The sequence below is a fragment of the Amblyraja radiata genome, chromosome 25, assembly GCF_010909765.2.
Source record: "Amblyraja radiata isolate CabotCenter1 chromosome 25, sAmbRad1.1.pri, whole genome shotgun sequence".
NCBI lineage: Eukaryota > Metazoa > Chordata > Chondrichthyes > Rajiformes > Rajidae > Amblyraja > Amblyraja radiata.
In genome coordinates, this window is record NC_045980.1 from 2,331,265 (window position 1) to 2,403,353 (window position 72,089).

Consider the following 72,089-nt stretch of genomic DNA (forward strand, 5'->3'; position numbering starts at 1 on the left):
GACCCAAGGTTTCCATGAGGTCGCCGGAGGTTTTCGTCACTCTCCCTAATGGTCGAAAGTGGTTTCTACGTGGTCGAGGCTTCTTCTAGGTTGCTTCGATTGTTTCAACATAATCAAAACTGGCCTTGACTAAAAATAGGAGGCCATTTGGTCGAAGCCAGTGGAGTGGGGTCGCTATTTACTTACAGGCAGTCGAAGGCCATCTCCTTCGCTGACCGGCCATTTTGATTGGCGCATTGGAGTTGCATCTGATGAGGCTTTCCACTCTAACTCCTGCAGATTGTACTCTTTCTACAGTCAATGTGGTTTACTTCATCCTGGGTGGATGGAACCTAGGAACCCACATCTCCTCTGTGCCCTAAACTTCCACTCTCTCTTACCTTCCCCCCAAATGGAACAAGGATAGATTTCCCCTGGTCCTCACGTGTCTTGCTACCAGCCTCCCCATCCAACACATCATTCTCCGAGATTTCTGCCACCATCAGCGTGATTCCACCAGTCTCTTCTCCCCATTGCCACCCCTTTCCACCTTCCACAGAGACCACTCGCTCCACAAGTCATCCCTCTCCACCCACACTTCCCCATCCTCGGGGACTTTCCCCTGCAACCACAGGAGGTGACTGGTGTTTCAGTGGAAGAGCATTTTGGGGATAGTGATCAGAACTCCATAAGTTTCATAATCCACCAGCATTTTCGCCCCCTCCAATGGATCCCACCACGAGTCACATCTTGCCATCTCCACCCATTCCCACTTTCCACAGAGACCATTCCCTCCCTGGTTAACTTGTCCCTTCCCACCCAAACCACCACCTCCCCAGGTACTTTCCCCTACAACCGCAGGAGATGCAACACCTGTCCCTATACCTCCTCCCTCACAACCAACCAGGGCCCCTCTCTTCCAGGTGAGAGAGAGGTTCACATGCACCTCCTCTACTGTCAGCTACACCAGTCGGTGTTCCTGATATGCCTCCTTTACACTGGCAGAGCCAAATGTAAGCTTGTTTAGTCCCATACTGACCTTTCTGTCCTGAGCTTTCTCCATTGGCAGAGTTCAGGCCACATGTATACTGATGAAACAGCATCTCATATTGCGCTTGGGTAGCTTACAACCCAATGGTATCAACAATGAATACTCCAATTTTGCTCCAAACCCCCTCTCCCCCCACCCTGGTGTGCACCCATTGCTCCCACTATCCCGTCCCTTTCCCCCCTCCACCCCTATTCCATTGCATCTACGTCCGTCCCTCTGGCTTTATATTTCAATCCTCTTCCGTCCTCATCTGACCAATATTTTATCTCTTTTTCATCTCTAACATTTGTCACTTACTCCATTATATGTCATTCCAAATCCCCTTCTACTGTATCCACCTATCACTTGCAAACTTTGCTTTGTCCTACCCTAACCTCATTTCCAGCTTTCTCCCCCTTCTACGAACAATCTGAAGAAGGGTCCTGACCTAAAATGTTGTTTATCCATTTCCTCCACAGATGCTACCTGACCCGTTGAGTTACTCTGGCACTTTGTGCTTTACTGATGTGAGAGTTTGTAGGTTAATTGGCTTGGTATAAATGTAAATTGTACCCAGTGTGTGTAGGGTAGTGTTAATGTGCGGGGATCGCTGGTCGGTGTGGACTTGGTGAGCCAAAGGGCCTGTTTCCACACTGTATCTCTAAACTAAAATAAACAAAACTAAAAACTAATAAAAGCTTTCCATTGTACATCGGTACACGTGACAATAAACTAAACTAAACTAAAACTGACTGGCGATTGACTCCAAGTATTACTCTGGTCTGCCTTGTCTGAGGTCAGGTATCCTTGTTGAGGTACAGAACACAGAAATGAACTCAATACTGAGGATTGTATCATGAGATTTTAGCAACATAAGCATGATACAGCGCTCAGCTGGATTCACCAAAGAACCCAGCACTCTGGTATTATGACTGCACCATCAAAGTGATGCAGTTTCATCTTAGCCAACATTATATCCAGTTTGGAGTTGTAATTAACTCTTGTATTGTATAGTAATATGTACCTTGTAGTTGTGCTACTTACAACTTGTAGTTGTATAGTATCTCTTTCAAAGCAAATTAAAAGTAGTGGTTCTGACATCTTTTCCAACTTTCAAAGGCAACACATTAGCACTCTTTTGATAAATTGTTTCTTTAATTCATATTTTTTTCCAAAACTGTGCTAATATGTAATTGAGCTATTGAAATGATGTCAATGGGAAATTAATTTCCATAAAACCCACATTCAGAAGCGTAGACTGAAAAAAGCGGTATGAGCCGATTGTGTAATATTAAAGTTGTGTAAAAAAAACACAACCAGGGGTACAGGATCTGTGTGGAGGAACATGAAAACAATGATTCTGCTGACCTCAAATTCCAACCCTTTCCCTTACCACCCCTCCACTAATTGCCAGATTAGCAGTATACTACCACAAGATAACATGTGACAACACCAATGATTCGAAAAGCCCTGTCCCACGGTACAAGTTCATTCCAAGAGCTGTCCAGAGTTTAAAAAAAATCAAACTCGTGGTAAGCACGGAGAATGAACGTAGCGGGTACGTCAGAGCTCGGGGACATCTCTTAGCGCTAACGTCAGGTACTCGGGAAGACTCGCTAACGGCAGGTAAGCACGGGAAAATTTTTCAACATGATGAAAAATGTCCATGAGAGCCCCGAGTACCGACGAGTGGCCATTACCGTAAATCTCCGAGTTTGAATCAGGGCAAACTCGGAAGAACTCTTGGAATGAACTCGTTCCGTGGGACAGGGGTTTAACTCAGCAAGTCAGTCAGCATCTGTGGAGGGAATGGATAGGTGACATTTCCAGCATCTGTTGTTCCTTGTGTCTCCATTTTATAATGGAGATATTTAGGAAGCTTTCTGTTTTGTCAATTGAGCTGGCACAATCTTTGCTTGTTAATATTGCTTCATTTTCTGCATTAGTTGTGTCATTTTTACCAACATGTTAAGAGTTACCTGGAAAGTATCGATTTCAAAAGTGCTGCCTTTGGAAAATAATTCAATGTTGAGAAGACCTTGGGATGACAAATGGCCATTGGAATCGATGACCATTGGTCCTCTGAAAGCTGGTGTTACAAGTCTTTGGGACTAACATGGCGCTGCTTATTTAATGAGCATCTCCACAGCTCAGCCCCATAAAGATGTGAGATTCTGCTCACAGTCCAAATCTTATCTGTTAAAAGTGTCCTGAGATTTCAGTCTGGTGAAGCAGGCATTTTGGCACCAGGGGTTGGCATGTGTGTGTATGGAGGAACTGCAGATGCTGGTTTACACCGAAGATAGACACAAAATTCTGGAGCAATTCAGCAGGACAGGCAGCATCTCTGGAGCCAGGGAATAGGTGACACTTCAGGTTGAGAGTCTGGGGAGAGGGAGTCTTGAGATATGTGGAAGGGTAAGGTGTGAAAATGACAGATCAAAGCAGATGATGATCAAGGAAATGTAGAATGGTTCATTGTTGGCTGAGGGGAAGGTGATAACGAGGTATACAACCAGTAAAATTAATCAGGAGGACAGTGAAACTAGTCAGAGAACTAGGGAAGGAGGAGGGGATAGAGAGGGAGGGAAAGCAAGGGTTACTTGAAGTTAGAGAATGTTCATACCGCTGGGGTGTAAGCTACCCAATCGAAATATGAGATGCTGTTCCTCCAATTAGCGCTGGGCCTCACTCTGGCAATGGAGGAGGCCCAGGACAGAAAGGTCAGTGTGGGAATGGGAGGGGGCGTTAAAGTGTTTCGCAACCAGGAGATCGGGTAGGCCTTGTCGGACTGAGCGGACGTGTTCAGCAAAACGATCGCTGATCCTATTTTTGGTCTCGCCCGATATATAAGAATCCACACCTGTATGTGAATGTGTAATTCCATTCAAACTGTTTTCCTACCTTAACCTTTTGAAGTGAAGTAATCTTGTGTAACTATTGACATTGTGTTTTATCACCTGATATGCAATTCAGGACTGTAACATGGTAGCACTTTCAATATTGCATCAAGCAGCAGACACATGCTGGAGAGGAATGAGGGAAGGGAGCTGGAGCCTGATTGCTGTGGCCAAGGGGATATGCAAGTGTGAAACTTCATGTGGGATCACACCAAAAGCTGCATGAACAGTTGTGCGTGGCAAGTGGGATTTTACCATGAAAGTAAGAATTCGTGGCTAATACGATATTTTTTAATTGAAGGGTGGTTTGTGCTGTCGCTAGGAATCAGGGCTCATCAGATTGTAATATAGCATTCTAATGCTACATTAAGGGGACTAATTTATCCGTCACAAGTGTAGATCCTGAGTCAGGGTCTCTGCATTGCCAGCAGTAATTCAATCCATGACCTGTGGTAAACTTCATGACGGTGGAAGACACTAGAGGTCTCTGAAGGACTGGAGAGTAGGTCATGTTTTTCCTTTATTTAAGAAGGGAAGTAGAGAGAATTATATAGATGTGAGCCTCACATACATGGCAGGGAAACTATTGGCGAGGATTCTTCAGGATAGGATCTACACCCATTTTGAAGGAAATGTATTAATTAGCGACAGTCAGCATGGCTTTGTACACGGCTTACGAACCTGGTTGGGTTTCTTGAGGAGGTGACGAAGGTGATTGATGAGGGTGGGGCAGTGGATGTTGTCTACATTGATAAAGTTCTCCATGGTAGGCTGATCCAGAAATTAAGATGCACGGGATTAAAAAACTGTTGATTATATTCAGAATTCAGAACTGGCTTTAATGGTAGAAGACAGAGGTTTGTGGCGGAAGAGTGGGCAATACTCAGGATGGAGGTCTGTGACCAGTGGAGTTCCGCAGGGATTTATGCTGGGACCGATGCTGTTTGTGATATATATATATATAAATGACTTGGACGTAAATGTAGACAGTTGATTAGTAAGTTTGCAGATGGCACCAAGATTGCTGGGGACATAGACTATGAGGAAGATGTCAGAGCATACAGCAGGATAGCGATCAGCCACAGAAATGGGTGGAGAAATGGCAGATGGAGTTTAATCCGAGCAAGTGTGTGAGGTGTTGTTCTTTGGGTGGTCAAATGTATGGGGAAAATGTACAATTAATGGCATGAAGCTCAACAGCTTTGATGTATAGAGGGATCATGGGGTCCGTCCATAACTCCCTGAAAGTGGCAACACAAGCAGATTGAGTGGTAAATAAGATATATGGTATGTCTACGAAGAAGGGTCTCGATCCGAAACGTTACCTATTCCTTTTCTTCAAAGATGCTGTCTGACCCATTGAGTTACTCCAGCTTTTTATGTCTATCTTCGGTTTAAACCAACATCTGCAGTTCCTTCCTACACATTGGTCCTTGGGTTTATGGAATATTATGCTACACATACAGAAGACATACATATATACATATACACATATACACCCACACACACACATATATATATACATATATACACACATATGCATATACACACATACATATACACACATACATATACACACATACATATACACACATACATATACACACATACATATACACACATACATATACACACACATACATATACATATACCCATACATATACACACATATACACATACACACACATATATATACATATTTACATACATACATCCATACATCCACATATACATACACATATACATATATGTGTGTGTACAGTATATATAGTGCAGAAACCATTGTTTACACCAATGACTATTGTAGAGGAAGGCCCAGTTAAGGCCTTCTTGCTCAGTACTAACTTTGCCTGAAGTGTCACACAATGTCATACATCAAAAAATGTTAGATCTGTAGAATCATTGTACTTTGATTCCAAAAATAAAATGCAGACAAGTTATGATTGATTCTAAAATCGACAAAACTGGGGGGAAAATAAGTGGACGCGAATATAGTGTATGCTCGGAGCATGATTGGAGGGAGGCAACTGGGATCTGTTTATTTTAACTGAGTGAATCCTGACTTAAAATAGCACTCAAGAGAATGTGTTGTGAGGATGATAGATTTTTAAATCCTACAACATATTCATAACATCCATGGAGTTTAGAATTTTGAAAAAATGAAACAACATGAAATGAACTAGGAATAATCCGGAAATAAATGCCCATTTTTTGAAACATTGTCATTCCATACCCACCACCTGAATACAGTACTACACAAACACAGAATCTGTTGCATCTGTCAATATACGTAATCCACCAGGGTGGATTAACGGGTGGCATGGTGGCACAGCGGTAGAGTTGCTGCCTTTCAGCGCTTGCAGCACTGGAGACCTGGTTCAATTCCGACTATGGGTGCAGTCTGAACGGCGTTTTCACATCATCCCCGTGACTTCCTTGGTTTGTCTCTGAGATCTTGGCTTTCCTCCTACACTCCAAAGAGGTACAGGTTTGTAGGTTAATTGGCTTGGTATAATTGTAAATTGTTCCTAGTGTGTGCAATAAATTGTTAATGTGCAGGGGTCGTTGGTAGGGGTGGACTCGGTGGGCCGAAGGGCCTGTTTCTGTGCTGTATCTCTAAACTAAACTAAACTGGTTTGACAGCACTGGGCCTCTACTCACTGGAGTTTGGAAGGTTGAGGGGGTCCTCATTGACATTTACAGAATAATGAAAGGCATAGATAGAGGGGATGTGGAAAGGATGTTTCCACAGGTGGGAGAGTCTAGGACCACAGCCTCAGAATTAAAGGCGCTCTTTTAGAAAGGACGTGAGAGGAATTTCTTAAATCAGAGGGTAGTTAATCTGTGGAACTCATTGCCACAGAGGCAGGGCCGGATTTACCTATAAGCTAGACAAGCTTAAGTTTAGGGCCTCGAGGTCTAGGGGGGCCTCCAGCCAAGGCAGGACACCTACCATTCAACTTTGGGCGAGCCCCCCCTCTATCTCTCTCTCTCCATCTCCCCCCGCTCTCCGTGTTCGGGCCGCCGGGCTCCGCTCGCTCCTCATCCGCCGGCACGGCAGGCCGCCTTGCACATGCGCACTGCAGCGGCCTACACGTCCTCCCCCCTGCACATGCGCACAGCCACGGCCAGCACATCATCGGCCGCCCTGCGCATGCGCACTGCAACGGCAACTGGGCAGCGCTGGGCACTTTCTACCTCGCTTTGAATTGTGGGAGATTTGGCCGCCATGGCTGTGCTAAAAACCAATGCGGAGGGGGCCTCACAAGTGGAACAGCGTAGGGCCTCTCTTCATCTAAATCCGGCCCTGCAGAGGGCCGTGGAGGTGTCAAAGTATGTGGGGAGAAGGCAGGAAAATGGGATTAGGAGGCAGAGATCAGCCATGATTGAATGGCGGAGTAGACTCGATGGGCCGAATGGCCTAATTCTACTCGTATAATCTGTGAATTTGTGAACTTGTAAACTAAACCACCACTCTCTGCTTCCCAGTATTTGCCACAGATGTTGAAACCAGGCTGTGTGATAGTTCACTATTTAGGGAAACTATGCTCCCCTATAGCTCACAGCTGTCAAGTCAGCTGAAGAAGTTTGCAGAATGATTCAGTGAGTTGAAATAACAAGATGTGCCCTGAACAGACAACAATCAGTTCCAGGCTGTGCATTCACAGCAGAAAACAGTTTCGAAGAGGCAGCTTTATAATTAGAAACCAGAGACATGTTGATAAAATCTAGTAAATGACTATTGTGTTACACTGAAAGCTTTGCACAGACATTATCACATGCCAGTTAATGTTGATGCAAGCTGTTTTATGAATGCTACATTTTTGAAAGATAAAAGCTTTTACTGGGAGACCCTGTATTCCAGGAACATTAGAACCATTTGTTCAAATGCAAGAAAAATATGCTCAGTTTTCTTGGTTTATTATGCAAAGTTTTAGGTGCTCAGCAATGTATATTTATTAACCACATAATATTATAATATTCTTGTTCATAAGTGATAAGAGCAGAATTAGGCCATTCGGCCCATCAAGTCTACTCTGCCATTCAATCATGGCTGATCTATCTCTCCCTCCTAACCCCATTCTCCTTCCTTCTCCCCTTAACACCCATACTAATCAAGAATCTATCTATCTCTACCGTAAATATATCCATTGACAGCCTCCGCAGCCTTCTATGGCAATGAATTCCACAGATTCACCACCCTCTGACTAAAGAAATTCCTCCTCATCTCCTTCCTAAAGGAATGTCCTTTAAATTTTGAGGCTATGACCTCTGGTCCTAGACTCTCCCACGAGTGGAATCATCCTCTCCACATCTGGCTCCCTTTAAATGAACGTGATTGCGTACCTGCCTTGAGGAATCACTAGTACAGCTCTAGCAATAAACAGCATTGGTCAGTAGCTGAAAGAGCACTGATGGGCATTGTGTTGTCCACTGATGAACGAGCAACTTTATCTCCAGGTGCCAGCAGCTGCGGGAAATTCAGTAAGACAGCAAGACAGTGTGTGACGGAGCACTGGAACATTGCCTGTTCAATAGCAATGTTCCTGATTAGTTTAATTGACTTTAGAGATACAGCGCGGAAACAGGCCCTTCGGCCCACCGAGTCTGCAATCACCGACCATCGATCCCCGCACACTAACACTCTCCTGCACACACTAGGGACAACTTTACACTTAAACCAACCCAATTAACCTGCAAACCTGCACGTCTTTGGAGTGTGGGACGAAACTGAAGATCTCGGAGAACACCCACTCAGGTCACAGTACAGAATGTACAGACTCTATACAGACAGCAACCGTAGTCAGGATCTAACCTGGGTCGCTGGTGCTGTAAGGCAGCAACTCTACTGCTGCACCACCCGTAGAACTTTTGAAAACAGCAGTAAGGAGATGTGCGACTGCGATTTAATGCCAAAAGGCAATATTTTCCAAATTCTTCTGGAAACCAAAAAAATAAATCAACAACGAGCATTCATCCTGATAAAATATCCCACGGCACTTGGTAGAAGCCTTATCAAAAAGTCACGTAGAATTAAGAATTTCCCCTCAACTGCTCTTCAAATACTTTTTTTACTCGCGGGCATTTTTCAGCATGCCAAAATAACCGCCTCAACCTAACTGAGGCCTCGAGTACGTGGGGACTACTCTCGAGCATGAGGAAGAGTTACAAAGACCTCCTAGGACCTCGTGTCTACATGCTACGTGTGAGTCGAGGGCAAACTCTTCTAAACTCGCAGTGGGACAGCTCCTTAAAGGGTTAATATCAAGACTTGTGTGATTTATCTGTGGTTTCCACACTGTCAAGGAAGGAGAGTGCCTTGGATGGTACTAGTGTTTGGCAACAATTCCTTCACCTTCTCTAAACTATTTAATGAAGATCTGTTTAACCAAAGCAGATTGCTTCCATGTGGGACCATGTTTACCAGCTATCTGTATCCACAGGCACTTGGAGTCTCTTTAGGTATGTGAGATAACACTGCCATGAGATGCTATTGCGTGTTATGTTAATTGAAATGCTGATCATCTGCTGCCCTATTACCATGTATGCTCCATTCACAACAAGATGTATGATGATTTTGACTAGTAAGATGTGCTTAATATTCCATTCCTACCAGTTAAATGCCATTGAAAGGTTGTGCGTTTGTACTACATTTACTTCCCTCTTGAAAATGATCCAAGGTTTCTTGGAGTCAAAATGATTCAAGACACCAATGGAAGTCATTTAGACCAGTGACTATGTGCCAGTTGAAAAGCAGTACCTACCCTAATCCTTGATCAACAGGCCGTTTCCAGATGATGAAGGGTGACCTAAGGCTCACACGTTCTTGCTAGGACTCTCACATTTCCATCATCTCTACTATACCTCTATTCTGGCACTGCCTCCAGAAATTCTCTGTCTTAATTATTTATTATTATGCTCTGTTTAAGCATAATTGACAAGTGCCTCATTATTGGAACCAGAGTGGTAGGTCAGAAATTGAAAGGAGTGATGAGAAGGTGGACATCAGGACCAGTAAGTCTTAAAGGAAGGACACAAAAAGCTGGAGTAACTCAGCGGGTCAGACAGCTTCTCTGGAGAGAAGGAATAGGTGAGGTTTCGGATCGAGAACCTTCTGTAGACCTCAGACAGGCAGGGAGAAGTGAGGAAATATGCTGAAACTGATGGGCTATCTCTTTCAATGCAAGGAGTATTGTGGAGATAACTGATCAACGCAGAGCTTCGATCAGTGCTTGGGACTAAGGTGATGTGGTTATTGCAGAAACGTGGCTGCAAGAGGGACAAGAGCATCTCAATGTACTGTTTTGATGTTTCAGACGTGATAGAAAGGGAGGGGAAAGAAGTGGGGGACTTGCTCGACTAATCAGAACGTCTTTGAAATGTACAGAATAGTGAAAGGCTTGGATAGAGTGGATGTGGAGAGGAGATATCCACTAGTGGGAGAGTCTAGGACTTGAGGCCATAGCCTCAGAATTGAAAGACGTTCTTTTAGGAAGGAGATGAGGAGAAATGTCTCTAGTCAGAGGGTGGTGAATCTGTGGAATTCTTTGCCACAGAAGGCTGTGGAGGCAAAGTCAGTGGATATATTTAAGGCAGAAATAGATAGATTCGTGATAAGTACAGGTGTCAGAGGTTATGGGGAGAAGGCAGGAGAATGGTGTTAGGAGGGAGAGACAGATCAGCCTTGATTGAATGACGGAGTGAGCTTTATGGGCCAAATGGCCTAATTCTACTCCTATCACTTTATGAATCAGGGAGAATGTCAGGGCATCACTCAAAGAGGACACACTGCAGGGTTAGTTCACTGAGGCAATACAATTAGAGTTTAAAATGAAGAAAGGTGCAAGCCAGCGGGAAGAAGAGGAACAGATATGTTGACAGATTATCGAAAGTCGCCAAAGCATGAGGGTAGTCTTAAGGGCCTGTCCCACTTGCTGATTTTTTTCGGCGACTGCCGGCATCATATCAGTGTCGCCAAAAGATTTTGAACATTTCAAAATCTAGCGGCGACAAAAATATGTTGTGACACTTGAAAAAACACCGCTCGTAAATACGTCATCACGCCGTGTCACTCCGCAAAATTTTCAGTGACCTGGTACGTCAGTCAATGGTGCCGGCAGTCGCCAAAAAAATCGCCAAGTGGGACAGGCCCTTTAGTGCATAACTTTAACTTCCCCAACATTGACTGGGAATTGCTCAGCGCTACAAGCTTAGATGGGGCAGAATTTGTTTGGTGTCTCCAAGAAGGTTTTCTTAAAAGGTAAGTGGAAAGTTCAACTGTGGAGGAAACATACTGCACCTTGTGTTGGGATACGAGCCTGGGAAGGTGGCTGGTGTTTCAGTGCAAGTGAATTTTGGGGACAGTGATCAGAAATCCATTAGTTTCATAATCCTCCAACATTTTTGCCACCTCCCAGGGGCGGAAAACCTGGCTGGCTCGAAGCAGTGCTGGCTCGAAGAGTCGAATGGCCTCCCCCTGCACCTATTTGCTATGTTTCTTATATATCTGCGAGACCAAGCGCAGACTGGGTGATCTTTTCGCTGAAACCCTTGGCTCAGTCTTCCTTGACCTACACAATCTCACAGTTGCCAAACACTTCAACTCCGATGGTAGACAAAAGTGCTGGAGAAACTCAGCGGGTGCAGCAGCATCTATGGAGCGAAGGAAATAGGCAACGTTTCGGGCCGAAACCCATCTTCATACTCATTCCCATTCAGGAATTCAGACTCATTCCCATTCAGACTCTTCAGACATCAACTCCCATTCCCATTCCCATTCCCATACTGCCCTATCTGTCCTTGGCCTCCACCACTGTCAGAGTGAGGATCAGCGCAAATTGGAGGAACAGCAACTCATATTTAACTTGGGCAGCTTACAAGTAAGTGGATAATATGCCATTGCAGTAATGTCTTGTGGGTGCTAGAAGATGGAATGCATTGTTACAGCCGAAAGTGTGTCACATGTTATAGAATATGCACCATCTGACCAGGCTCTTGTATCCATGATATTTGTGTGACATCATCTGGTCCCCAGGGTGCTAATGGTGTAGGCTTTGACAATAAGTGCCAATCACTCTTTTTTGGAAATGGTAATTTTCTAGTATTTTTAAGGCAAAACTATTTATTGACTACAGCCTGCCTTGTGGCCAAATGTTATGAAGATGTAACTTAGAGAGGCAAGAAAATGTTTGACCAAAGAGCAAAAAACATAATGCATTCTCACATGAATATATTTGCAACGATAAAGCTTTATTCTTGGTTTTCTTGCCCCTTCTAAATACGCAGCCCTGAAGACTTCAGTGAGTTGACATGACAAATAGTTTTTAGCTCTATCTTTAAAATGTGTGCTTTTTGAATTGCTGATAATCAACCTGGCAGTGATTAAGGGATTTACTCGTGGTTGAGTCAAATCTGATGCAGAATCCAAAAAGACAAACAATTAAATGAAATGTTAGCTCCAAATAGTTTCTCAAGTACAAGAATAGGTGTTTGCTGGACCTCAGAAGGTGCACAGAGTCCCAGGATTCAAGCTTGGACGGACTATTAAGGTGAATGCGTGCCACATGATTCTTCTCCTTCAACTTAGTCAACAATGGAGTATTTTGGATTATACTAATTGCCAATAGTCTGTTGGGACAAATGGAAATGTGGATGATGCAATCTTTTCAGAATATATATGCATTCTAGATTTAACCTGTACATATACCACCTGTAAATCCCATAAGATCTGCGATTTAAAGGCGTTTTTGTAATACAATGGTCATTATGTAGAAGCTTTTATTGAACTACATATTAATACACAAATTGACATAACCTTCCACCACTGTTTCAATAATCTCTTCTATCCTCGTAAATTCAGTTGGTGTACAACATTAGTGTATGAAAATATTTTCTAAAAGGGAGGCTGTACCAGGTTTAAGAAGGTTACTTTTGTTCCAAGGTTATACTTCAATTATAAATTTGCAACTATCTAAAAGAGTACACAAATATATTTCTATTCATAGTACTGTACAATATTTAGATTTATCAGCAGATTCAGGTTAGTTTATTGCGATGTGGGGGAGGGGGGGGGGTGGGGGGGAGTGGGGTTGTGGGGGAGTGGGGTTGTGGGGGTAGGAGAGAGCGGTATGTGGGAGGGTGGTGTGTGGGGGAGGGGTGTGTGTGGGGGAGGGGGTGTGGGGGGAGGGGATTCTCAAAATCCTCGCTCGCCATCTGCGTGACGCGCAAATGACGCCCAAGTGGGACAGCCCCTTAATTGTTTACATGTACTGGCACTCCCTATGTTAGGAAAGACCCGCCAAAGAAATATGTCTAACGCATTCTTCCATCCATTTTAAAGTATTTTTGAAGCTAATAATAATAATAACAATAATAATAATAACAACTTTTCATGGTATTCAGTAATGACAGATGCAGTACATTGGTTTAACTATGGGTAGCTATAAAAAATAGATATGTGTAGGAAGGAACTGCAGACGTTGGGGGGATAGACACTGAAGATAGACACAAAATCTCAGGATAAAAGGAATGGATGATGTTTTGGGTCGAGACCCTTCTTCAGATTGAGAGTCAGGGGAGAGGGAGAAAGATATGGAAGGGTAAGGTGTGAAAAAAATAGATGTTTGTGATTCATGGAAGTCAGCTTATGGACAGAATGAAACCATTAAAAAACCCCAGGGGCTGTCTACACTGGATCTAGTATAGCTTACTACGTACAATCACAAAGGTAGTCATCAATATCACGGTCATATTTGGTACTTTTTTCCTGTTAACTGTGTTTTTTTTAACAAACATTATCTGCTGCACTAGTACTGTCTAAAATCTGCAGCATTATTTTCCACAACAAGGCTCAGTTAGATAGCAGGTACACAAAAATGCAGGAGAAACTCAGCGGGTGCAGCCGCATCTATGGAGCGAAGGAAATAGGCAACATTTCGGGCCAAAACGTCTGAAGAAGGGTTTTGGCCCGAAATGTTGCCTATTTCCTTCGCTCCATAGATGCTGCTGCACCCGCTGAGTTTCTCCTGCATTTTTGTCTACCTTCGATTTTCCAGCATCTGCAGTTCCTTCTTAAACAGTTAGATAGCAGTTGAACAATTGTGCTGGAACATTGGGGAATGATTTATTGCCATAAAGGGTTTTTTTGAGCATCACATTTTCTTTTTAAACACTCCCATCTAATAAGGGAAATTTCTTCATTCAAACCGGTGGCAGAGGTTATGGGGTGAAGGCAGGCGAATGGGTTAGAAGGGAAAGATAGATCAGCTATGATTGAATAGCAAACTTGATGGGCCGACGGGCCTAATTTTACTTCGGAGTCACGTGAGTGACTACGTGAAGAACCCCACCAGGACGCATGCGTGTCATAGCGCTACACGCATTGCAACAAGTCACAGCGGGGGGAACGACGTTCCCCTAGCGGCAAAATTTGAAAGCCGGGAACAGCAGGGAAGGAGACTCTGCGTTCCTTCCACTTACCTTTTAGGTGGAGACGTGGACCGGATCCACGAAGGCTGCGGGAAAGCTGGCGGGGGGAGAACCGCGGAGTTGCGGGCAGCCGGCAGCAGCAGCCAAAGGCACGCAATCTCCCGTAATGGGAACAGCTGTGCCCGACTTTCGCTCCCGACTTCGCTCCCGCGCCGGCCCCGGCCGGTCGGGAGAGGTAAGCAACTAACAGAGTCGTTGACTCCGAGGAGTCCGACTCTGAATAGCCGCGAGCGGCCAGTGCCCGTGCGCACGGGAGCCGGTTTGAGCGGCTGGGAGCGGGGAACTATGCAGCCGCGAGCGACCAGTGCCCGTGTGCATGGGGGTCGGTTTGAGCGGCTGCAGGAGAACTTAAGCAGCCGCGAGCGACCAGTGCCCGTGAGCACCGGGGTCGGTTGTAGCGGCTGCAGCATGCAGGATAACGAGCAGCCGGGAGCGGCCAGTGCCCGAGAGCATTGGAGCCGGTTGGACCGGCTGCAGGAGCAGTACCCCTTGTGGGGCTGCAGAGTGAAAATACTCCAAAGTGGCAAAGCCACAGTGGGCAACTAATAAGCCCCACAGCAGTACCCCTTGTGGGGCTGCACAGTGTTTCTCTCTCATCAGAGGAGAGCACGGAGGATCCACCCTGGTCTGACCCTGAAGGAGGCAAGGATCAACATACCCCCAGTATGCCTGGGGTGAAAGAAAACATGCTGGACATGGTGTCCCAGTTTATCCAATCAGGCTAAACTGGCCAAGACCTGGAGCCGAAAATCGGGGTAAGCATTGACTATATGTCATTTAACCAACTGCAGGCACTGGCACTATCAGACACCATGGCACGACATTTACCTCCAGGGAACTGCAAGTAGCTAAATGTTCCCAGAGTAAACCAGTGCATCTGGAAACATGTAGGGGCATCTATTAGAACCAGGGACTTAACAAATCAGAAAGTCCTACAAGTCCTAATGGCAGCGATTACAGCTTTTGCCCGCACATTAAGGAGCAAAACATGACCCTAGACCACCTAGATGCACTGGCTTTACTCTGCTAATCACAATATGAGTCGAACATCAGGGGAAGTACTATCCAACCAGCTTTAGACCCCAAATTCCCGGCCTCTGTAAACCTGGAACCTCCAAACCATATTGGAGGGGACTTACCAAAACGAGTCAAAGAACTTGATGAAGAGGCGAAATCACTGGGGCTCATAAAAGCAGAACCCCTACGGACCCCAGCCGGGCAACGCAACCGGAGCAAGTGCTAAACCAGGAACACCCAACATCGGTATTTTAGGCCATAGCCCAGACCGACCGTCCTGGAAAATGCGCAAGCCTTTCAACACAAACCCAACAACAGTGGTGATAGGTGCGTCTGGTTCCTTTAGAATTAAGGAAGCACGAAAGTTGGGGGAGAAACGATATTATTTGGATGCAGGGACCAGGGTTATATCATAGAATATACAAAAACATAACCTCCAGTACAGCATGTACCGAACCGAATGTTCATGCTCACAAGCATAGGGAAATCCTAAGCACATGCTGAACTACAGCGGCTATATAAAAAGGAGTAATTGAACAAACCCAACACGAATCACAGGAATTCGTGTCCAATATCTTATAAAATCAAAGAATATGGTGGTGGCCGCATCATCATCGATTGACTACTTTAAATACCTTTGTACAATATATTCATTCAAGATGGGAACCTTTGTCACTGCAAAGCAATTGATTTCCAAAGACTACTACATGGCGAGCATCAATGTTAAAAGATGCTTACAATACAGTACCCATAAGAGTTGACCACAGATGTTATTTAAAATTTAACTGGATGGGTCAGCTCTGGGTAGACAGGGCACTACCTTATGGACTTACAGCAGCCCAGATTATTCACAAAAAATTTGAAATCAGTCCTAGCATTACTGCAAAAACTAAAACTCATGGTAATGGCATATCTAGATGACATATTTATTGTTGGCAAAACAGCCACAAAACAATTGTTTGAAGAACTGGGATTTATCATCCATCCAGTTAAGTCTAATTAACACCTTCAACAAAAAATGGATTATCTGGGGTTCACCATTAATTCAGTTCTCATGTCAAGGGACTTTGCCGAAAGAAAAGGTTGCAGCCTTTATGGAGGCTTGCAGGAAACTAAACTATCCATCAGACTGGTAGTAGGATTGGCATTAGTGGCTGTGTTCCAGCCATATAAATCGGACCATTACATAATCAAGTTACTGAGCGCAATCATGCGTCACTCTAAATTTATGGGGGGTTCATTCTGACAGACCTATGAAGCTACCAACAGAGGCCACTATGGTACAAAAATGGTGGAGACATAACATAAGGCATTGTTCCAATCCAAACATTAACAGTTACCCGTCTCATGGGCCTTGGATTGGGATGCTACTAAATCCATCTCCAGCTGTGGGGAGGGAGATGGAATGTACAGGAGCATCATTACTAACGCTGGGCATATATACCTGGGGGGGTAGTGCATGCCTTGGCTTTAAGTCATATTGTTCTGGGTTATATCACCAGTATGTTAGACTACATATTGACTACACCACCGTGGTAGCATATGTCAACCATATGGGTAGGAACGTATCGACCTCATATGACTATCTGGCCAACACTATTTGGCAATAGTGTATCCAGATAGAATTTGGATATCAGCTACCAACTTACCAGGGAACTGCATTTAGTGGCAGACAACAGGTCACGCTAAGACTAGAAACACTGTATGGATGTTGGATAAAATATGTATTGCTGGAACAGCACGGTATGGAACACCAGATGACGACCTATTCACATCCATACTCTTACCAGTTATCAAATTATGTCTTGGGAACCAGAACCTGGGGCAGTGGTTCAGATGCATCTTGGCTGCTTGGGGGATCATTTATGCATCCCTCCGCCTCATCAGTCGGGTATTTAGGAAGAAACTATAGACTCCGCGTCTCGTATTTTGATAATACCTGATTGGCCTACTCAACCATGGGTCCTGGTGACATCAACATGGTTTTAGAACCATACATCACCATCCATCATAGACCTAACTTACTGGTTCTTCCCGCAACAAGGGGAGTTACCCATGTCACAATTATATATAAACCTATTAATTTAGAGTGGAAAGCACCTCTTCTACACCTGGGACTGACGAACCGAATGCGGCATTATTTCAGCGGGCCACAGACAGCCCACCTAAATCAGTACTTGGTGTCATCAAGAATGGGAGTACTGTCACAAACTATAATCATCACCCACAGATCTATGAACATCCCGTCTGTTCTGGAATTCCTGGCAAGCCTCCATTACGATGAGAGGCTCAGTCATAGTACCATCAACTGCGCCAGAAGTGCTCTGTCAACATACCTGTCGCAAGGAACAGAGCGGCATTCTGTTGGGACACACCCTGGCAACCTAACTCATGAGGGGCAGTTTAATATTAATCCCCAAGAACCAGGTACTCCCAAATATGGGATGGGAGCATTGTACTGACCATGTTAACAAACTGGTCTTCAGCTCTGTCCCTACAGAAACTGACTATGAAAACAGTCATGCTGATGGCCTTGGTCACGGTACAAAGGGTCCAGTCACTACAGAAAATAAGGTTGGACAACATGATTATTTCATCTGGAAATTTTACTTTTCACATCAATGTGATAGTCATACAGAACAGACAGGGGTCAGCAGGCGTAAAAAAAAAAAAAAAAAACAGAATTCAGGGCCTACCCTACAGATGGTCGTCTCTGTATTGTAACACACATACTATCATATATGAAGAATGCTAAGATCATCAGAGGGAAAAAATGTCACTTTAATCAGCTACTAACAGCCACTCTAAACAGTGACAGACCAGACCATCACTAGATGGCTAAAACAGGTCCTAACTAAGGCTGGAGTGCTCACTAGCATTTTAAATCACACTCCACCAGGGCTGCAGCTACATCGGCAGCTATGAAGTTGGACGTACCTATGGACCAAATCCTCAAGACAGCAGGATGGTCAACGGAGGAAACTTTCCAACGACTTTATAACAAACCAGTCATTGAACCTGGAACATTTGCAGAAACAACTTAAGTTCTGTAATATAATTTACCCCATAAATAGGGGCAATAATTGGTGTTAATATTTTTACCATTGGGTTTCAATATTATATTGATGTCTAATGATGTTAACTCTATTCTCCCCATAATCAAGGCAGATGTGATGCATGGACTCGTTCCACGGCATGAAATCACAGAGCTTTAAAATCTTCACGTAGTCACTCACGTGACTCCGAAGTAAAATAGTAAGTTTAAACGAGAACTTACCAGTTTGAAGTTTGATCTTTATTTTATGAGGAGGAACGTTGAGGGAATACGTGCCCTCTGCTCCCACCCTTGATCATATCCTGAACTGGTATCTCTTCTCTAATCTTACTATGTTTAGTCATTACAGTTATCTGTGATTTCACACCGCTGCTTTGAAGAATGACACGCATGCGTCCTGGCGGGGTTCTTCACGTATTCCCTCAACGTTCCTCCTCATAAAATAAAGATCAAACTTCAAACTGGTAAGTTCTCGTTTAATCTTACTAATCTACTCCTATCCCTTATGACCTTATGACATAAATTCTCATTTGATAACCTGTTTGTTATTGGAAGTAGTTTTGTCAATGTAGCTAATGGCTCCAATGAGATAGGGTTTCCCAGGATGACACGCAAGGGAAATACTGGGGTGAATGTAAGTCTTTGCTGGCACCCCTTAAGACCAATGATCATATAGAGTTGTTTACAAACTAAACTTTGTGCTAACAATGGAGCTTTCTTTCTGTAGGACTGCATGGAACTTCTCCTGTGGTTAGAGAAGATCTCCATCACATTGCAGCAGCATGGTGGTGCAGCAGTAGAGCTGCAACAACCTGGTTCAGGAATAGCTACATCCCCACAGCCATCAGGCTTTTAAACCTGGCTCGGACAAAACTCTGATTATTAATTGTGTTTAAGAAGGAACTGCAGATGCTGGAAAATCGAAGGTAGACAAAAAAGCTGGAGAAACTCAGCGGGTGCAGCAGCATCTATGGAGCGAAGGAAAAAGGCAACGTTTCGAGCCGAAACCCTTCTTCAGACTGATCGGGGGTGGGGGGGCGGGGAGAAGAAAGGAAAAAGGAGGAGCCCGAAGGCTGGGGGATGGGAGGAGACAGCAGGAGGTCTGAGGAAGGGGACTAGGCAGCAAGGACTAACAAAATTGGGAGAATTCAATGTTCATGCCTCCAGGATGCAGACTCCCCAAGTGGAATATGAGGTGCTGTTCCTCCAATTTCCGGTGTTGCTCACTCTGGCCATGGAGGAGACCCAGGACAGAGCCGTCGGATACGGAGTGGGAGGGGGAGTTGAAGTGCTGAGCCACCGGGAGGACAGGATGGTTATTGCGGACAAGTGTTGCATTTCTTGCGGTTGTAAGGGAAAGTGCCCGGGGAAGGGGTGGAGCGGGAGGGAAGGGAAGAATTGACAAGGGAGTTATGGAGGGAGCGGTCTTTGCGGAAGGCAGATATGGGGGGAGATGGTAAGGTGTGGCGAGTGGTGGGGTCACGTTGGAGGTGGCGGAAATTGACGGTGGATTACTTGATGTATGTGACGGCTGGTGGGGTGAAAGGTGAGGACTAGGGGGACTCTGCCCTTGTTGCGAGTGGGGGGATGGGGAGAGAGAGCAGTGTTGCGGGGTATGGAAGAGAGGGCCTAGAGAATGGAATGCGCGGAGAATGCGTGGAATCCGGGCATTCCATTCTCTAGGCCCTCACCTCCTCATCTTCACCATGGACGTCACTCTACACCTCCATCCCCCACCAGGATGGTCTCAAAGCCCTCCGGTTCTTCCTCGACCAGAGAAGCAACCTATACCCAGCCACTGACACTCTCCTCCGCATAGCGGAGCTGGTCCTTACCCTCAATAACTTCACGTTTGACTCCTCCCATTTCCTTCAAACACAAGGCGTAGCTATGGGCACACGCATGGGCCCCAGCTACGCCTGCCTCTTTGTCGGTTACGTCGAGCAATCCTTGTTCAATACGTACCAAGGCCCCATCCCCGGTCTCTACCTCCGTTACATCGACGACTGCTTTGGTGCAACCTCCTGCACCCACACACAACTGACTGACTTCATCCACTTCACTACTAACTTCCATCCGGCACTCAAATACACCTGGACCATTTCCGACACTTCCCTACCATTCCTTGACCTCACTATCTCCATTGCAGGTGATAGACTTCTGACCGACATCCACTATAAATCTACTGATTCCTATGGCTATCTGGACTACACTTCTTCCCACCCTGCTTCCTGTAAGGACTCCATCCCCTACTCCCAATTCCTCAGTCTACGCCGCATCTGCTCCCAGGATGAGGTGTTCCACGCCAGGGCATCTGAAATGTCTTCATTCTTCAGGGAACGGGGGTTCCCCTCCTCCACCATAGATGAGGCTCGCACTAGGGTCTCTTCCATACCCCGCAACACTGCTCTCTCTCCCCATCCCACCACGCGCAACAAGGGCAGAGTCCCCCTAGTCCTCACCTTTCACCCACCAGCCGTCACATACAACAAGTAATCCTCCGTCAGTTTCGCCACCTCAAACGTGACCCCACCACTCGCCACATCTTCCCATCTCCCCCCATATCTGCCTTCCACAAAGACCGCTCCCTCCGCAACTGTCTTGTCAATTCTTCCCTTCCCTCCCGCACCACCCCCTCCCCGGGCACTTTCCTTTGCAACACTTGTCCCTTTACTTCCCCCCTCGACTCCATTCAAGGACCCAAGCAGTTGTTCCAGGTGCGACAGAGGTTTACCTGCATCTCCTCCAACCTCATCTATTGTATCCGCTGCTCTAGATGTCAGCAGATCTATATTGGTGAGACCAAGCGGAGGTTGGGCGATCGTTTCGCCGAACACCTCCGCTCGGTCCGCAATAACCATCCTGACCTCCCGGTGGCTCAGCACTTCAACTCCCCCTCCCACTCCGTATCCGACCTCTCTGTCCTGGGTCTCAACCATGGCCAGAGGGAGCAACACCGGAAATTGGAGGAACAGCACCTCATATTCCGCTTGGGGAGTCTGCATCCTGGGGGCATGAACATTGAATTCTCCCAATTTTGTTAGTCCTTGCTGCCTCCTCCCCTTCCTCAGCCCTCCTGCTGTCTCCTCCCATCCCCCAGCCTTCGGGCTCCTCCTCCTTTTTCCTTTCTTCTCCCCGCCCCCCCACCTCCGATCAGTCTGAAGAAGGGTTTCGGCCCGAAACGTTGCCTTTTTCCTTCGCTCCATAGATGCTGCTGCACCCAGTTTCTCCAGCTTTTTTGTGTACCTCTGATTATTAATAACCCATTATCTGTTATTTGCACTTTATCAGTTTATTTATTCATGTGTGTATATATTTATATTATGGTATATGGACACACTGATCCGTTTTGTGGTAAATGCCTACTATATTCTGTGTTCTGAAGCAAAGCAAGAATTTCATTGTCCTATCAGGGACACATGACAATAAACTCACTTGAACTTGAACTTGCTGCCTTACAGCACCAGAGACCCATGTTCGATCCTGACCATGGGTGCTGTCTGCACGGAGTTTGTACGTTCTTTCCGTGACCTGCGTGGGTTTTCTCCAGGTGCACTGGTTTCCTCACACACTCCGAGGATGTACAAATTTGTAGGTTATTTGGCTTCGGTAAAATTGTAGATTGTCCCCAGTGTGTGTAGGATAGTGTTAATTATGCAGGGATCACTGGTCGGCACGGACGGTTGACCGAAGTGCCTGTTTTCAATCTGTATCTCTAAACTAAACTAATCAACCAATTTATATCTTGTGCCATGTGTGATCTTCAAATGCATGGTTGATCTGAAGTCACATTTGGAGCAACAATGCGCATATGCATTTACATGCATATTTATCCATTGTTGTTACATTTATCTCACAGCATGAATAATCAAGATTCAGGTGAATGCATTGTCATATTATGCTGCTGATGAAAGAGTTGGAGTAGGATATGAGTTGGATATTATAAGTGGTTGGACATGACAAGAGAAACAACTTATTTTCCTTAACCGAGAAAGAATTGAAAATGAATGAATGAATGAATGAATGAATAAGTTTATTGACCAAGTATTCTTATACAAGGAATTTGCCTTGTTGCTCCACCCACAAGTGACAACATGACATACAGTGACAGTTAGGAATGACACATAAAACATTAAACATTGATAATAAAACATTGTTGATTAAACATGTGAATTAAATTAAATACCAGAGCAAAAGGAGGTTACAGATTTTTGGTTATTGATGGAAAAAAGTTATTTTTATGTCTGGCTGTGGCAGCTTTTATGTGTGGTCAGGGTGAGAGGGGTCAGAGATGATCTTACCTGCTCACATCCTGGCCCTTGCAGTGCACAGTCCGTCAATGGAGGGAAGGTTGCAGCCAATAACCTTCTCAGCTGATCGGACGATTCATTGCAGCCTCCGGATATCCTGCTTGGTGGCTGAGCCAAACCAGACCATGATGGACCAGGCCAAACCAGACCATGATGGACCAGACCAAACCAGACCATGATGGACCAGACCATGATGGACCAGGCCAAAATGTAACTGAGGTTAATTCAGAAGTTATGGTAAAAAATGTTATTTCTCCGGGAGTGATAAGGTCTGAAACACAGTGCCTAAAATAGTGGTGGAGATGAAGCCCTCACAATATCTAAGAACAAGCATTTTAAGAATCATTGCTTGCAGGGCTAGTGACCAAAGGTATTTGCTTAAAACCTGACATGGACATGATGGGCCAAATGGCCTCCTCCTTTACTGCAGTTTGCAATGAATCAATAATATTGACAATGGAAAATCCAAAGTAAAAGAAGTCAAAGGAAAGTTATCCTGTAATATCGTTATCAAAGCAATGTGAGGTGACCACTTAGCTTGCCATGTTGGTGCCAACCTCTCTGTTCAACACAGGAGATGACCACAGCTTGCCATGTTGGTGCCAACCTCCCCACAACCACACCTATTTTCTTGTTATGCTCCTTCACAGTTTGTGTTCAAACTTCCAATGCATAAATCCACCAGCTGGAACTGCACTTTATCCAGAGCTTTGCATTCAATGGGTTTTACATGTAACATGTAACCTCTAAGTTGGAGGTGGTAGACACAAAATGCTGGAGTAACTCAGCGGGGCAGGCAGCATCCTTCGATGGAAGGAATGGGTGACGTTTTGGGTCGAGACCCTTCTTCAGACTGAGAGTCAGGGGAGAGGGAGACACAGAGATAAGGAAGGGCAAGGTGCGAAAATGAGACATCAAACGAGATACAGATCACGGAAAATGTGGGATAGATCATTGTGTTCAAGAAGGAACTGCAGATGCTGGAAGATCGAAGGTACACAAAATTGCTGGAGAAACTCAGCGGGTGCAGCAGCATCTATGGAGCGAAGGAAATAGGCGACGTTTCGGGCCGAAACCCTTCTTCATTGTTAGCTTGGAGAAGGTGACAACAAAGCAAACAGATAAAATGTAATCGGGGACAGTCAGACTGATCGGATAACTGACAAGGGGGAGGGATGGACAGAGAGGGAAAGCAAGGGCTGCTTGAAGTTAGAAAAGTCAATGTTCATACCGCTGGGGTGTACGCTGCCCAAGCAAAATATGAGGTGCTGTTCCTCCAATTTGTGCTGGGCCTCACCCTGACACTGGAGGTGGTGTGACTTGTTACATGACAGACATTCTGTGAGCAGCACAGTTGCAGCGCTTGTCTCAAAGATGTTTCTTTGCAGTGGTTCAGCAAGAGTTAATATCCCACTGTCAGAAGCAAATCCAAAGCTCTGAGCAATAAGTGAGTCAGAGATAGCATTTGAATCCTCCCAGACCTCAGGGAGGCTGCAGAGAACTGTTGCAATCTGTCCACAACAGCTGCGTCATACCTCATCAGTGAACGTTCCCACCGTTCACAGCAAGCAGCTAAACGCAGGGGATTAGCAAACTCTGGAGGCACGGATCCTGCCCAGGGGAATGGGACAATTACATGTAAGGGAAGAATAAAATTACATCTTTTTAATGGTCAGTGATGTGATCAATGAATCAACTGAATAAAATGTACAATAACTTACAGAAAACCAGTAATAATGTTGAATTTAAACAGTTATGTCAAAGCGCGGTGACTTTTTGCACGCTGTTCCCAGAAGGGGATCTATTGTCATCTAAAACAGTTGCCCTACCCTTTCCGAATCACTTTTCTACCTGTAAATCTATACCCATTCTACTTGAGTGAAGACACAAAAAGCTGGACTAACTCAGCGGTTAAAGCAGCATCTCTGGAGAAGAGGAATAGGTGACGTTTCGTGGTCGAGACCCTTCTACAGAACCGAAACATCACACGTTCCTTTTCTCCAGAGGTACTGTCTGATCCAAAGACCGCTATAGGATCTTTGGTCTGATCTACTGAGTTACTCCAGCTTTTTGTGTCTATGTTCGGTGTAAACCAGCATCTGCAGTTCCTTCCAACAACTATTGTACTTGAGTTTTCTTGATGGTATTTTCTGATTTGACAGGATAGCATGCAAAACACAGCTTTTCACTGTACCTCAATACACATAACAGTAATAACCCTAAACCTATATCCCCTTATTTCATCACACAAGTCCCCATTGTTATTCCCAGAGTTCCTGCTGCTCCACAGATGCCTCAGCTCTTTAAAGCCTTAAAGTGGAAAAATAAAGGATGCATTCGGGTGTCGGGGGTTTTGGGGAGAAGGCAGGAGAATGGGGTTAGGAGGGAGAGATAGATCAGCCATGATTGAATGGCGGAGTAGACTTGATGGGCTGAATGGCCTAATTCTGCTCCTATCACATGAATTTATGAACTTATGAATTCTTGAAAGATTAGGTGACCTTTGAACTGGTGTCAAAGTAGACATTGTAGCCCCCCCCCCAAAACTGCAAGGCACCATTCAAAGATCAAATACTGTAACTAACCACTCAGTTATGCTTGCAAACTTCTCTCAACAACAGAAAGTCTATCAAGTGCCTGAACAAATCTGATGCATTAACATTGTTTACTGAAGACCTCAGGTGTTGCAAATTGGCGCCAAGGGAACATTTTCTGGCCCAAGTGAAGTTTCTTTGGGTTTGTGTCAGGAGATAAACAGAGTTTTTAAATTGGTTCTTTGTGACTTCTGATCTCTGAAGAAGAGCTCATCTTTTATTTCACAAGCAAAATCTCCGACATTTTGTTTATCAGCATCTCTTGTCTTTCCCGATTCAGATTTGAGGCTACATCACTCACCCCATCAGAAAGTTCACTGATCATAAACCATTATAACACTCCTGATCATTCAGCCCTGTGCTTGTGATCAAAGAGCAAATTAAGTATGTACCTATAACCATCCCATACTGAGACAAACGTCAACGGCTGCTGGAGTGCTAACACGGTGAATGACACACTTTGATATTCAAGGAACATGTTGGTCTTCCAATGTTAGGACTTGTACACAAGCAAATGCTGCCGACTGGCACATTTCCAAAGTGTGGAAAGGGCAGCACGGTGGCGCAGTGGTAGAGTTGCTGCCTTACAGCCTCCGGTTTCCTCCCACACTCCAAAGACGTACAGGTTTGTAGGTTAATTAGTTTGGCATCAGTGTAAATTGTCCCCGTTGTGTGTTGGATAGTGTTAATGTGCGGGGATTGCTGGTCTGCATAGACTTGGTGGGCCGAAGGGCCTGTTTACGAGCGGTAGCTCTAAACTAAGCTAAACTAAACTAAACTAAACTACATGGGGAGGGATGCATTGAAGCTCAGTGCAACCATCACAAAGGCTTTGTTGTGAAGGACTGCAGCCTAAGATGCTGTCGTGTTGGACACTGGGCCTGTGTAACAGCCTCTCAAACACTTTGCATTGTTGAAGGAGGACATATTTGTAAGCGAATGTACGCAATGATTGTAAAATGAATGTAGGGAAAGGCGTGACCCAATTGTATTTATTGTATATATTATGAATAATGTATATTTTTGACATTTAAAAAATGAGCTGAAGCCAGGCTCCCATAACATTGGTCTCAACATCATCTACCCATCATTTGTATGATCAGCCCATGGGACAAAGGTAGACAAAAGTGCTATAGGAACTCAGCGGGTGAGGCAGCATCTATGGACAGGGGACAAATTCACTTTGCTCATGGCAGATTACGCCTTCGCTCCATAGATGCTGCCGCACCCGCTGAGTTTCTCCAGCACCTTTGTCTACCTTCATTCAAGGCAATGGAGGTTTCTAAATAATGATGGGAAGATGGCGGCGCCCTGGTTGGCTGCGGCTGCTTTGACTCTCGTTAGGGATAGCGGTAAGTTTTCTAAGGTTCGGCTTCATAACTTGCAGCGGGCAGGCTGCAAGTTAATGTACGATCATGGGGCATTACTGAGATTATATATATTTATTTTACAGAACCATGCACATGAGGCATTTTTATGGACGCACCTAGCACTTTTACCTTTACTATTTACCTGATTGGAGAGTCAAATGCAACAAAATTTCGTTCAAGGTGCACTGTGTCTAGGTGTATATCTGAATGACAATAAAGTTTTCATTCATTCATTCATTCATTCATTCATTCATTCATTCATTCATTCATATCACAAATTATTGGTGTTTTTACTGCACTGATTTTACTGGCTCTTCATTTCTGCTTCTTTTCTCTCTGATGCACTAAGACAGCCTGGTTCAATTGGTAACAATCTTATCTCTGAATTATGATAGAGAAATAAAGAGCAACGGATAGAGTGAAGGGGAGAGGGGGTTAGAAATGAAAGACGTGCATTTAACGAACTCAGTGTGGCACAAACTACTTTCATCTAAACGACCATGTTTTGCAACATTCCACAAATTGCGACGAGATTGTGATAATTTGATCGTGTTATTAATGTTGTTTGACGTTCATCTATTTGGCAGAACACCAGAGAGAGCTACTCCATTCTTTGCATAATGCCATTGGATCTTTTACATGCAGCTGAGGAGACACCAAAGACGTGTGTGCAGTGCATGTAAATTGTGGTTTCACCGTAGTACAGTGGCCCAAGATGGTGTTATCAAAAGAATGTTGTCACTGAAGAGATATTAATTCATTTCAAAGAGGTGGAGTTGAATGAGTTTCTTGAAGGAGAGAGTTGCAAAGGTGAAAGGGGTTAGAGTGGGTTTCTCAGAAGCTAAGACAAAGGCAGCTTTCGGTTGCAGAGCAATGGGACTCAGGAATATATATGAGGGCAGAGAGGCTGAGCACAAAGTTGTGGATTGACAAGTCCCATTTACAGATATGCCAATTTACATACTGGCCATGCTACAAAATATTTGGTTAAAACCCTGTCAAGCAAGCTTGACAATGACATTGAATGAAACTGGTTTTAGGCATATAATCAATACATAACTATCCTCCATTCACTGTAATTTTCTGGGAAGTTATTGCGTCATTATTAGATAAGTTCCTGAGGCTACTTTCCTCTGTTTTTAAATAAGTGGTGCTTTCTGAGTAAATTGACTTTGTTTGGCATAGAACAGGTTGTTTATCAAACCATTAATCCAATAGTTTTTAATAAGGAACTGCAGATGCTGGAAAATCGAAGATAGACAAAATTGCTGGAGAAACTCAGAGGGTGCAGCAGCATCTATGGAGCGAAGGAAATAGGCAACATTTCGGGCCGAAACCCAATAGTTGTTGCAGAGTTAGCAGTAAATACTCAGTTTCATATCTGTCAGGAATCCAATATAGATGGACACAAAATGCTGGAGTAACTTGGCGGGACAGGCAGCATCTCTGGAGAGAAGTAATGGGTGATGTTTTGGGTTGAGAACCTTCTTCAGACTGGTTAGGGATAAGGGAAACGAGAGATATAGGTGATGATGTGGAGAGATAAAGAACAATGAATTAAAGATATGCAAAAAAGTAACGATGATAAGGCAACAGGCCATTGTTGGCTGTTTGTTGGGTGAAAATGAGAAGCTGCTGCGACTTGGGTGGGGGAGGGATAGAGTGAGAGGGAATGCCAGGGCAACCTGAAGTGAGAGAAATCAATGCCGGTGCAGTCGTTCCAGGTGCGACAAAGGTTCACCTGTATCTCCTCCAACCTCATCTACTGCATCCGCTGCTCTAGATGTCAGCTGATTTACATCGGGGAGACCAAGCGTAGGTTGGGCGATCGTTTCGCCGAACACCTCCGCTCAGTCCGCAATAACCTACCTGAACTCCCGGTGGCTCAGCACTTCAACTCCCCCTCCCATTCCCAATCCGACCTCTCTGTCCTGGGTCTCCTCCATTGCCAGTGAGCAACAGCGGAAATTGGAGGAACAGCACTTCATATTCCGTCTGGGGACCTTGCGTCCGTATGGCATTAACATTGAATTCTCCCAATTTTGCTAGCCCTTGCTGTCTCCTCCCCTTCCTTAACCCTCTAGCTGTCTCCTCCCACCCTCCCATCCGCCCGCCCTCGGGCTCCTCCTCCTCCTCCCCTTTTCCTTCTTTCTCCCCGCCCCCCACCCCCCATCAGTCTGAAGAAGGGTTTCGGCCCGAAACGTCGCCTATTTCCTTCGCTCCATAGATGCTGCTGCACCCGCTGAGTTTCCCCAGCAATTTTGTGTACCTTCTGAGAGAAATCAATATTCATACCACTGGGTTGTAAGCTGCCAAGTGAAATATGAGATGCTGTTCCTCCAATTTGCATTTAGCCTCACTCTGACAATGGAGGAGACCTAGGACAGAAAGGTCTGTGTGGGAATGGGAAGGAGAATTAAAGTGTTTAACAACCGGGAGATCAGGTAGGTTCAGGTGGACTGAGCGAAGGTGTTTCGCGAAACGATCGCCCAGTCTGCGTTTGGTGTCGCCGATGTATCATGAACATCATGAACAAAGGATACGGTAGATGAGGTTGGAGGAGGTGCAAGTGAACCTCTGCCTAACCTGAAAGGACTGTCGGGGTCCGTGGACAGAGTCGAGGGGGGAGGTATAGGGACAGGTGTTGCATCTCCTGCGGTTGCAGGGGAAGGTACCTGGGGAAGGGGTGGTAAGGGTGGGAAGGGATGAGTTAACCAGGGAGTTGCAGAGGGAACGGTCTCTGAAGAAGGCAGAAAAGGGTGGAGATGGGAAAATGGGAATAGTGGTTGGATCCCGTTGGAGGTGGTGGAAATTTCGAAAGATTATGTATGTGACAGCTGATGGGGTGCAAGATAAGGATTAGGTGGACTGTCTCTGTTGCAACTAGGGAGAGGGGGAGCAAGGACGGAGCTGCAGGGTACTAAGGAGACACGAGTGAGGGCCTCATCTATGATGGAAGAGGGGAACACGCGTTCCCTAAAGAATGAGGACATCTCGGATACCCTGGTATGGAACACCTCAACTTGGGCGCAGATGCGGTGTAGACAGAGGAATTGGGAGTAGGGGATAGAGTCTTTGCAGGAAGCAGGGTGGGAAGAAGTTTAGTCGAGATAGCTGTGGGAGTCAGTGGGTTTGTAGTAGATGTCAGTTGATAGTATCTCCTGTAATGGAGACTGAGATCAAGAAAGGGGAGGGAAGTGTCTGAGATCGTCCATGTAAAGTGCAGGTTGAAAATTGGTGGTGAAGTTGATGAAGTCCATGTAGCAGAGATAGAGTTTGGGGATAGGGCCAGTGTACGTCTGGAACAGGGGTTGGTCAACGTATCCCATAAAGAGGCAGGCATAGCTGGGGCCCATGTGGGTGCCAATGGCTACGTTTTGGACTGGGAAGATTACATTCAAATGTAATCAATTGGTTACAAGGAGTTGGTATAGACGTGGTGATATTGGGTGGGACTTGCAGGGGAAGGGTGGAGTTGTACTGAGTAATTGATAATGAAATAAGTAAACTCAGGCTCCCTTTTATATTCTCCTTCCTTTCCCTGTTCTTTCCAGAATGGATTAATTAAATGATTAACAACATTCAGGCACAATTATCTCTAAACGGAGAACATGTTTGTAAGATGGTGAAATGGTGTAATTGCTCAGAACAGAGACTACAGTGTAGGAAGGAACTGCAGGTGCTGGTTTACACTGAAGATAGACACAAAATGCTGGAGTAACTCAGCGGGACAGGCAGCATCTCTGGAGAGAAGGAATGGGTGACGTTTCGGGTCGAGACCATTGTTCAGACTGATTGTAGTAGGGAGAATGGGGAAAAAAAACTGGAAGCGAAAAGAGACGACGAATCAGACTGAAGAAGGGTCTCGACCCGAAACATCACCCATTCCTTCTATCCAGATATAGAAACATAGAAACATAGAAACATAGAAATTAGGTGCAGGAGTAGGCCATTCGGCCCTTCGAGCCTGCACCGCCATTCAATATGATCATGGCTGATCATCCAACTCAGTATCCCGTACCTGCCTTCTCTCCATACCCTCTGATCCCCTTAGCCACAAGAGCCACATCTAACTCCCTCTTAAATATAGCCAATGAACTGGCCTCGACTACCCTCTGTGGCAGAGAGTTCCAGAGATTCACCACTCTCTGTGTGAAAAAAGTTCTTCTCATCTCGGTTTTAAAGGATTTCCCCCTTATCCTTAAGCTGTGACCCCTTGTCCTGGAATTCCCCAACATCGGGAGCAATCTTCCTGCATCTAGCCTGTCCAACCCCTTTTGCTATGAAAGCTAACATACCATTCGCTTTCTTCACTGCCTGCTGCACCTGCATGCCTACTTTCAATGACTTTCAATGACTGGTGTACCATGACACCCAGGTCTCGCTGCATCTCCCCTTTTCCTAGTCGGCCACCATATGCTGCCTGTCCCGCTGAGTTACTCCTGCATTTTGTGTCTATTTTCAGAGACTACAGGTATACTTTGTGGAGGTGCTTGCAAATGGCTTCGTAGGCCTCATATCATCACCATTGCTGTAATGAAATGGAACTGCAGATGCTGGTTTATACCTAAGATAGACACAAAATAATTGAATAACTCAGCAGGCCAGGCAGCATCTCTGGTGAAAATAGATACGTGATGTTTCGGGTTGCGACCCTTCTTCAGACTGATTTTAGCGAGGAGAAAAACTGGAAAACGAAAAGAGGCAGGACAAATCAGGGCTGGCAACAGGCATCTGAAGAAGGGTCTCGACCCAAAACGTATCCCAGTCCTTCTCTCCAGAGATGCTGCCTGTCCTGCTGAGTTACTATAGCATTTTGTGTTTACCTCCGATTTAAACCAGCATCTGCAGTTCTCTCCTACTCATATATTCAGGCATGTTTGTGAATCTGCTAGGGGCGGAACTGGAGGAGTGACAACAATAAGAGCAGCAGTGCTGACACTGATATAGTGCTGTGGAAGAGAACTTCTTTGTGTTATTCTCAGTACATGTTTATGACCAGGGTTGGACATATTCCACATGGGTGGCTTACAACCCAATGGTACGAACATTGAATTCTCCAATTTTAGGTAACCACATAACCCACCCTCATATAACACCCTGCCCCTTCCCCCTGTGCCCCACCTGGATTCACACCAATTTCACCCCTCTCCCTCCCCTACAGTCATAAGTTTATAGGTGTTAGGAGCAGAATTAGGCCATTCGGCACATCACGTCTACTTTACCATTCAATCATGGCTGATCTATATCTCCCTTCTAACCCCATTCTCCTGCCTTCCCCCCATTCTCCTGCCTGCCCCCCTGTTTTTAGTGCTTTTAATGTCTTTTAATTTTTAGTGTGTTTTTTATAGTCCTTCGTTTTACGGTTTTTAATGGTTTTTAATTGTTTGTAATAGCTTTTTGTTCATGATTTCTCATGTACAGCACTTTGTGGCAACTGTAGTTGTTTAAAGTGCTTTATAAATAAAGTTATTATTATTATTATTATTATTATTATTATTATTATAACCCCTGACACCCGTACGAATCAATACATTCCTTCCTCCAGCTTCACAATTTGCAACTATTCAATCCATTTCTCTCACACCCTCTGTCTTTCCATCTCTGGCCTTTATCCAACCATCTGCTCCTCACCTGTGTTAGCCTATCACCTGCCCGGCTTTGTCCTGCTCCTCCACTCCTCCAGCTTTCTGCCTATCCTCCCCCCCCCCCCCCCCCCCCCCCCACCCGTATAATCTGAAGAAGGTCCCAACCCAAAACATCTCCTATCCATATTCCCCTAAGATTGAACTAATGGTTTACTTCAATCTTCTTTTATTTCCCCGTTTCCATAAGCCATGGAAGGGTGCCATTTTGGTTTATTTCAGCTCACAGCATAATCCCATTTTCCATTCATTTTCCCTCTCGCCTATTCTCCCCAGATTCATTTCAACTTCCCTCAGATTTCAACATTCATCTGTACACCAAGGGCAATTCACAGTGGCCAAATAATCCAGCAACACGCATCTCTTTGAAATATGAGAAGAAACTGGAGACCCAGAGGGTGATTCAGAGATAGAGGGAAAATATACCTCCACAGAGGCCTCAGCTGATGTCAGGACCCGCGAACTGTCAGGCAGCAGACCGACTAGCTGTTTCCCTGTGCCACGCAGTTCCAGAAGTGTATGATTTTGCTATCAACTAACAAAGTCTTATTAAATGGCTCTATTTTCCTCAAACTGATTCCATGCAGCTACTGAAACGAGGAGCACAGCAGGGTGAGGTGTGCGTTAACCTGCGCCAGGATTGTGTGAAGCAATTAAGATGGAGTGGATATGAACAACCTGGCAATATTTCACCCTCTCCTGATGGGAAACAGGTCGGCTCAGTCCACTGCCCACCGAAATGGGTTTCCAACTCTGCAATAAGAAACCATTGAAGCATGGTTGCATAGAATCAGCAAAAGTGATGGTTTCAGCTGTTCCGTGAGCTCTCTAACCTGCTGATTAAGGATGGAATCATTAAAGCTGTACTCCTGGCAACTGGATAACTAATTGGTGGGTGTATAAACCCCAGGATTTGCCAGCACTTTAAGGGCCTGTCCCACTTATGTGATTTTTTCAGCGGTTTGCCGGCACCCGTCATAGTCGCAGCAGGTTGCCGAAAATGTTCAAAATGTTCAAAATCCAGCGGTGACCAGAAAAAGGTACGGCTCTTTCGGCGACCACTCATGACCATGTCGCGGGGTGATGCTACATATTATCCCTCCTTTGGGTTACATATTACCTTCTCTAATGAAAGATTTATTTAATTATGTTCTAAGCCAGAAGGTTGTAGTTCCTAGCCTTACTCCAAAGACATAGATCCCAATCGGGTCTGTTTTTTTTGGTGCATAATCAGCAGAAATCTGCACTGCCAGAGATGTTGTCCTTTATTTGAGATTATATCTCTTAGCGCATAAAAGGGGGGCCAATTGGCCCACCAAGTCTGTGCTGGTATTTGGAGGGGCACAGTGACACAGCAGTAGAGTTACTACCTTACAGCGCCGGAGCCTCGGGTTCGATCCCAACTACGAATGCTGTCTGTTCATTTGTGGAATTCCCTGCCACAGAGGGCAGTGGAGGCCAAATCACTGGATGGAGTTAGATCGAGCTCTAGGGGCTAGTGGAATCACGGGATATGGGGAGAAGGTAGGCACGGGTTATTGATTGGGGACGATCAGCCATTATCACAATGAATGGCAGTGCTGGCTCGAAGGGCCGAATGGCCTCCTCCAGCACCTATTTTCTATGTTTCTACGTACGGAGTTTGTACGTAATTCCAGTGACTGTGTGAGTTTTCTCCAAAGACGTACAGGTTTGTAGGTTAATTGGCTTGGTATAATTGTAAATTGTTCCCAGTGTGTGTAGGATGGTGTTAATGTGCGGGGATCGGGGGGGACTCGGTGGGCTCAAGGGCCTGTTTCTTCACTGCATCTCTAATCTAAACTAAATTCAATTCAATTCAATTCAACTTTATTGTCATTGCACAGATACAAGTATGGGTACAACGAAATGCAGTTTAGCGTCTGTCCGTAGTAATAGTGCAATATAGAAATAAAAATACAGAATAAGCAAACAATGTGGACGGAGAGACTGGAGAAATCTATCGGCGGGACTCCGAGTTCAGCAATGTGATAGTGTTGTTGTAGAAGCTGTTCCTCATCCTACTTGTATGAGACCTGAGGCTTCTGTACCGCCTCCCTGATGGGAGGAGGGCAAACAGTCCATGGTTAGGGTGGGAGGGGTCTTTGATGATCTTCCCGGCCCGTCTCAGACACCGTTTTCGGTGGAGGGCATCCATGGCAGGGAGCGGGGCACCGATGAGCGGTTTTCACCACCCATTGTAGTGCCTTCCTGTCAGCTACGGTGCAGCTGCTGTACCATACCGTGAAGCAGGTGGTCAGGATGCTTTCGATGGTACAGTGGTAAAAGTTGGTCAGGATCTGGGGGGACAAACTAACCTGGTTTACAGAGCAATCCCATTACACTACTAACTTCCCATGAATTCTAATCTCATCAGCTCGCTCTGATTCAACCATTGACTATCAGACCAGGAGCAAATTGCAATGCCCAATGACCCTACCCCATGTCTTTGATATATGTGATGTACCTGGAGCTCCTGGGGGAAACTTACATGGTCATGGAGAGAATGTGCAAACTGAACACAGACTGAATTGGACAAAAATGCTGGAGAAACTCAGCGGGTGAGGCAGCATCTATGGAGTGAAGGCCAAAGTGTTGCCTATTTCTTTCGCTCCATAGATGCTGCCCCACGTACTGAGTTTCTCCAGCATTTTTGTCTATCTTCGATTTTCCAGCATCTGCAGTTCCTTCTTAAATAGACTGAATTGGAGCCCAGGTTGGAGCCAGGTCATGAGTGTTATAAGGCAGCAACCGCTCTGATTGTGCTTCAGTACCATCCAGTGTTAAACACTGCCTTGTACCTTCACTAATTAAATAGTCATTAGAGATGCCATGTTATTTTTCAATATTATTCTCCTGATTGACATTTATCACTCGGCCGTAAATTTTTAAATAATTGTTCTATTTCCGAAACATTGTTAAGCTTTGACAATTGTATTTCTCCACAAAGCTATGGTGATCACACTTTAAAATATTTAATTCAATACAGATCGCTTTAGGAAATCCTGATGAGCTAGGAGCTTGATAAAAACAAATTCTATAAATAGACATCTCTGATTCCAAACTCACAGAATTGCCTCAAAAGAACCTGTGCATTTAACTCCGTGCCTCTTTCAATTGGGCTGTTGAAAGTTTAGTTTTGTTTGGAGATACAGTGGAAACAGGTCCGTTAACCCACCAAGTCTGTGCCGACCAGCGAGCCCCGTAAGCTAGCACTACCCTACACACACTAGAGACAATTTACTATTTTACCAAAGCCAATTAACCTACAGAAATGTACATCTTTGGAGTGTGGGAGGAAACCGGGGCACTCAGAGAAAACTCACGCAGGTTACGGGGGAGAACGTACAAACTCCGTACAGACAGCACCGGTGGTCAGGATCGAACCCGGGTCTCTGGTCTGTAAGGCAGCAAATCTACCACTGAACCAACGTGATACACTTTGTTAAAATTGCAAAATACAACCTCCACCTGGGGCTCACAGGATACGGTAACAATAAACACAGAAAGATATATGAGGTTCTTGTGTTTAGCAGTAACTCTGTTTAAAATGAATCTTATTGGTAACAATATTGTGGGAGATTTGAAGAACCATAATAAATCCCCTTTTCTTCTAGTGAAAAGTCATATAAATTATTGGTACAATTATGGGCCATCTATACATTGGCTGGTCAGATAAGTTAAATCAAATGTGGTCTGGGGAAGGAGGATATTTCATATCCCTTCTCACATTGAAGGCTAATCAATCAGCCTGTTGAGTCTATGCCAGGTGACAGAGCAATCCCATCAATTTGATTCCCTCATCAATCTCCCTGTAACTTGTTCTCTGCATATTCCCATCAATTCTACCACCCAATTAGACTTGAGACAATTTACAGTGCCCAATTAAACCCACGAACCTGCATGTCTCTGGGATGTGGAGGCAACAGCAATGCTAAAATAGCATTCTTTAATCCAATGCTAATGCTTACAGAGAGTGGTGAGTGTGTAATTCTCTGCCTCAGAGGGCGGTGGAGGCCGGTTCTCTGGATGCTTTCAAGACAGGGCTAGATAGGGCTCTTAAAAATATCGGAGTCAGGGGATATGGGGAGAAGGCAGGAACGGGGTACTGACTGGGGATGATCAGCCATGATCACATTGAATGGCGGTGCTGGCTCGAAGGGCCGAATGGCCTACTCCTGCACCTATTGTCTATTGTCTATTGAAACCCACGCTGTCACAGGGAGAAGGTGCAACTGCACACAGACAGCAGCAGAGATTCAGAATGAAACTGGGTCACTGGGACGATGGGGGCTGCATTCTTCCACCTGTACAACATGGTTGTCCTCATTTAAGTAATTGGATCCCAAATCAGCTCAGTATCAGGAAGCAAAGTTTGACAGGTTTATTGTGACTGGCTGACAGTTACCAAGCAGTAAAACATATATATAAATGATTCAGTTCTAAAAATATCGGGACTAATAAAGGGGTCTGAAGAAGGGTCTCGGCCCGAAACATAGCCTATTTCCTTCGCTCCATAGATGCTGCCTCACCCGCTGAGTTTCTCCAGCATTTTTGTCTACCTTTGGGCCTAATAAAGAAGTCTGCAGATGATATATTACATATCTGTGTTGTTGACAGTGACGAGGAAAGGTTTATAATGCATGGACGATGAATCAGTTGGGCAGGAAAATAGCAAGTGAAATGTAATCCGGGGAAGTGTGCAATAATGCAATGGGGTGGGTGGCACTGGTTGCAAGAAGGAGAGGAATATGTAATGAGTACAGAGATATTGATAGGTATGGAGGAACAGACTGACTTTGAAATGATCATCCAAAGACCCTTAGCGATAGCAGTGCAGGACAAATAGTTGTCTCAGGAGGCATATAGGATCTGAAGAAGGGTCTCGACCCAAAATGTTGCCCGTTCCTTTTCTCCAGAGATGCTGCCTGTTCCCCTGAGTTACTCCAGCTTTTTGGATCTATCTTCAGGATAATATTAGCTCATTTGAGGCATAATATAAAACAGGGAAGTAATGCTAATACTGTGTGTTTTAAACTGTTATTTATCTGGTGTTTAAGAGTAGCACAGCGGTGCAGCGGTAGAGCTGCTACCTTACAGCGCCAGAGACCCGAGTTTGATCCTGACTATGGGTGCTGTCTGTACGGAGTTTGTATGTTCTGTCAGTGACCTACGTGGGCTTTCTCTGAGTACTTTGGTTTCCTTCCATACTTAAAAGACGTACAGGTTTGTAAGTTAATTGGCTTGGCATAAATGTAAATTTTCCCTAGTGTGTGCAGCATAGTGTTAGTGTGCGGGGATCGCTGATCAGTGTGGACTCGGTGGGCCAAAGTGCCTGTGTCTGCGCTGCATCTTTAAACTAGAATTATGCATCTGGAGTTTGCTCATGCAACAGGCAGAATTTTCTCAGGATTCTTTGCAATTTCATACAATTTTTATAAAATGTAAGTTTGAATTTGATTTCAAGTTTTATCAAAATCAACATGAATATAAATGTTTCAGTTTGTCTATTTGTATCCATAGGGGGAGTGCAGTTATAGGCTGATAAGGATCCACTTTGAAAGAGGGTTTGATTGGATTTATTACATTAAAACTGTTTATTCTTAAACTGTAGATTTATAGTGTAAAATATGATTATTTAAAAGAGTATGTAAATGGCATACACTTTAGGAATTTACTCAGCGTGTGTAGTGCAGAGTAATATATTTCTTGAGCAATTCTCTACAACTGGCATTGGTTTAGTTTAGTTTGGAGTTACAGCGCTGCTGAGTCTACACTGACCAACGATCACCCGCCATCATCATCATCGGTGGTCACTCGAAACGAGTATGACTGTCCTCTCCTCTCCATAGGGTCGTCTATTTGTGAGTCTGCAGATGTCTGTAGAGGCTGATCCATGATCCACACACCTTGGTGCAACGTGGGCGGTGATGACTGGCGGTGGTTGGTAGTCGTCGAGCCCCCTTCTCTCTCTCCTTACAGTGCTGTCGCTTTGTCTCTGCGACACGGCGTAGTTCCATTCCGTGACATCCAGCTCCTTCCTGCACGGATTTCCTCCAGGAGCGCCTGTCCAGTGCAGTGTGCTCCCAGTTGCTCGATGTGATGTGGAATATCTTCAGACTGGTTTTGATGTTGTCCTTGGCCCGCCGGGGGCTCGCCGTCATTCCTTCAATTGAGAGTACAGGATCTGTTTAGGGAGACGTGTGTTGGACGTGTGCATGACATGGCCAGTCCATCGAAGTTGCTGCTGCATTATTGTGGTGGTGATGCTGATCATGTTGGCTTTCTCCAAAAGGCTGATGTTGGTGCATTTGTCCTCCCAGCTGCTCCTCAGAATATTTCGTAAGGATCTTTGATGGTATTGTTCCTGGGCTCTCAGGTGCCTGCTGTAGGTGGTCTATGACTCGGCTCCATACAACAGGGTGGGGAGGACAATGGTTCTGTAGACCAGCAGTTTTGTTTGAGCCTTTAGGTCTCGCTCTTCAAAGACTCTTTTCCTGAGTCTGGTGTAGGCTCCGCTGGTACAACTCAGGCGATGGTTGGCCTCCGAGTCGATGTCAGCTTTTGAGGAAAGAATGCTGCCAAGGTAGGGGAAGTGGTCAACGTTTTTAAGAGTGGTGTCGTCCACTTTTATAGTGGGCTGGGTAGACGGCTGGTTGGGTGGAGGTTGATGTAGGACCTGGGTCTTCTTGATGTTTAAGGCTAGGCCCATGGCTCTGTATGCCTTGGCAAAGGCATTCAGGATGCCCTGGAGGTCTTCTACAGAGTGTGTTGCAATGGAACCAGTCGTCCGCGTACCGCAGCTCCATGATGGCGGTGTTACTGACTTTGTTCTTGGCCTTCAACCTATTAAGGTTGTGGAGCCCACCGTCAGTTCTGTAGAGGATTGGGATCCCCTTGTGGCAACTCTTCACCAATGCGGTGATGTTTGGCAGCAATGAAGATGATAAACAGGGTGGGTGCGATGATGCATCCCTGTTTGACCCCCGTTTCCACAGTGAAGGGCTCAGACTCAGAGCCACAGTTGCAGGAGGAACAGCACCTTATTTTTCACTTGGGCAACTTACAACCCAGTGGTATGAATATTGATTTCTCTAACTTCAAATGACCCTTGCTTTCCCTCTCTCTCCGCCCCTCCAACATCCTCGTTCTTCGACTAGTTTCACTATCCTCCTGATTAAACTTTACTGATTGTAAATTTTACTGATTGTATGCTTCATTGTCACTTTCCCCAGCTGAAAATGACTCATTCTACATTTCCTTATCATCGTCTGCTTTGATCTGTTGTTTTCACACCTTATCCTTCCATACCTAAATGGCACACTCTCCACGGTTGTCCATGGTGCAGCATTATGCCTGGGTGACCCCAGTTGCAGAGTGACTGACTATTGCTGGGCGACTGGAGAGACTAGGTCTGTTTTCCTTGCAGTCAAAGTGGTCAAGAGGGGTCATGATTGAGATGTTTTATATCATGGGGGATATAGAAAGGATATACCCAATACCAGAGGCAGTTAGTAGATTTAATGAAGCTCACAGAGGGCAGCACACTGACACAGATGGTAGAGCTGCTGCCTCATAGCACCAGAGACCTGGGTTCGATCCTGATCTTGGGTGCTGTCTGTGTAAAGCTTGCATGTGCCCCCTGTGACCGTGTGAGTTTTGTCCGCGTGCTCAGATGTTCTCCCACAAATAACGCGTGGATTAGAAAGCCTGATATCGGTAGTGGGGAAGTTGCTGGAGTCAACCATTAAAGATGTTATAGCAGCGCATTTGGAAAGCAGCGACAGGATCGGTCAAAGTCAGCATGGTTTTATGAAAGGGAAATCATGCTTGACGAATCATCTGGAATTTTTTGAGGATGTAACAAGTAGAATGGATATAAGGGAGAGCCAGCTGATGTGGTGTATCTGGACTTTCAAAAAGCCTTTGACTAGGTCCCACACAAGAGATTAGTGTGTAAAATTAGAGCACATGGTATTGGGGGTAGGGAATTGACATGGATAGAGAACTGGTTGGCGGACAGGGAGCAAAGAGTAGGAATTAACGTATCCTTTTCAGAATGGCAGGCAGTGACTAGTGGGGTGCCGCAAGGCTCGGTGCGGACAGTGGCGAACTGGCCAGGGTGTCAGCTTGACTGATGGCAAGTGGGCCCCTGATGAAGTGGGCCCCCTATATCAAGTGGGCCCCTGATGAAGTGGGCCCCCTATATCAAGTGGGCCCCTGATGAAGTGGGCCCCCTTTGTCTCCTGGCAACCAATATTTTTAGACTCAGTCCGCCACTGGGTGCGGGGACCCCAGCTGTTTACAATATATATTAACGATTTAGGCAGAGGATTTAAATGTAACATCTCCAATGATGTTGCAGATGACACAAAGCTGGGTGGCAGTGTGAGCTACGAGGAGGATGCTATGAGGCTGCAGGGTGACTTGGATAGGTTGGGTTGAGTGGGCAGTTGCATGGCAGACGCAGTATCATGTGGATAAACGTGACCTTTTCAACACAACCTCCAAATAAGCTCTGAACTACACATTGGGGGCATCATTTTTTTTTCTGTTTGCACTATTATTGTTTGTTTTTATGTGTATATCTGTATATATATATATATGTATATATATAGATAATATATATATACATATATTCGGCAGTTGTGTTTTAAAAGGGCATTAACATAAGTGTACCATTTGGATTAAGTGCTGCTTCACGACTCGTACACACACACACACACACACACATATATATATATATAATTATAACAAATACAAAATTATGATATATTTATACATTTGATGTGTAAATGCGTTAGATCGATAACAATCTGTTCTATATATAAATGTATATGTTTCTATGCTGCGTCTTTATATAAAAGTTCTATATTTAGGTATGTTGCAAAGCCTACCTGAAGCGTCGCTGAAAATCTGTTGCTGCGGGTGTGCGCGATTTTGGCGCCGTTTAGAGGGGGGCGGGTTTAAAACGCGATTTTCTCTAGGCTGTTCAAATCGAAGATGTTCAGCCTAGTTAATTATTAACGAAAAATCGCTGGAAGACCCCGTCGCAAAAGCTATTATTAGTTTTAAAGGCCACGTATAATAGTTATAGTAGTTTAAAAATCAATCTCTAAACCCGCGAACACCAGCAACCGCAGGGTCTCATAAAGCAAATAGCAGAAGGTAGGCTGTATATTTTTACATTAAAAAGGGCTTCTAAAGATCCCTTTATACAAAGTTTAATGTTGCGAGTAGCTCATTTTGGGCCCATTATATCCCGCAGTATTTTTCTGGACATTTGGGGCACAAATCTACCGCAATGTGAACGTTCTAAACCAGCGCGTTCACAGGAACCCACTAGAAAGCTGATTTAAATGGACTTTAATTTACAGCAATTAAACACTAAATTCCTTCCATTTGGTCTATAAATTAATGTAAATGAGATTTAAAAATCATGTTTTATTGTGAATTATTTGTGAATATTATTTGGACATTTAGGCTATTTAAAAATGTTAATCATTTATTAAGAAATGGATAGATGTTTAGATCTAGTAATTGAAGTCTGAAATTAGCTACAATTAGGTAACTAACTAATTATATGCTTTAATTTCAGGTCATCCAAGCAAGATAATTTTATATTTGTTTCAGAATGCTTCAATCTATGATAACTGAAAATTTCATTCAGTTCTCTTAATTTTTAAGAAAGTTATGGGCTTTTGACTGTTCACGATCACAGCTTTTTTGTTATGTCCATAGAAAATCAATAGGGAACAAGATGCTCATTTCCCAGTATGAAAATGGCCATAACTTTTTAAATACTTGAGATATGAAAGTGAATTAGGTGTCAAATTAAACTTATGTTTATGCTTTATCTGATGGGATAAATTGCAGACTTGATTTTTTAAATCTCAAAATTTTGTAACATTGCTACTATATTAAAATAATAAATTAATATATATAAAAACATACCATTATATGTAGACCAGGTAGTTATCGATCTGACACATTTGCACAAATCAAATGTATAAATTTCTCATTATTTTTCACTGCACAGCTGAAATTATACATTTTTACTATTTAGATATATCTATGTGTGCGAGGACACACAAATAAATAGAAAGAAGATAGGCACAAAAGTGCTGCAGTGAAGCAGATGGCCTGTTCCCGTACTGTAATTGTTATATGGTTATATGGTTAACTCAGTGAGTCAGTCGCTGCCTGAGTTTTGTCCAGCATTTTGTGTCAAGCTTCGGTGTAAAGCAGGATCTTCCCAGTTTGCACACACACAAATAAACAATGTCAGACGCAGGGAGGATGTGTTCGTGTGTATTGCAGCCATATGCCGGTGTCGAGGCTACAGCACTTGGACAAACAAAGTCTGACGCCAGCTGAGCCTGTGCTTTCATCATTGTATCTGAATGTGGGTGGAGCGCCGGCTGTTTGCTCCAATGGTCTTGAAACACGTTGGTTAAAATTGCCCGAGGAGCAGGGGGCGAGAGCAGAGTGAGTGCGGATAATCTGTGAGTGATCGGCTCAAGGAGCTCCGGATCGCAGCCTTACCCCCACGACCAGGCCAGTGCAGCATGGTGGCGGTCAGCTCCAAGCTGCTGCTTATCCCGGGAGAGCAGCCGACGGGGCTGGATGTGGGGCGGCATATGTCGCTGGTTTACCCGGCACAGGGTGGCCCACTACTCGCCCCCTCGCCCGCTATCAGCCACACGCAACGCAAACGGCAGCGGCTCACACACCTCAGCCCCGAGGAGAAGGCGATGCGCAGGTAAGCTTCTTCCCAGTCTATAGATACAGCGCGGAAACAGGCCCTTCGGCCCACCAGGTCCGTGCCGACCAACACTCACACACACTAGGGACAATTTACATTTATAGTACCAACATTTACATCTATGCCGTGTCTCGCCCAATTGCTAGACGATCCTGGCTAAAGTCACCGCTTTCCTGCTAGACTTGGCCTGAAGAAGGGTCTCGACTCCATTCCTTGCCTCCAGCGATGCTACATGTCCCGCTGGGTTAGTCCAGCATTTTGCCTCGGGTTCGATCCCTACTACGGCTGCTGTCCGTACAGACGGGATAGTTAGTGTTAATGTGCGGGGATCGCTGGTCGGTATGGACTCGGTGGGCCGAAGGGCCTGTTTCTGCGCTGTATCTCTAAACTACACCATGTCTGCCTGCGTGGCAACAACGCCCTCTCAAACCATGTCTGCCTCCGTTGTCCCACCGGCGTCTCCAGAATTGTATCCTTGCCAACCGATTCTTAAGACGTATTAAGCGTTTTTTCCCCCGAGCGATTCGTATTTTTGTTTCTCCCTCCCCCCCCCCCCACACACACACACACACACACACACACACACACACACACACAAAGTTGATGATAGTTTTGTTGTTCCCCTCTGTAAAAAGGAAGCTGAAAAACCGAGTGGCGGCGCAGACAGCCCGGGACAGGAAAAAAGCTCGCATGTCCGAGCTGGAGGATCAGGTGTCGGAGATGGAGTCGGAGGTGAGGGCTCAGCACTACTGTCGCTACCGTCCACAGTGGCTCTCAGGGGGCTGCCCACTCCCCCCCGCCGCCCAGCGACACGCTACACAGTGTGTACACACACACACATACACACACGCACACACACACACATACACACCCCGCTCCAGTTCATGGGTTTAAAAATACTCTCTTTCGCCACTTGTGTTTGTCAGTTGTGGTTTAACTTCGGTTTAAAATTCGCTGACGTTTAACACACACAAAAAGCTGGAGTAACTGGGGAAAAGATTTAATGGGAATCTGAGGGGTGACTTTTTCACACACAAAGGGTGGTGGGTGTATGGAACAAGCTGCCAGAGGAGGTATACAATTGTGAGGAATAGATCGGGTAGATGCACAGTCTCTTGCCCAGAGTTGGGAGGGAATCGAGGACCAGAGGACACGGGGTCAAGGTGAAGGGGAAAAGATTTAATAGGAATCTGAGGGGTATCTTTTTCACACAGGAATCTGAGGGGTATCTTTTTCACACAAAGGGTGGTGGGTGTATGGAACAAGCTGCCAGAGGAGGTAGTTAAGGCTGGGACTAGCCCAATGTTTAAGAAACGGGTAGATGGACAGGACAAGTTTGGAGGGGTATGGACCAAAGGCAGACAGCTGGGACATGTTGTGCTGAAGGGAATATTTCCACGCTGTATCACTATGGCTAACTCAACGGGTCAGACGGCATCTCTGGAGAAAAGGAATTGGTGATGTTTCGGGTCGAGACCGTTCTTCAGACCTGAAACATCACCCATTCCTTTTCTCTGGAAATGCTGACTAACCCGCTGAGTTACTCCAGCTTTTTGTGTTTTATCTTTGGTTTGAATCCACATCTGCAGTTCCTTCCTACACACACCAGCGTTTTAAGGTCTATTGGGGTTGTACGGGTGACCCCAATTCTAATGTAGTCATATTTGAATGAGTTCTGATCAAGGCTTCTGAAACCTAAAAGTCACACACTTCTTAAGGCTGCTCATAGTGTGATTTTTTTTGATTTGATCTGTCATTACTTTTTGTCTTTACAGAATCAGAAACTACAAATTGAGAACAGACTTCTGCATGAGAAGACCCACAGCCTAATGACAGAGAATCAGGAACTCCGACAGAGGCTGGGGATGGAAGCTCTGGATACAGAAAAAGAGAAGGTACTTAGAGCTTCTGTACCAGCTGGCAGCCCCTGCCTGGTTCCTACTTCAGGTGTAGCTGGAGCTTATTGCATGGGGTGCTGTGGCCCAGTGTTGGAAGAAGATGGGTATAGAAGTTGCAAGGTCATGTTGCAGTTGCATAAGACGTTGGTGAGACCGCATTTGGAATATTGTGTTCAGTGCTGGGCACCGTGTTATAGGAAAGATGTCAAGCTTGAAAGGGTTCAGAGAAGATTTATGAGGGTGTTGCCAGGACTAGAGGGTCTGAGCTATAGGGAGAGGTTGAGTAGGCTGGGTCTCTATTCCTTGGAGCGCAGGAGGATGAGGGGTGATCTTGGAGAGATATAAAATCGTGAGAGGAATAGATCGGGTAGATGCACAGAAACTCTTGCCCAGAGTTGGGGAATCGAGGACATGGGTTCAAGTTGAAGGGGAAAAGATTTAATAGGAATCTGAGGGGTAACTTTTTTACACAAAGGGTGGTGGGTGTATGGAACAAGCTGCCAGAGGAGGTAGTTGAGGTGGGGATTATATCAACGTTTAAGAAACAGTTAGACAGATACATGGATAGGACAGGTTTGGAGGAATATGGGCCAAATGCAGGCAGGTGTGACTAGCTGGGATATGTGGGCAAGTTGGGCCGAAGGGCCTGTTCCCACTGTATCACACTATGACCTTGACCTCTCATTCAGCTGCATCTGGTCCAAAGGAGGTGGGTCTTTAGCTGCCTCCATTCTGAAGAGATGGTCAAATAAGTTACTGAAATTTAATAACTGTCAATAGGACAGGTGATCTGTGGCAACCAGGAAGCTGGGATTTGCATATCCGTGTTTGAGTCTAATTGTGTGTTTCGTTCCTGTGGTTTGGCTTCATGCCATCTTTCTAAGTGCATCATTTGCATAAACTACCGTTTAAGTTCCTTTTAAAAGTCAATGGTTTTGGACCAATCTGGTTGAAATATTGATTACGTCCCAGCAACTTTGACAAAATAGATGGTAAGAAAGTTGATCAATGTTTTGGTCAGTTGTAACAATGTAGTAATAACAGCATTATAGTTTGGGTTGTGTTAATAACCATGTAGTTATAACAATAACAGTGATAGAAGAAGAATTAGGCCATTTGGCCCATTAAGTCTACCCTGTCTTTCAATCATGGCTGATTTTCCTGCAAACTCTTTTAGCCTGTCAACTCCATCGTGGTATCTTTCTGATAGGCCATTCCACATGCCAAAGATAGGTACAAAATGCCGGAGTAACTCAGCGGGATGGGCAGCATCTCTGGAGAGAAGGAATGGGTGAGATTTCTGGTCTTGACCCCCCCCTTCAGAGTTCTCGACTTGAAAAGTCACCCATTCCATCTCTCCAGAGACGCTGTTATTCCAGCAGGTTGTGTCTATCTTCAGTTTAAACCAGCATCTGCAGTTCCTTCCTACACATTCTATATGCCAGATGGGCTTTGATCTTCTGACCGTATATTTTTCCCAATAAGGTTGGTGGTTTAGGTGTCCCAAAGTCCTAACAACATTCATTCCATTCAAAACATGAAAATCCTCAGAAATTGTTATATTTTAATGTCAGTGCCTAATATTTTCAAAACTGCATTGTGTGTGCGCGCACATGTGTAGCCATTTTTATGACAAACTAGACCAAGTTGGGTCCCGTTCCCCCAACGCAATATTCCACCAAACTGTGCATAGGCTGATGACGGGCCCGCACTGCGCAGGCGCGACTGCCGCGTTCCAAGTTAAATTAAGTTAAAGTGTATAGAGGACCCGTGGAGTCGTTTGTAAAATAGAACAAAACTTACCCGTGGAGCCATTAGGTCCATGTTGTGGGGCCAGGCAATTACACGCAAAAAAACAAAAATGTTGCTCTGAAAACGAGAATGGCCCCAACTGTGCACGCGTGGATACTGGGCCCACTGCGCGAGCTGGGAGACAACATCATTTTACATCACTGCTGCCATTTTCAATTGTGACGCGGCTGACGGGCCTCCCCCAATTGCGCAGACACGGCCAGCAAGTGGGGGTGCTGTTTTACGTTAATATAAGTTTCAAATGTCAATAACTTGAAAAATATAACATCAATCTGAATGAAACTTGGCTAAGGCACATCACAGGACAATAGTGAGTAAGGTGGGCTAAAATTGTTGCGCTATCGTGTACCGTTTTTAGTGGAGTTTTGGAAACATATATAGTTACAAACGAATATACAAACAAGATGATAGTTCTGGTTATATATGATAGATATGATAGATATTTAAAATTGATTGCTTGGAGACCATTGAACTAAAGTGTTGTTCTACGCCCACTAGAGTATTAGATACAGAGTGTCAAAAGGAATGTATAGATCTTAGATGAGACTAAATGTTGTCATGCAGCATGGAAACCAACTCTTTGGCACATCTTGTCCGTGCCAACCAAGGAACACCATCTACATTAGTCCCATCTGTTCATGTTTGGCCCATATCTCTCTAAACGTTTCCTAGCCAGGTACTTATCAAAATATATTTTGAATGTGGTTCTAGCATCTGCTGCAACTACTGTATCTCCCCTGGCAGCTCAATCCATACCTGCCACCCTCTCTTGAAAATGATACCCCTCAGATTCCTATTGAATTTTTCCCATATCACCTTAACCCTATGTCCTCTAGTTCTTCATTTTCCCCTTACTCTGGGTAAAAGACTGTGCATCTACCCGATCTATTCCTATCTGTGCAAGTTGTTAAGAGGACTGCAGGTTAGCCAAGACAACTTTGGGCGAGTCTAGGGCCACTATTTGTTCACCATTGTGGGTATAACATTTCTACTGAACAATAATGAGAACAAATCATTTGAAACCAGCAATCCAATGGCACACTGCATGAGCAGAAGTGTTAAATAACCTATTCTGATCAGCCAAAAACTGTGCTTTGGGATGCCTTGGTTAAGGATCATATCCCTATTCATTATTCTACTTTGTGGTGACTATAACCACAACTAAAGGAACAAGATTCATACATTTGCCTAAACCTCTTGCATCTCAATCTCTCAAACAAAATCTCTCTATTTTTGCCCATTAATTTAGTTCCCAGTCCTAATACACCCTTGTGTACTTTGGCAGCAAATTTTAATTTTCCACAAGGTGGTTGAGATTTTTTTGGGATTGCCATAACGAAAGCTGGTTGTTAAGATGTTGTCCTTTCTTGTGTGCAGGTACTTCTACAGGCCAGGGTGGATGAAATGAGCCTGGCGGCCGGGTCCGCTGAGTCCGCAGTACTCAGACTACGTGTGCCTCTGCAGCAGGTGCAGGCCCAGCCGCTGGCCAGGCTGATAACTTCCACATGGATACTGACAGCATTGACTCTTCAGACTCTGAGGTAAGTCTTGGGTTGACTCAGGTGGGCAACACGATTGCTGGGTGTAATTGATATTAAAATGCCCCAAATCTCAATGCCTTAAAGCATGGGCATATGGGTGTATTATCCTGGGCATTTTTGTAAGCCATCTCTGTCTAAATATTTGTCCAACCAAAACAATATTTTAATAAAATGTTTTATTCTTCTGAGCAGCTTTCTAATGCAGGGAAAGTAATGATAGCAATTATTTCAGAGGCTAAATGTGACCCATGTAATAAACATCCTCTCACAGTGGGGATAATTCGTACTTTGTTGCTAATTTTGGAAGTGGAAAATAGAAGGCTGCCATTCAGTTCATTTTACTGTCACGTGTTCCGAGGTTCAGTGAAAAGCTTTTAGAAACATAGAAACATAAAAAATAGGTGCAGGCGAAGGCCATTCAGCCCTTCGAGCCAGCACTGCCATTCATTGTGATCATGGCTGATCGTCCCCAATCAATAACCCGTGCCTGCATTCTCCCCATATCTCTTGATTCCACTAGCCTATCTAACTCTCTCTTAAATCCATCCAGTGACTTGGCCCCCACTGCCCTCTGTGGCAGGGAATTCCACAAATTCACAACTCTCTGGGTGAAAACTTTTTTTTCTCACCTCGGTCTTAAATGACCTCCCCTTTATTCTCAGACTTTGGCCCCTGGTTCTGGACTCGCCCAACATTGGGAACATTTTTCCTGCATCTAGCTTGTCCAGTCCTTTTATAATTTTATATGTTTCTATAAGATACCCCCTCATCCTTCTAAACTCTAGTGAATACAAGCCTAGTCTTATCAATCTTTCCTCATATGACTGTCCCGCCATCCCAGGGATCAATCTCGTGAACCTACACTGCACTGCCTCAATCACAAGGATGTCCTTCTTCAAATTAAGAGACCAAAACTGTACACAATACTCCAGATGTGGTCTCACCAGAGCCCTATACAACTGCACAAGAACCTCTTTACTCCTATACTGAAATCCTCTTGTTGCACATTATCCAGTCAGGGGAAAGACCATGTGATTACAATTGAGCCATTTACAGTGCATATAGGACATGATAAGGGAATAACATTTAGTGCAAGGTAAAGTCAACAAAGTCCAATCTAAGGTAGTCCAAGGTGCTATTGGCCAAAGAACCGTGAGCAACAATGGAGCATTTGGTTTAAGGAAATGGCTTGATAATGTGTAAGGAGCCAGGCTGTACAATGGGAATTTGAGGGTTTTTATAGCTTCTGCCAAAGGGAGTTGCAAGACTTTATTTCCTGGTCCAATTATGGAGAATTGGCATCAGGGAACCAGCCATATTGGGTCTAATTGCAAGTTAGGATCACTATGCACTTTTTATGCATTACTTGGAGCCTGGATAATATACTTATATGCACTTGCTGTAATTAACCAACTTGCAGAAGGGACTGTCCACATATCAATGTGGCAAATATCCTTGCCCAAATAGGACAAAGTCTAGTCGATGGAATTCTGATTTGGTTTTGGAGTCAAAAGGTCAGAGTTGCATTCAATTTGTATTGGATCTTGATCTTGAACGTGGTTCTGTTCTGACTACTCTGTTTTAACTCGGTAGGACTACATTTCCATTTTTTTTCAGGCTAGACTGACATGATTTTAATTCTTAAAACTTAAGAACCAAAAGCCCCTATCTGAAAGAAGCTGGCCTTAGTTTGGATAGAATCTAACTGGTTAAAAGCCTAATTTTTAATTTGTTTATTGCTCTCTGTAGCATGCATGAATTGGTCTCAAATTATTTATGGTTAAGTGTAAACAATAACACTGAAGTCATCATGTGTATGAACTTTTAAAATCTCCTTTCCCCTACCATGAGAAACTCATCAATGAGGTTGACATATTTAATATGTAATAAGACACTAAGTGCAATTATTCAGCAGCTTCCTTTCATTTTATATTCCTGGGTATACTGTTGTACAGTATTTAGACAGATCTAATGGTCAGTTTAAAGTCTATTCCAGAAATCTAACCGATTTTTATTTCCTTGCAGTCTGATCTCTTCCTGGGCATTCTGGACTATTTTGACCCAGAAACCTTGCTCCGATTCACTGAAGGGTGCAGGCCCTTTGAGCTGGGAGAATGTGCCTACGGTGAAAATGTTGGTTCCTTACCAGCCTCCACCTCTGTGTCTCTGGGGGCCCCATCAACAAAGCTGGAAGCCATTAATGAAATGATCCACTCTGACCACTTCTACCACAAGCCATTGGCCGAGGCCAGCCTTGTCCAGAGCAGTGAAACTGGCGTCAAAATTGAGCAAGCATCTTTTGGTGGCACCAATGAAGTAATTGCAGAAGAAGCCCCTTTGCCAATGGAGCTCAAAGAGGAACCTTTGGAAGATAAGCTCATCGCTGAACTGCGACTTGCAAACAACCTTTCATCCAGGCAGTGTCAAGAAAAGCCCTTGTGTCCCTTAGATTATCACGATTCTGACTATGAAGGATCCTCGTCCCCTCTAAGTGACATGTCCTCCCCACTAACTCTGGGCAACAGCTGGGAAGATGCTTTCACTAGCGAACTCTTTCCCCAATTAATTGCAGTTTGATAAACATGGTCGCTCCTCAAACATTATTCAGCTGGAGCTGTATTTGGTCTTGAGTTCAAGGCAGGTTGCGTGCTATGGCTAGGATGTGGCTAGCAAGCTGCCTTGTTTGCACGGTAGCATGAAAGCTATCTGAACCTTGTGTAACCATAAAACTCCATTCTTTAGGTGAATTTGTCTTTAAGGCAAATTGTGAAATCTAGTAATATTTCGACCATCACTTCTGAAGATGCCACCAAAAGGATTCTCATTGGAAAATTGTTAATATAATAACTTTTATCATTTGCAATCGTTGTATACCTTGTATATGGATAACTGATGTCGATGTTGAGTAATCATTGCTTTGTGTCTAAAACTTGTCATCAATTAGACATATTGGAGTGTGACAAAGTACTGCAGATGGTTCATTTCCCTCCCTTTCAAAATATAGTACCTGCTTGTATAGAGTTGCATACTATACTAGATCTGCTGTCATTTACCATGTAAATGCATATGACAGCCTGTGTTTCTTTTTGCCGTTGCCTGGATGTAATTAAAGATGCTTTCTCAATTTTAATATTTAAATCTTGTGCAATTTAAAAAAAAAAGTGCAATGAATGGCTAATGTTCTGGTCTATTTATTAATGCACCACTGTGTAGTGACAATCTAACCGGGAACCCAGGGAATATCACCTGTTTCAGCCCACTTTTTCTTTCCTTAAAGCCCACCCTTAGCTACCCCACCTTTTCCTTCTGTTGTCAAAGCAAAGTCTCTGGTATCCATTGCAGTGTGTGGCAGGTTTGGAATTGGATATTGGCATCTGTATGCTATAACAGTCTGTCTTTAGAGTCATGCAGCTATACATAACACACACAGGCCCCTTAGCCCAGTATGTCTGCTGACTAAGATGCCCCATCTAAGGTCTCTGGTTTGCTGATCCTTTCATATTCATTTAAATGTCCAAGTGTCTGGGAAAGAGAGCATCTTAGTTTATTTCGTTTGGAGGTACAGCATGGAAACAGGCCCTTTGGTCCGCAGCGATCCTTGCCTATTAAAACTGTGCTACACACACTACAGCCAATTTTTACATTTACCAAACCAATTTACCTACATCTCTATACGGCTTCATAGTGTGAGAGGAAACGGAAGAGCTCGGAGAAGACCCACAAACTGTTGGGATTGAACGCGGGTCTCCAGCGCTATAAGGTGGCAACTCCACTGTTGTGCAGCTGTGCTGCCCGTCTAGGGCATGTGAGGTTGTTGGGGATTAATTGTGGTAGTATAAGTGGTGAGGCCTCTTAACGCCCCCCCCCCCCCCCCATCGTGCATTTGATTGCTCTATGTACGGCTCTGACGCGTGATTTACGTCAAGCTATTATTCAATTATGATGGGGGGGTGATGACCAATTAACTAGGAGGTCCTGCACTCTTCCCTATCATTGGTGATGGTGGTGCTGACCTGGAGACTCAGGGCTTGCAGCCTTTATGCCATCATTCAGCAGAGCTAAAACTAACGTGCTCAAGTAACAACGGGTCAAGCAGCATCCCTGGTGAACATGAACAGATGATGTTTAGGGTCATAGAAACATAGAACATAGGTGCAGGAGGTCATTCGGCCCTTCGAGCCAGCACCGCCATTCATTGTGATTATGGCTGATCGTCCTCAATCAATGACCCGTGCCTGCCTTCTCCCCATATCCCTTGACTCCACTAGCCCCTAGAGCTCTATCTAACTCTCTTAAATTCATCCAGTGATTTAGCCTCCAATTCCCTCTGTGGCAGGGAATTCCACAAATTCACAACTCTCTGCGTGAAAACATTTTTTTTCACCTCAGTCTTAAATGGCCTCCCCCTTATTCTAAGACTAGCCCCTGGTTCTGGACTCGCCCAACATTCAAAACATTTTCCTGCATCTAGCTTGTCCAGTTCTTTTATAATTTTATATGTTTCTATAAGATCCCCCCTCATCCATCTAAATTCCAGTGAATACAAGCCTAGTCTTTTCAATCTTTCCTCATATGACAGTCCCGCCATCCCAGGGATCAATCTCGTGAACCTACGCTGCACTGCCTCAATCACAAGGATGTCTTTCCTCAAATTAGGAGACCAAAACTACACAATACTCCAGATGTGGCCTTACCAGAGCCCGATACAATTGCAGAAGAACCTCTTTACTCCTATACTGAAATCCTCGTTATGAAGGACAACATGCCATTAGCTTTCTTCACTGCCTGCTGTACCTGCACACCAACTTTCAGTGACCGGTGTACAAGGACTCCCTGGTCTCGCTGTACCTCCCCCTTACCTAACCTAACCCCATTGAGATAATAATCTGCCCCCTTGTTTTTGCCACCAAAGTGGATAACCTCACATTTATCTATATTATACTGCATCTGCCACTGTCGTTGGGACCCTTCAGACTGCAGAAGGTTTCAGACCCAAAATGTCACCTATCTGTTCTCTAGAGATGTGTGATGTGCTGAGTTACTCCTGCACTTGGAAACCAGCAGCTACAGTTCCATGTTGCTTTGGCAGAGCTAAGTTAGAGATCTATGTGGGGGGGGGGTTCCTGAGCTCCAGGTATCAGGCAATTCAACCTGCAGCTTGCGTCATTATATGGCTGGGTGTAGCTAAGGTTCTGGACTTCAGCTTGACGGCTGTTGTGCAGTTTATAACCGTGACGTCTGATGCAATCTGGAAAACCAGCAGCTGCTGTTTGCACAACCCAGTAACAATCCAGCCTAGGTATTACTACATTTAAAACATCAAAAAGGTGGAAAATGTCATTAGCAGTGTCTATGAAATGGCACTTGAATCAATACTTGCTCGATAATAAATTAAACCCAAAGTACTGGCGTGACGCAGTGGATCATGCACTATCTCTGGAATGGACAGGTGATGTTTCATTCCCAGAGGATCTAGCTGAAGAAAGCAAATGGTATGTTGGCATTCATATCAAAAGGATTTGAGTATAAGAGCAGGGAGGTTCTACTGCAGTTGTACAGGGTCTTGGTGAGACCACACCTGGAGTATTGCGTACAGTTTTGGTCTCCTAATCTGAGGAAAGACATTCTTGCCCTAGAGGGAGTACAGAGAAGGTTCACCAGACTGATTCCTGGGATGGCAGGACTTTCATATGAAGAAAGACTGGATAGTACACGCTAGAATTTAGAAGATTGAGGGGGGATCTTACAGAAACTTACAAAATTCTTAAAGGGTTGGACAGGCTAGATGCAGGAAGATTATTCCCGATGTTGGGGAAGTCTAGAACTAGGGGTCACAGTTTAAGGATAAGAGGGAAGTCTTTTAGGACTGAGATGAGAAAATCATTTTTTACACAGAGAGTGGTGAATCTCTGGAATTCTCTGCCATAGAAGGTAGTTGAGGCCAGTTCATTGGCTATATTTAAGAGGAATTAGATGTGGCCCTTGTGGCTAAAGGGATCAGGGGGTATGGAGAGAAGGCAGGGATGGGATACTGAGTTGGATGATCAGCCATGATCAAATTGAATGGCGGTGCAGGCTCGAAGGGTCGAATGGCCTACTACTGCACCTATTTTCTATGTTTCTATGTTAGCTTGAAACATGGCCTGCCCATTCCTGCCATGGGTGCTCCAGCACTTTGTGCTGTACTCAAGATCCCAGCATCTGCAGTTTCTTGTCTCCAGTTGCTCAATCATTTTTGCCAGGAGCACTTGACTCTCGACTCCATTACAGTCTTGGCTCAAAGAGTTGAATACCAGAGAGTGACTGCCCTCAGCATCAATGCAGCATTTGATCAAGAGTGACACCACAAGCCTTGGAAAAACCGAAGATAGACAAAATGCTGGAATAACTCAACAGGACAGGCAGCATCTCTGGAGAGATGGAACGGGTGACGTTTTGGGTTGAGACCCTTCAGATAGAAAGCTGAAGTTAGATGGGCATCAAGGGAAAACACTAAATATTGAATAAATGAAACTAAGTTTAGTTTAGTTTCGAAATACAGCGCTGAAACAGGCCCTTCTGCCCACCAGGTTCATGCCGACCAGCGATCCCAGCACATTACTTGTTTGCTTGTTTGAGGTCTAACATGGATGCTTCAGAGACCCAACGTCCTAGACACAGCCATCTCTAGCTACTTCATCTATATTAAGGACAGACGTAGGGATGTACACAGATTGTTGTACAATGTCAATGTCAAATTCCAATTTTCATTTTATTTTTATTTCAAAATAGACTTTACTTGAGAAATAAATATATACAATACATGATCTTTACGAATCTCCATCCGACATTCTCGGAGGCTATGCATACATACAATACAGTTTCCCCAAATCACAATTTTACCCCCCACCCTTGCCACTCATGGGCCCACTGGCATGGAATCCTCATCGCCAGCTTGTTGGTGAGTTCTGGCGAAGAGGCATTTTGCCAGACAAGCTGGGCAGTCTGCTCTGGGAACCATACGACAGAATCCATGGAGTAATTTCCCTGCAGTGCCTGCAGGATGTTCCGTGCTGACCACTGCCCAATGGACTTGTGGTCAAAGGTGTTGGTCCGGGAGAACCTTTCCACAGACGACAGATGGGGCGGCAATGTCCAGCTGACTGGAACATTGCGTGGCATCTGCACCAGGCCCATCCTTCGCTACACCGGGGATAGGTAGAACCTCAGCAAGTAGCGACACTTGGTGCCCACGTGCCTTGACTCTACGCTCCGCCTGATGCAGCCACACACGCTCTGTAGGACTGGGTGGGCCCAGACCTGCAGAAAGTGTACAACGACATGCTTCTAGCTGTCAAATTCCATTTTCTACTCAGCAAACGAAGCAGCTCATGGCTGCAAGTTGCAAAATCTACATAACAGGTAGCAGCTGATACGTGGCAAGTTACTTCAAAACCAGAAAAGTCCCAGAAAACAACCACCTCCCACATGACATTCCCAAATCTTCAGAAGGCATTTGATAAAGGTTACTGTGGAAAATAAAATCTCACTTTACAGTGGCTAACACATTTGGTGCAAATAGAAGATTTGATGGCTAACAGGAAATGGGTATAAATGGGTCTTGAGTTGATTATTAAGATGCAATTAGTGATATTACACAGGGATTGATTCTGTGTCCTTATCATGTATATAAATTATTTAGATGAAGGCACTGGTTGCTAAATGTCCTAATAGCACAGAAATAGGTAGGTAAGTTGTGAAGAAGACATGAAGACGCTACAATGGGATGTAGATATGTTCACTGAATGGGGGGAAAAAGACAAATGGAGAATCTCCTGGGGAAATATGAAATTGTTCAATTTGGAAGAAAAAAATGGAGGCATATGACTACAGAGGGATCTGGGTGTCCAAATGCAAGATACAGACCAGGGTGGTATGCAAGTACGGCAGACTGGACACAGCAACATCCAGAAGCTGGTTTACCAAAAATGACACCAAATAAAAGCCCTGTCCCACGGTACGAGTTCATTCCAAGAGCTCTCCCGAGTTTGCCCTGATTCGAACTCGGAGATTTACGGTAATGGCCACTCGTCGGTACTCGGGGCTCTCGGGGCTCTCACTGATTCCTGGGATGTCAGGATTTCATATGAAGAAAGACTGGATAGACTTGGCTTATACTCACTAGAATTTAGGAGATTGAGAGGGGATCATATAGAAACGTACAAAATTCTTATGGGGTTGGACAGGCTAGATGCAGGAAGATTGTTCCCGATGTTGGGGAAGTCCAGGACAAGGGGTCACAGCTTAAGGATAAGGGGGAAATCCTTTAGGACCGAGATGAGAAGAAACTTTTTCACACAGAGAGTGGTGAATCTTTAGAACTCTCTGCCACAGAGGGTAGTTGAGGCCAGTTCATTGGCTATATTTAAGAGGGAGTTAGATGTGGCCCTTGTGGCTAAAGGGATCAGGGGGTATGGAGAGAAGGCAGGTACGGGATACTGAGTTGGATGATCAGCCATGATCATATTGAATGGCGGTGCAGGCTCGAAGGGCCGAATGGCCTACTCCTGCACCTATTTTCTATGTATCTATGTATCTATGGACATTTTTCAACATGGTGAAAAATCTTCGCGAGTCTTCCCGTGCTTACCTGCCGTTAGCGAGTCTTCCCGAGTACCTGCCGTTAGCGTTACGAGCCGCTAAGAGACGTCCCCGAGCTCCGACGTACCCACTTACGTTCATTCTCTGTGCTTACCACGAGTTTGATTTTTTTTAACCTCGGGAGAGCTCTTGGAATGAACTCGTACCGTGGGACAGGGCAATAAGTCAACAGGTCAAGCAGTATCTCTGGAGTGCATGCTAAGGCAACATTTCGAGTACAGACCCTTTTTCAGACTGATTGTTGTGGGGGATGCTGGGGGGGGGGGGGGGGGGAGGGGAGAGAATGCAAGAAGAAAGATGGGGAAAGACAAAGCCTGGCAAGTGATAGGTGGATACAGGTAAGGGGGGATTTGTTTCGCAGATGGTTGGACAAAAGCCGGAGATGAAAATGCAAAAAGTGTGAGATAAGGAGACGAGGGTAGAACTGTGAAGCCAGAGGAAGGAATGTACATGGAAGGAGATGAGGGAAAGGGACAAATAGGAGCACATCCAGGTGAGGCACAGCGAGAAGAAAGGTGGTGGTGGTGTGTGGGGGGGCAGGAGGGATTGCTTGCCGATTAGTTACTTAAAATTACTTTAGTGTCCACACCTTCGGGCTGTAAGCCTACCAGATGGTGTATGAGGTGCTGTTCCTCCAGTTTGCATGTGGCCACACAGGCAAAGGAGAAAGCCCAGGACGCGAAATTCTGTATAGGAATGGGAAAGGGAGTTAAAATGTTTGACAACTGGGAGATCCAGCAGGCACTGGTGGACCGAGTACAAGTGTTTGGCTAAACGGTCTCTAGTTTACATTTGGTTGGGCCGATGTAAAGGTGGCCACATTGGAAGCACGGAATGCAATGGAAGAGGTTAGAGGAGCTGCATGAGAACCTCCGACTCCTCAGAAATCTGCTCCCTGAGGAATTCCTGGGGAGCAGATGGTTTGAGAGGGAAAGGATGAGTGAACCACAAAGTTCAAAGGGACTGGCTCTGTGGAAAGTGAAAAGGAATAGGGATAGGAGTATGTGTCTGGTGGTAAGATCATGTTGACAATGGCAGAAATGTCAGACAATGATGCGTTGGAAGCGGAGGTTGCTGGGGTGAGTGAGGGAGAGTGAGAGCAGAACTTTGGGACACATGTGTGGGGTCCATCTGTGACAGCAGGGGAAGCCATGTTTACAGCAGAAAGAGGACATCTTCTCTCACCCTGGGCAAGATCCTGGAGGACTAGAGAATAGCTAATGTTCTTCCTATATTTAGGAAGGGAAGTAGAGAGAATCCAGGGAATTATAGACTGGAGAGCCTCATCAGTAGTCCTTTTGCAGAGGATTCTTCAGTGTAGGAATGACTCCCATTTGGTAGCGAGTGGGTTAAATTTGGACTTTGGTTTATATGGCAGGTCGTGTCTTACTAACTTTGAGTCTTTATAAGAAGTGACAGAGGTGATCGATGAGAGTTGGGTGGTGGATGTTGTCTACATGGATTTTAGTAAGACATTTGATAAAGCCCCCAAAGGTAGGCTGATCCAGAATTTTAAGATGCACGGGTTTAACTGTGGCTTGGTTGCATAGATCACGTCGCAGCGGCCTCTGCTGTCTGTCTGTCTGTCGTTTTTTTTTTTTTTTTTTTTGCTTGCGTTTGAACGTTTGAATGTAGTTTAAAGTGGGTATGTGCGTGGGGAGCTGCGGGGGGAGGGGGTGGGGGGGGGGGTGGGGGAAACTTAAAAAATCTTTCCCCTGCACGGAGAACCCGACCTTTTCCCTGTTGGGTCTCCGTTGTCGTTGGGGGCCTAGCACCGTGGAGCAGCCTCCAACTGGAACGACCTGGGGCTCCAGTGGCGGAGCCTGTGGGCTTACCCACCATCGCGGAGCTGGCCGAGTTCGGAGCGGGAGGAGCTGTGGTGGCGAGCTGCTGCGACCCGACCCCGGGGATTCGGAGGCTCCAACCGCAGGTCTGGTGGACGGTGACACCGGGAGCCCGCGGGTCCCTGGTGGGAGATCGCTTTTCGGGGCTTCCGCAACGGCAGCTTCTCCCACCCGAGTTGCGGGGTTGAAAATTACCTGGAGCGGGGCCTTACATCATCGCCCATCGCGGCTTTAAATGGCCGCGGGACTTGTTAGCGCCCGCCGGGGGCTCCAACACCAAGACCCGGAGCGCGGCCTTGCATCACCTGGCGCGGCTTTAATGGCCGCGGGACTTATTTACCATCGCCCGCCGGGGACTTTGATTCTGACATCGGGAGATGCGGTTTGCACCTCAATGAGGTTCAAATGACAACAAATAAATTGTATTGTATTGTATTGTATTGTATTGTATTGTAGATTCAGTACTGGGTTACTGATAGAAGGCTGTAGTGGAAGGACAATATTCAGGCTGGAGGTCTGTGACCAGTGGAGTTTCGCAGGGATCTGTGCTGCTGCTCTTTGTGATATTCAGGTCAGAAGAAGGGTTTCGGCCTGAAATGTTGCCTATCTCCTTCGCTCCATAGATGCTGCCGCACCCGCTGAGTTTCTCCAGCAATTTTGTCTACCTGTGATATATATAAATGACTTGGACATAAGCGTAGACACCAAAATTGCAGGGGTCGCAGACTGTGAGGAATGCTGTCAAAGTCTATTTCAGCTACAGAAATGGACAGAGAAACTTCAGATGGAGTTTAATCCAAGCATGTGTCATGGGGACAGAGAAATTAAGAGTAGATGGTGGCGTCTTTGCAAGGAACAGGATAGGAGTAAGTGTAGTCAAGATAACTATCGGAGCCAGTATAGTAGATGTCAGTTCATAGTAAGTAGTTAGTAAAGCAAACCAAATATTAACATTCATTGCAAATGGACTTAAATGCATAAATACTGAGATCGTGCTTGAGTTTTATTTTGTGGCGAAACCACATCTGGTGTGCTGTGGGCTGTATCGCTCTCCTTGTTTAAGGAAGGATGTTGCTACATTTGAAACGGTTGAGAGATGGTTTACTGAACAACTGCCTGGATTGTCTACCATGTCTTGTGAGGAAAACGTTGGGGCGATTTGGCTTGCGTCTGGCTCGAGGGGTCTTGAATGAAACAGATTAAATCTTGAGAGGTCCTGACAGAAGAATTAGAATTAAGGATAGACACAAAATGCTGGAGTAACTCAGCAGGACAGTCTGAAGAAGGACCTGGACACAATACGTCACCCATTCATCTCTCCATAGATGCTGCCTGTCCCGCTGAGTTACTCCAGCTTTTTGTGTTTATCTTCGGTACAAACCAGCATCAGCAGTTCCTTCCTACACAATTAGAATTAAGGACCAATTTTGCCCATTTCAAGGTTTCAAGGTTTCAAGGTCAGTTTATTGTCACGTGTACCAATTAAGGTTCAGTGAAATATGAATTACCATACAGCCATACTGAAAACAAAGCAACAAGACACACAACTACATAAAATTAACATAAACATCCACCACAGCAGATTCTTCATATTCCTCACTGTGATGGAAGGCAATAATGTCCAATCTCCTTCCTCTTTATTCTCCCGCGGCCGGGGCAGTCGAATCATCTGCAGTCGGGGAGATCGAAGGGATCGGAGCCCCATGGCTGGCGGTTGAAGCCCCCGCATCAGGGATGTGAATTTTTTTCATCCAAAAAGCTGTGAGTGTTTTGAAACTTCCTAAAAGGGTATTGGAAACTGTCATTACGTCAGAAATTCAGAGGAAAGTAGATGCTTCTTGATGAGCAAAGAGGTGAAGTTTACCACAGATGCATAGGAATGTGGAGTAGAGGCTAAAATGTTATTAAAGGATGGGTTAAATCATTGATGAAAGTGATTAAATCAAGATAGGCACAAAATGCTGGAGTAACTCAGCGGGACAGGCAGCATCTCAAGATAGAAGGAATCAGTGACATTTCGGGTCGAGACCCTTCTTCATACTGAGAGTCAGGGGCGAGGGAGACACAGAGATAAGGAGGTGTAAGGCGTGAAAACAAGACATCAAAGGGGAAGGGGTTCAAGGAAAATTAAGGAAAAGTAAAACCAAGAAGCAGACTGCCTTATCGCTGCTCTTAATTTGTTTATTTTAAAGTATCCCCTCCACCACACTTCCCACTAGGGCTCGATGTGTGAAGAGCTTGCATAGTATAACAAAAACAAAATATATTTGATGGTGGAAATCTGGAACAGATATGTTTTACAACGTTGAAAGACTGTGACGAGTCCAAAGTGTTTGGTTGTCATCTGTACCGATAATGCAACATGGAAATTCTTACTTGTAAAAGGGCAGAAAACGCAATGTGTTTAGCAATACAAAGAGATGCTCTGGACAGCCATGTGCAGGGTTATTCCTCTGAATGACAATAGTTGTCAGACCTATAATTGTGTCATCTCATTTTACAAAAATGTTGAGAGCAACAACAAAACGATTGCAATGCCATGAAAGAAAATCCCCCAAAATGCATAGTACTGGGAAAAAGGCAAAACCACATGCTTCAGTCTGAGGAAGGGTCTCGACCCAAAACCTCACTCGTTCCTTCTCTCCAAAGATGCGGCCTGGCCCACTGAGTTACTCCGACATTGGTATCTTGCTTCAAATCCCATATCCTTTTTCATGGTGATGTCACTTTAGGATTTACTTTGGATCCATTTTTCCATTTCTGTGCAGGGAAGTGAGACAAGATGTTCATGTAACTGGATATAAAGATGGGACTTTTCAGTGATTACTCTGCAGAGCCAATTCTAGTATTACTGGAGATAGACACAAACAGCCGGAGTAACTCAGCGGGACAGGCAACATCTGTGGAGAGAAGGAATAGGTTTGATGTTTCGGGTCCAGAGACACTTCATCATCGGCTCTGACCTCCCTACCATCGAGGGGATTTATCGCAGTCGCTGCCTCAAAAAGGCTGGCAGCATCATCAACGACCCACCCATCCTGGCCACACACTCATCTCTCCGCTACCTTCAGGTAGAAGGTACAGGAACCTGAAGACTGCAACATCCAGGATCAGAAACAGCTCTTCCCCACAGCCATCAGGCTATTGAACTCAACTCAAACAAAACTCTGAACATTAATAGTCCATTATCTGTTCATTTACACTTTATCTGTTTTATTTATTCATGTGTGTATATATTTATACAATGGTATATGGACACACTGATCTGTTCTGTATTCATGCCTTCTATATTCTGTTGTGCTGAAGCCAAGCTAGAATTTCATTGTCTTATCTGGGACACATGACAATAAACTCTCTTGAATCTTGAATGTTGAATCTTCATCAGACTTCAGACTAGTTTTACTGCTCTGTTCCCCAGCACACCAGAGTCCAGTGAATAGTTGAGTCTGGACTGAGTCTATACTCTCCCCCTGGAGGATGACATATTTTGAATGCAATGTTAAATCCAGGCATCCTCAATGCACTCAGATGGATATGAAAAATCTCGAGGCACTAATATAACGACAACAAGAGATTTCTTTAGTAATACAACTAAAATAGATTTTACTTCGGAGTCACGTGAGTGACTACGTGAAGAACCCCGCTAGGACGCATGCGTGTCATATCGCTACACGCATTGCAACGAGTCACAGCTGGGGGAACGATGTTCCCCTTAGCGGCAGAATTTAAAAGCCGGGAACAGCAGGTAAGGAGACTCTGCGTTCTTTCCACTTACTTTACAGGTGGAGGCATGGACAGATCCACGAGAATCAAGAAGGCTGCGAAAAATCTGGCGGGGGAGAACCGCGGAGTTGCGGGCAGCCAGCAGCAGCCAACGGCACACCAATCTCCCGTAATGGGAACAGCTGTGCCCGACTTCGCCCCCGCACCGGCCAAATCAACACCACGGCCGGGCGGTAAAGCGAAGCAAAAAACAGACAGAGTCGTTGACTCCGATGAGTCCGACTTTGAACAGCCGCGAGCGGCCAGTGCCCGTGAGCATTGGGGCCGGTTGGAGCTGCTTCAGGAGCAGCCGCGAGCGGCCAGTGCCCGTGAACATTGGAGCCGGTTGGAGCGGCTGGGGGAACAGGAGCAGCCGCGAGTGGCCAGTGCCCGAGAGCATAGGAGCCAGTTGGAGCGTCTGTTGGAGCAAATACTCCAAAGTGGCAAGCTCTGGGAGAGGGAGCCTAGTCACAGTGGGCAGCTAGTAAGTCCTACAGCAGTACCTCTTGTGGGGCTGCACAGTGTTTCTCCCTCATCAGAGGGGAGTACGGGGGGTCAATTCTGGGCTGACCCTGAAGAGGGGTGCAGAACATACCCCTAGTGTGCATGGGGTGCAAGAAAACCTATTGGATATGGTGTCCCAGTTTATTCAACCCGACCAAACTGGCCAAAACCTGGAGCCCAAAATAGCTGCAAGTATTGACTACATGTCATTCAACCAGCTACAAGGACAGGCATTATTGGACACCACAGCAAGACACTTACCACCAGGGAACTGCAAATCACTAAATATTCCCAGTGTCAACCAGTGTATTTGGAATCATGTCGGGGCATCAATCTGAGCCAGGGACTTGAAAATACAAAAAATTCTGAAAGTCCTAACAGCGGGAATTACGGCTTTCGCCCGCACATTGAACGAACAAGACATAGAAACATAGAAATTAGGTGCAGGAGTAGGCCATTCGGCCCTTCGAGCCTGCACCGCCATTCAATATGATCATGGCTGATCATCCAACTCAGTATCCCGTACCTGCCTTCTCTCCATACCCTCTGATCCCCTTAGCCACAAGGGCCACATCTAACTCCCTCTTAAATATAGCCAATGAACTGGCCTTGACTACCCTCTGTGGCAGAGAGTTCCAGAGATTCACCACTCTCTGTGTGAAAAAAGTTCTTCTCATCTCGGTTTTAAAGGATTTCCCCCTTATCCTTAAGCTGTGACCCCTTGTCCTGGACTTCCCCAACATCGGGAGCAATCTTCCTGCATCTAGCCTGTCCAACCCCTTAAGAATTTTATAAGTTTCTATAAGATCCCCTCTCAATCTCCTAAATTCTGGAGAGTATAAACCAAGTCTATCCAGTCTTTCTTCATAAGACAGTCCTGACATCCCAGGAATCAGTCTGGTGAACCTTCTCTGAACCTCTATGGCAATAATGTCCTTCCTCAGATTTGGAGACCAAAACTGTACGCAATACTCCAGGTGTGGTCTCACCAAGACCCTGTACAACTGCAGTAGAACCTCCCTGCTCCTATACTCAAATCCTTTTGCTATGAAAGCTAACATACCATTCGCTTTCTTCACTGCCTGCTGCACCTGCATGCCTACTTTCAATGACTGGTGTACCATGACACCAAGGTCTCGCTGCATCTCCCCTTTTCCTAGTCGGCCACCATTTAGATAATAGTCTGCTTTCCTGTTTTTGCCACCAAAATGGATAACCTCACATTTATCCACATTATACTGCATCTGCCAAACATTTGCCCACTCACCCAGCCTATCCAAGTCACCTTGCAGTCTCCTAGCATCCTCCTCACAGCTAACACTGCCCCCCAGCTTAGTGTCATCCGCAAACTTGGAGATATTGCCTTCAATTCCCTCATCCAGATCATTAATATATATTGTAAATAGCTGGGGTCCCAGCACTGAGCCTTGCGGTACCCCACTAGTCACTGCCTGCCATTGTGAAAAGGCCCCGTTTACTCCTACTCTTTGCTTCCTGTTTGCCAGCCAGTTCTCTATCCACATCAATACTGAACCCCCAATGCCGTGTGCTTTAAGTTTGTATACTAATCTCCTATGTGGGACCTTGTCGAAAGCCTTCTGGAAGTCCAGATACACCACATCCACTGGTTCTCCCCTATCCACGCTACTAGTTACATCCTCGAAAAATTCTATAAGATTCGTCAGACATGATTTACCTTTTGTAAATCCATGCTGACTTTGTCCAATGATTTCACCACTTTCCAAATGTGCTGCTATCCCATCTTTAATAACTGACTCTAGTAGTTTCCCCACTACCGATGTTAGACTAACTGGTCTGTAATTCCCCGTTTTCTCTCTCCCTCCCTTCTTAAAAAGTGGGGTTACGTTTGCTACCCGCCAATCCTCAGAAACTACTCCAGAATCTAAAGAGTTTTGAAAGATTATTACTAATGCATCCACTATTTATGGAGCTACTTCCTTAAGTACTCTGGGATGCAGCCTATGGCCCTGGGGATTTATCGGCCTTTAATCCATTCAATTTACCCAACACCACTTCCCGGCTAACCTGGATTTCACTCAATTCCTCCAACTCCTTTGACCCGCGGTCCCCTGCTATTTCCGGCAGATTATTTATGTCTTCCTTAGTGAAGACGGAACCAAAGTAGTTATTCAATTGGTCCGCCATATCCTTGTTCCCCATGATCAACTCACCTGTTTCTGACTGCAAGGGACCTACATTTGTTTTAACTAATCTCTTTCTTTTCACATATCTATAAAAACTTTTGCAGTCAGTTTTTATGTTCCCTGCCAGTTTTCTTTCATAATCTATTTTTCCTTTCCTAATTAAGCTCTTTGTCCTCTTCTGCTGGTCTCTGAATTTCTCCCAGTCCTCCGGTATGCTGCTTTTTCTGGCTAATTTGTACGCATCATCCTTCGCTTTGATACTATCCCTGATTTCCCTTGTTATCCACGGATGTACTACCTTCCCTGATTTATTCTTTTGCCAAACTGGGATGAACAATTTTTGTAGTTCATCCATGCAGTCTTTAAATGTCCATTGCATATCCACCGTCAACCCTTTTAGAATTAATTGCCAGTCAATCTTGGCCAATTCACGTCTCATACCCTCAAAGTTACCTTTCTTTAAGTTCAGAACCATTGTTTCTGAATTAACAATGTCACTCTCCATCCTAATGAAGAACTCAACCATATTATGGTCACTCTTGCCCAAGGGGGCACGTACAACAAGACTGCTAACTAACCCTTCCTCATTACTCAATACCCAGTCTAAAATAGCCTGCTCTCTCGTTGGTTCCTCTACATGTTGATTTAGATAACTATCCCGCATACATTCCAAGAAATCCTCTTGCTCAGCACCCCTGCCAATTTGATTCACCCAATCTATATGTAGATTGAAGTCACGCATTATGACGGTTTTGCCTTTGTCGCACGCATTTCTAATTTCCTGTTTGATACCATCTCCAACTTCACTACTACTGTTAGGTGGCCTGTACACAACACCCACCAGCGTTTTCTGCCCCTTAGTGTTTCGCAGCTCTACCCATACCGATTCCACATCCTCCAAACTAATGTCCTTCCTTTCCATTGCGTTAATCTCCTCTCTAATCAGCAACGCTACCCCACCTCCTTTTCCTTTCTCTCTATCCCTCCTGAATATTGAATATCCCTGGATGTTCAGCTCCCAGCCTTGGTCACCCTGGAGCCATGTCTCCGTGATCCCAACTATATCATAGTCATTAATAGCTATCTGCACATTCAACTCATCCACCTTATTACGAATGCTCCTTGCATTGAGACACAAAGCCTTCAGGCTTGTTTTTACAACACTCTTACCGCTTATACAATTATGTTGAAAAGTGGCCCTTTTTGATTTTTGCCCTGGTTTTGTCTGCCTGCCACTTTTACTTTTCACCTTGCTACCTATTGCTTCTGCCCTCATTTTACACCCCTCTGTCTCTACGCTCACACATTTAAGAAACCCTTTCCCTTTAACTCTATCCTCCACTATCCCATTTGACACCCCACCCCCCGTATTCAGTTTAAAACCACCCGTGTAGCAGTGGCAAACCTGCCTGCCAGAATGCTGGACCCACACCTGTTAAGATGCAATCCGTCTCTTTTGTACAGTTCCCCCTTACCCCAAAACAGATCCCAGTGATCTAAGAATCTAAATCCCTGCCCCGTGCACCAGTTCCTCAGCCACACGTTCAGGTCCCGTATCTCCTTGTTCCTGCTCTCGCCAGCACGAGGAACTGGAACCAAACCGGAGATAACAACCCTGGAGGTCCTGCTTTTCAGCATTTTTCCGAGCTCTCTAAAGTCACGCTGTGGAATATTCATCCCCTTCTTTCCGACATCGTTTGTGCCGACATGCACTACCACTTCCGGATGTTCACCTTCGCCCTTGAGGATTTTCTGCACTCTGTCCGTGACATCCTGGATCCTGGCACCAGGAAGGCAGCACACCATCCTCGCATCCCGTCTGTTGCCGCAGAAACCCCTGTCCGTACCTCTCACAATGGAGTCTCCTACTACAATGGCGTTGCCTGCCTTAGGCCTTTTTGGTTCTGGCTCAACAGCCCTATTCGCGTCGCAAGCCAGTCCGCCGCCCAGTGTAAACACGTCTTCTGTCCCGACAGCTTCTAAGTGGGTGAACTTGTTCACAAGAGGTACAACACCCGGGGACGTTGGCATTCCATGCTTCCCTCCCTCTCTCACTTTCTCCCACCTTCTCTCTTCCAGTACCTTAGGTGTAACAATCGTACTGTAGGACTTGTCAAGGAACGACTCCGTTTCTCGGACGAACCGGAGGTCATCCACTTGCTTCTCCAGTTCCCCAACACGGCCCTTCAGGAGCTCTACCTGGATGCACTTCTCGCATTTGTAGCAGCCAGAGGCACCAGCGGTGTCCTTGACCTCCCACATACTGCAAGCATCGCACTGAATCAGCTTGCCTGACATCTCCTTCTTTCGTCTCTACCTCTCAAGCGTATTGCGTGGTCTCCTCTCCTCAGCCTCCTCGCCGAAGACTCACACTTTTCTCACAGGGCACTTCCCTCGCAAGGCCGCTCACTCACTGCCGCTCGCTAAGAGCCGTCTTGCTTAAATTGACTGATAAATTGCCTGATTTACCAATTTACAAACCAAATTCCTCAGTTCTCAACTGTTTTCCCAGCACTGACTCACTTCTCTCCTCCCACTTGGGCTAGAGCCAATCAGTCGTATCTCTTGCTAAAGTCCTGCTGCTGTTGCTCCCAAAGCTACAGCAGTTCTGAGTAAAGTCTGCCTGTCCTTGGCCTCTACTTTAACTGTTTTCACTTCTCTCCTCCCACTTGGGCTAGAGCCAATCAGTCGTATCTCTTGCTTATCTCCTGCTGCTGTTGCTCCCAAATCTACAGCAGTTCTGAGACATGACACAAGATCACCAAGATGCACAGGCTTTATTTTGCAACTCCCAATACGAGTTAAATAGTATTAGGAAGAGTGCCATCCAACCGGCTTTTGACCTCAAGTTTGCAGGCCTCTGCAAACCTGGAACCTCCAAACCACCAATATTACTATTTGGAGGTGACTTATCCAAACAGGTAAAAGAACTTGACGAAGAGGCTAAAACCCTGGGGCTCATTAAAGCAGCGTCCAAAAACTACTTCGGCCAGAAACAGCACCTCTACGCACCCACCAGTCGGCCAAGACAAACTGGTGAAAGCTCGAAGGCCAGGAACACTCAACATCGGTCATTTTTAGGCCATGGCCCAGACTGGCCTTCCTGGAAAATGTGCAAACCCTCAACACCAACCCAACTACAGACTCAGACACCGGCGCCTCAACGTCCATGGAGGATGCCGAAAAAGTAACAAACCTACCACTGGTAACCATGGAGGTAGGTGGGTCTGGTTCCTTACGAATTGAAGGGAGCATGGAGGTTGGTGGGAGATTACACTTCTATCTGGATGCATGGAATAAGTTAACTACAGACACTTATATTTTAAGCAGTATCCAGGGTTATACCATAGAATTTATACAAAAACATAACCCTCCAGTTCAGCATGTACTGAACCGAATGTTCGTGCTTACAGGCAAAGAAAAATTAAAAGCACATGCTGAACTACAGCAGCTTTATAAAAAAGGAGTAATTGAGAAAACCCAACACGAATCACAGGAATTCGTGTCCAATATCTTTATCAAAAACAAGAAAGATGGTGGTTGCCGCATCATCATCGATTTGACTAATTTGAATACTTTCGTACAATATATTAATTTCAAGATGGAAACATTTGTTACTGCTAAGCAATTGATTTCCAAAGGTTACTACATGGCAAGCATCGATTTAAAAGATGCTTACTAAACAGTACCCATAAGAGGTGACCACAGATGTTATTTAAAATTCAACTGGATGGGTCAGCAATGGCAGTACAGGACACTACCTAATGATCTAACATCAGCCCCCAGGCTGTTCACAAAAATTTTGAAACCAGCCCTAGCGTTTCTGCGGAAACAAAAACACATGGTAATGGCATATCTAGATGACATACTTATTGTGGGCAAAACTTTGGAATTGGCTAAACAAGCGGTAACAGCCACAAAACAATTATTTGAAAAACTGGGGTTTATCATCCATCCATTTAAATCTAAATTAACGCCTTCAACCTCAATGGATTATCTGGGGTTCACCATTAACTCAGTTCACATGTCAGTGACTTTGCCAAAAGAAAAGGTTACAGCCTTAATAGAGGCTTGCAGCAAAATCGTTGACATCACTAAACCATCCATCAGACTGGTAGCAAGAATAATTGGCAAAATAGTGGCTGCGTTTCCAGCCACACAATTCGGACCTTTACATTATCGAAATTTACAGAGGGCGAAAATACGAGCACTCAAAATTATGGTGGTCATTTTGACAGACCAATGAAGCTACCAACAGAAGCCATAATGGAACTAAAATGGCGGGAAGATAACATTAGGCATTGTTCCAATCCAATCATTATCAGCAACCCGTCTATGGTATTACAAACTGATGCCAGTGCACTTGGTTGGGGTGCTACCAATTCCATCTCAAGCTGTGGAGGGAGATGGAATGCACAGGAGCCATCATTATTACAAACACTGGGCATAAACTACCTGGAGATGTTAAGTGCATGCCATGGCCTTAAGTCTTTTTGTTCTGGGTTATATCACCAGCATGTTAGACTACAAATTGACAACACCACCGTGGTAGCATATATCAACCATATAGGTGGAAACAAATCAACATCATGTGACAATCTGGCCAACACAATTTGGCAATGGTGTATCCAGAGAGATATTTGGATATCAGCTACCTACTTACCAGGTAAACTAAATTTAGTGGCAGACACCAGGTCACGCAAATTCAATGAAAACACTGAATGGATGTTGGATAAAAATGTATTTGCTGAAATTACAGCACGGTATGGAACACCAGATATCGACCTATTCGCATCCAGGCTCACACCAGCTATCGAATTATGTTCATGGGAACCAGAACCTGGGGCAGTGGCAACAGATGCATTTTCGCTGCATTGGGGGATTGTTTATTTATGCATTCCCTCCTTTCTGCCTCATCAGTCGGGTATTTAGGAATATACAGCAAGACTCCGCGTCTGGTATTTTGATAGTACCCGATTGGCCTACTCAACCATGGTTCCCGGTGATACTCGACATGGTATTAGAACCATGCATCACCATCCATCATAGACCTAATTTACTGGTTCATCCCGTAACAAGGGAAAGTCACCCATGTCATAATTATACAAACCTATTAATTTGTAGAGTTTGAAAGCACCTCTACTACACCTGGGACTGACGCACCAAACAGTGGATATTATTTCAGCGGCCCACAGACAGTCCACCAAAAAACAGTACTTGGTGTACATCAAGAAATGGGAAGTACTGTCACAACAATAACATCATCCACAGATCTATGAACATCCCGTCTGTTCTGGAATTCCTGGCAAGCCTCCATTACGATGAGGGGCTCAGTTATAGTGCCATCAACTGCGCCAGAAGTGCTCTGTCAACAAACCTGTGGCAAGGAACAGAGCGGCATTCTGTTGGGACACACCCCCTGATAACCAAACTCATGAGGGGCATTTTTAATGCTAATCCCCCAAGAACCAGGTACTCCCAAATATGGGATGTGAGCATTGTACTGACCATGTTAAGAAACTGGTCTCCACCTACAGCTCTGTCCCTACAAAAACTGACTATGAAAACAGTCATGCTGATGGCCTTGGTCACGGCACAAAGGGTCCAGTCACTTCAGAAACTAAGGCTGGACAACATGACTATTTCATCTGGAAATTTAACTTTTCACATCAATGAATTAGTCAAACAGAACAGACAGGGGTCAGCAGGCCTAAAAATAGAATTCAGGGCCTACCCGACAGATGATCGTCTCTGTATTGTAACACACTTACTATTATATATGGAGTATACTAAGATCATCAGAGGCAAAGAAATGTCACTTTTAATCAGCTACAAACAGCCACACAAAAAAATGTGACAGTCCAGACCATCTCGAGATGGCTAAAACAGGTCCTAATAAAGGCTGGAGTAGACACTAACATTTTAAAATCTCACTCCACCAGGGCTGCAGCTACATCGGCAGCTATGAAGTTGGATGTTCCTATGGACCAAATCCTCAAGACAGCAGGATGGTCAACGGAGAAAACTTTTCAACGATTTTATAACAAACCAGTCATTGAGCCTGGAACATTTGCAGAAACAATTTTAAGTTCTGTAATATGATTTTACCCCATAAATAGGTGCTATAATTTGGTGTTAATATACTTATCGTTGATTTCAATATCGTATTGATGTCAATGATGTTAACACTATTCTCCCCATAATCAAGGCAGATGTGATGCATGGACTCGTTTCCACGGCATGAAATCACAGAGCTTTAAAATCTTCACGTAGTCACTCACGTGACTCCGAAGTAAAATAGTAAGATTAAACGAGAACTTACCAGTTTGAAGTTTGATCGTTATTTTATGAGGAGTAACGTTGAGGGAATACGTGCCCTCCGCTCCCACCCTTGATCATATACTCAACTGGTATCTCTTCTCTAATCTTACTATGTTTAGTCATTACAGTTATCTGTGATTTCACACCGCTGCTTTGAAGAATGACACGCATGCGTCCTAGCGTGGTTCTTCACGTATTCCCTCAACGTTACTCCTCATAAAATAACGATCAAACTTCAAACTGGTAAGTTCTCGTTTAATCTTACTCTAGTTATTATTGAGTTTTTTATGCAAACTGCTGTGCACAAATTGTTTATCTCATTTCCTGTATTGCCACAGAACACTGCATTTCAGAAATCTCTCATTGGTTCTAAAGTTCTTTGTGAAACCCTGAGGTAACAATAGTTGCGATATAAATAGAAGTTCTCTCG

At 44.9% G+C, this 72,089-nt stretch overlaps 1 protein-coding gene across 1 annotated transcript; it reads left to right on the forward strand.

Moving 5' to 3' along the window:
- The first annotated feature begins 22,942 nt into the window (after positions 1-22,942).
- On the forward strand, positions 22,943-51,561 carry xbp1 (X-box binding protein 1). Its single transcript, XM_033043095.1, is given in 7 exon segments — positions 22,943-22,956; positions 42,959-43,169; positions 43,808-43,904; positions 44,948-45,067; positions 48,260-48,313; positions 48,316-48,423; positions 50,449-51,561. Coding segments are annotated over 6 exon segments (1,125 nt in total). The 5' UTR covers positions 22,943-22,956; positions 42,959-42,975; the 3' UTR covers positions 51,001-51,561.
- The last annotated feature ends 20,528 nt before the right edge of the window (positions 51,562-72,089 follow it).